The sequence below is a fragment of the Polyodon spathula genome, chromosome 22 (assembly GCF_017654505.1).
Source record: "Polyodon spathula isolate WHYD16114869_AA chromosome 22, ASM1765450v1, whole genome shotgun sequence".
Lineage (NCBI taxonomy): Eukaryota > Metazoa > Chordata > Actinopteri > Acipenseriformes > Polyodontidae > Polyodon > Polyodon spathula.
Window position 1 is genome coordinate 26,550,040 of NC_054555.1, and position 72,089 is coordinate 26,622,128.

The window sequence follows — 72,089 nt, forward strand, 5'->3', positions numbered from 1 at the left end:
AAGGACCCTGGATAGCACATCTAAATCATTAGGAGGTAGCCTTGTGACACACATAAATATAAATATATTATGTTGCTACAAAATAAAGATGTATCAAAAGAACAAACAAACAAAAAAACACACCATAATTTCGTCTCTGTTAAAAACATTTCTAAATAAATAAATACAAAAAAAAAAAAATGGAAATAAAATAAGTTTACTTTTTTTATGTTACAGAGTGGCCCGAATTTGTGAAAAACTATGCGCCATGGTGGGTGTCTCACACTTTGGACTGGCTGAAGCATGGGAAGAATGTGAAAGTCATCCACTTTGAGGACCTCAAGCACCACCTCTTCAGCCAGATGAAAAAGATGGTCTCCTACCTGGGCCTCGAGGTGTCCGAGGACAGGCTGCTGTGTGTCGAAGGGCAGAAGGACGGCAACTTCAAGCGCTCTGGACTTCGCAAGCTGGATTATGACCCTTACACCCCCGAGATGAGGAGGATGATAGACGGCTTCATCAAGAAGGTGGATGAGGCTTTGAAGATGAAGAACCAGACTGGTGTCCCAGAGGACTATGTCCCGAGATGATGGCGCCCCTCTCAAAACTCTTTGGTTTTTATATATTTTTAAAAAGTAATTATGGCTGATTTCTTTCAGCCAACTTGTTTTCTTTCACTTTCAGTGGGTGGAAAATAGCAAAGATATAAATATATAAATACATTTGTGCTGCTATTGGCTCATGTCAAATTGAACAGGATCACCACACACTGAAGCTATATACTACTGTGAGGGGAGTAAAAAAAGCACTACTGTCTTGGGTTAAAAACAATTAAAGTGTTTGTTAAGAAACACATCCTCCTCATGTTATTCTCCACAGGAATATTACCTTCTCTTGTGCAGTTCAGTAAGGCCAGGCAAAATAAACTCTAATAAAAGCATAAATACTCCCCCTTTCCAGTTACAGGCTCTACTATTCTCCTCGTTCCATCCTGTTTTTGTGATCTTGCATCCCAAATTCGGTATTGTTTGACATTCAGGTTTCAGCTTTGTGCACATACCAATAACAATAACAATATTAATACCGTAATGTTAGAACTAGAAGGGGTTCCATTGTCTGCTGTTAGGACATCTTCACCACGTATGCAACTATACGACGCATTTAATCATTGTTTGCATAAAAAGGGATTCAGAACTTCTATTCAGGGTAAGAGATGCTAATCCCTGGTAACAATACTGTATTCCTAAAAACACACAAAAGACAAGAGGAAAAGGGTTAGGCAGGTGGATGTGAAGAACTGGAGAGAAATTTTGCCTTGCCTCACGTAATACAAACAATTTTTCTTTTGTTTTAAATTAAGTTCATTTCATTGATTTTTATGTTCTATAGACCAATCTCCCCTAGCATCTGATAGATCAATTAGGAGCCCTGATCGTCAGCCATATTGACTTGCACCTTGCATGTTAAATTGATATATATATATATATATATATATATATATATATATATATATATATATATATATATATTCACATTCCTAAACCTCTTCGTCTTTAGACATACCATTAATTGGTCAATAGGATTATGACTGGCTGCTCATTTCAATATTTTAACTTATAAATGGATGTACAACCACTGTTAGAAAGAAAGACGATATCGACATGTAGTTCCCAGTTTCCCAGTTTATAGGATGCTGCAGTAGACTCGACCAAGAAGATTTCAGAAGATATTACTTATTTATTTGTTATTTATCACAGAGGCGTCTAATAATATGTGCAGAATAGGAGAGATTATCCAATCTATTTAAAAACAAAAAAATCTTCTAGCACTTGCTTTGCTTTAAGACCAAGCACACTATTAATCGACAGCAGAAGAGCTTTAAAATAGGGTTAATGTAAAAGTAGGGCAAGTATTGAACATGATCCACAGACCCCTGTATAATACTGTGTGCCTCAGCCATGCTTCCAGCTTATTGAACATGTTCCATAGATCACTGTATAATACTGTGTGCCTCAGCCATGCTTCCAGCTTATTGAACATGTTCCATAGATCACTGTATAATACTGTGTGCCTCAGCCATGCTTCCAGCTTATTGAACATGTTCCATAGATCACTGTATAATACTGTGTGCCTCAGCCATGCTTCCAGCTTATTGAACATGTTCCATAGATCACTGTATAATACTGTGTGCCTCAGCCATGCTTCCAGCTTATTGAACATGTTCCATAGATCACTGTATAATACTGTGTGCCTCAGCCATGCTTCCAGCTTATTGAACATGTTCCATAGATCACTGTATAATACTGTGTGCCTCAGCCATGCTTCCAGATTACACAGACCAGCATCTCCCAACAGATCACAGATCCATACTGTACCTTTAAACCTTTTTCCCAGTCAATGATGAAAACCCTGCACTAGTTATAGCCCTGAACCCTATAGGTCAATGTGAAACTAAGACTTTAACAAATGTGGGAGATGTTACCAAAAGTGTTCTAATCAGTATCAGTAAAACCCATGCCTTCAGGCGGATTATTGTGCTTATTAAACAGCCTGTGGTGTAAGGGACTGAGATTCTCCTGATTGAACTGAAATAAGATCAGAACAGTTGTTGTACTATTTAATCCACTTGGGATTTGAATGTCACCAGGCTTGTATTATAATTCATACAGTATTAGAAATCACATTGCCTGTTGGTCTAGTACCCCTAATCCCCAATCACCCCTGACTAGAGTAAGGAATTCCTATTGGCAACGTTCAGTGCACTTCATTCTACATGCTCAGTTTAAAGGTATCATCTCGTCCCTGCTTATCTGTAATACCACACTCATCTACAGTTAAGATCCTTTATTCAATAGACTCTTGAACAGCAATCAGATATCATAGCTGTGAAGAAAGGAGTTTCATCCTGAAGCTGAGTGGCTAGAGAGTCACCTGTATATTGAGGTGCCGTAGAGCAATGAAACATGGCTAGCAGCAATAGTAGCCTATGGAAACAGAAGGATGTGAGGGCACTGTTTAGTACTGCTATGTTCTCATTCAGCACCAATGCTACGTGTTCTCATGAAGCCACCTGTTCTCCCTAGGGTTACTGTATGACTCCATGTACACTAGAACAGCTTGGGACAGTTCAGGCTTTTCAACTCACACCCCAATGCATTCTTGTAAGTGTAGTCCTGTTGTGAAAGGTACCTGAGACAGGTAAAACACCCAGTGGCCAAGCTATTGTGGCCTTCTGTCTGTCCCCCTGAATTTCAATGAGTGTGAGAGGACAGAGCCCTTACAAATGATTTCCAAATCCTTGATCTAAAAACCTTATTAAGCCTGGTCACACCATGCCTGGTTTTTTTCTTAGTTACTGAAGCTGGCATGTTGCAAAGCATTGCAGATTGTAACACTGAGCTCTTAGCAAAAATAAAGTACATTGAAGATACGGTGCATTCTGCCTCCCCCAAAATAGAAAAGCCATAATAAAAGGCTGTTTCCATATATATTTTTATAGTTCGAAGTGAAGATCAAATTTATAATACCAAGAAAAGAAAAAAAAAGCTGAGCTATTTTTTTTAAACAGGCTAGTTGTTACAGGCTTGGCATGGAGTCCCTTCTTTGAATGTATTTTGTATGGAATCGATGTGTGATATTTTTTACCAAAAAATCAATACATTTAAAAAAAGGAAGAACTATAATGGAAGGAAGATGTCAGCAGGATGTGATGATGTGCAATCTCTTAGATGACGTTTCTGGCATGTTTAACCAAATGCACCTGTACATTTCCCGTAGAAAAAAAAAAAAAAAAATCTCAAATCCCCCTTTTTATAATGTTAAAGCATTGCACTTGCCTGAATTATCCTCAGGTTGTACCTGTAATTAAATGTTTCCTAATATTCAGAATGAGTGTTTCGTGTCTTTTTTACATGCTCCTTCCACACATGCCCCAGTCTCTCTCTCTCTCTCTCTCTCTCTCTCTCTCTCTCTCTATATATATATATATATATATATCTATCTATCTATCTATCTATATATATATATATATATATATATATATATATATATATATATATATATATATATATATATATATATATATATATATATATATATATATATATATATATATATATATATAGAATATATATACTTGTAGTGACCCTAAGTGATGAACATTTGTTTTTCACTGGGATTCAATACTGTAAACAATAGATTTCACATTTATGGACTCAAGCGTACATCTCTTTATTGTGAAGACTTCTTTATAGACGCCAGCCTAACCACACTCGGATGAAACGTAACAGGGCAGTCCCATACAAGCCAAGATTATAGCAAGTTTCTCTCTTGTGAAGATACTGACGTTCCACAGGGAGTAAATAACCACATGGTGTATCAGCGGATTGAAACCTAACTGCATTGCATGTCAGGAGTGTAGTGCTAAATATAAAGGATGGGGTCGACACAATTTCCCATAACCAAATAGTTTAAGTTGACCAGTTCAGTGCTGCGCATTTCTAAAAGCACCTGCATGACTTAATAACTTCTGAGAGTTATAAGGGCTCGCACAAGCTGAGGGCTCTGGCAATGCAAACTGCGAAATGACGAGAGAGACACCGTTCATTCAGAATAGTAACTATACATCACACAAATAACAATTCTTTCTATCCATAAATCGCTTTTAATTTTGAATGTAAATTTCTGCCTCAGCTTACACACAGGTACAGAAGAATATAATGAGCTGGAGTGAATTGCAAGATAATTATTTAAGACAAGGGGTTTTGAATATTATAAATCAAATTATAATAACCAGCAGAACCCCAAGTTGCAAGTTGTAAGCATAAATGCATTCCAATCTGTTACTTATTATATAATATAAAACAAGACTTTGCAAAAAGTGTAACATGCAGTAAACAATGAACTATCTTTCGCATCTCCTACCTCGTTTACGTATTTGTTTCCTTGTTCACTGATTAATGCTTCTCAGGCCCTAGTTTGCGAATTTCAGAACCTCCTTGCAGTTTAAAAGACACGCTTTTTTTTTTAAATGTAACGTGGCTTAAACAGAGTTTATTAATACACTAGTTTCAGAAACAAATGGGCCAAGCTTACCGCTACTAATTACTTGGCTGAGATTTCATTTTTTATTATTATTTTCGTTTTTAATTAATCTTCAAAAATGGGGAATGTAAAATCGAATGTGCACTTTTAAGGTGATAGAATTGGTTTTCTATAAAACATGTCAACGCTACCAAAAAAAAAAAAAAAAAAAAACCTGCTAAAACTGTGGTAAACTTCTTTGTGAAAATGGGCCGATGTTTCTTTGAGAATGCCCGGTTAATGGTCAACACCATGACAAATGAGCTCTTGCTTTCAGATAGATGAACTGACTGGAGATGGAAACAGTTTCCACTGGCACTTTCAAACTGCACTCATGATACAGTCAGCCAGGCACAGAATGAGTGAATGTCTTACTCTGAGTTGCAGTGACTGTGTCATGTATTACTTTAATGCTTCATTTCCCATCCAGTCTGAAACAGTAACCCAACCGTGCCGTTCGAAGTACATCATTCAGTAAACCGAAGTCTGATTCAGGGAGGAACAGCAGAAGGAATCATATGTTTTGCTTTTAAGGCAAATCTAATATGAATATGAATCAACAGTCGTGTAGCTCATCTGTTTGGGCAGTTTTAATGGAAACAAACATGAAAAACCTTGATGACTCTTCTTGTGCAGAATCTGTTTTAACCTCTGCGCATATGTTTAAGTATTTTCTACAGCAAGAAACTTCAACACTAAAACCATAAAGAAATAGCTCCAAAATAAGAAATCTTTTCACTGAGAAGAGCGCTGGGGTGTTTTTGTTTAATGTCAAATCACAATCCGCATTAAAGCAAATACACAAAATGCAAATACGTTTTATGTAGAGTAGTGCTCAGTGGAAAATTTGGTAACACTTTACATGAAGTGTCTGTAATTACTGTGTGTTTACATGGTAGTTACTTTGTAAACATGTGTACTTACACATAATTACAATGTTATTACCAGTATGCATATTTGCAATGTATTTAATGTGTAAATCTCTTTGCACATATATGTAAGTAAACAATTGTATCAGAAAATTTGTATCAGAAAACTTCATGTAAAGTGTCACCGGAAACTGTCAGGGGAATTAAAAAAAAAAAAAAAAAAATGTAGTTTTGATTTTTTTGCAAAATGTGAAGGTCCACCTTTGCTTCCCCATGCAGTATTGAACCAGCAAGCAATCAATCAGTCAGTAAGACTCAAACATCCACACATTCAATTTGCTTGTGCCCCTGCGCTGCACTTCGCTGGAAGAAAAATATTAGTGCCAGGTGTCTGAAGCTATTTACTCTAAATGTGTGAATTTGTTCTCATCTGTCAGAGCTGTGAATCGGCTCCCTGATTGAGAAGGTCAGGACCAGGTAAAGCGTAGGCAGAGGTACAGTAATAGGCTGCTGTGTGAACCTTGAGGCTGGAGTGTGTCTGGCAGCTGAGGATTGAAACTGCTCCCCAGTACTGCCATTCATTACCTTAATGAAATCTACAGACCAGGGGGAAAAATGTGCTGGTGATTGGCAACCCGTCTTGTTTCCTTCTGGTGCAGTACGTGGGCTGTATGTACAATAGCGTGGCATCAAACCAGAGTTTTTTATTTAGTTCTGATGTTGAACATAAATGCAAATTTGATTTTTCACTGTAAAATCTCCATCTAATTTGTTATATGCTGAGGAAAGGGTTGTATGATGCTGCCCCTGCATGACCATTCTTCCAGAATTTAAAATACTTCTAAAACATACAACACCACCATCGTTTCGTTTTCGGCACAGTCTACTGCCGACAATTATTAGTGTTTGTGGGTTTAACAACTTTATAAAAGGACATATGTTACACCTCTAAAAGATCAGATAATGTATAACTGGGACAGGAAGATCGTGGTTGTACAACCACAAAAGATACATGAAAGCTGAAGTCACTATAATAGTAATCTTGTCTGTTAAATAACACGTGGAGAAACACGTGGAGATCCGATGCAGAAGATAATAAAGTACATTTCTAATCTGCCCATTTAAAATAAACAAAATGAAAGACTTGGAAGAGAGTCGGAGTGTTCTACAGTAACTGCCAACCGGACAGTCAGTTATCAGTGATGCATTTTACAAGACCAGCATTTCAACTGCGTGAACATGTTTAATTAGCCCTAATCTGTTCAGCCTGAAATCTTTTAAACACACATTAGTGACATGGGAGATGTATTTGCCTTTTTTTCAGTGATGGCAAAGCCTTTTTATTTTGCTGTCCTTCAGATGTGGCATGCTTACAAAATCCAGGATCAATGCAAAACATTCCCTTGTGTCTCTTATAAAGTTTCCCATAATAAAAGCACAGCAAAGTGTAATAAAGCATAGTGCATGCATGATAAAGCATAGGTAAACTTTTAGAAGAGGTGAGGAGATTGAAATATTATTCCTTAACAAGTGATCCTATTGATCCCAGAGCATTTAATACCTGCAGTGCTTTCAACAAACGTCATTCTTTTGTGAGAATGCAGCTCTTACAGGCTTGGATCAGTAAAACCTACCAGAGATCCAGAACTATCATGCAAGCAAATCTTTTCTGCTGATTTAAACATCCGCTAGCATAGCCTGAAATGGCAGTATTGATTAGCAAGCATTTTTAAGCACCACTCCTTGGCAGCAAAAGCACTGTCTTTGACAGACTAGGGACCTGTGATCCAGCCACTGTGAGCAGTGCTTCAGGCTATGCCTCAGGGCATCCCAAACTATATTGGAGACACTGCTTAAGGCTGTCAAACTTCTCACCTTATTTGCCGAAAACATATTATAGGAAGACACTCATAAAAGCAGGTCAGCACGCAAGCATAACCTTTCAGAACTACATTACCCATCATCCTCCTGCTCACATATGTAACTAAGATGTATTTACAAGTGAGGATGAGGATGATGGGACATGTATTTCTGAGAGGTCCATGCGGGTACATGTGAAGCCATCTTGAGGCAGGGAGTGCAATTTAAAAGTTTAAAAAAGTGGTCAAAATGTGAAAAAAAAGAAAAAAAAGAATGAACAATACACACACCTTATGTAAACAGTTGTAGCAACACATGGGAACATGTAACACAATAAAATAAAAAAAAAGGTCCTTATGTACCCTTTAAGCAGGAGTCACACAAAATGATAATTCAGTACTGGTTCTCTAAGGAAGGGTCAGGAGACTTAACACCCAGGAAATCACAATAGCCAGGCTAGAGAGCACAGGCATCTGATCTCCTTGAGTCCCAGGTTGAACTGAGCTTTAACTGAGCAATTATCTAATTTAGCCTGAGCACACCCTTGCATGCTTTTTCCCTCAAGGTGATATTTTAACACCTCACTGCAAAAATCACACTATTACAATACTGACAGTGTTCAGCTTTCGCCACTTCCCAGTAAGCGTTTTAAACTATTGTACTGTATATTACTGTAATCCACCAAGGAGTAAACAGTTTAAAACAAAGACAAAGGGTGTAAAGCCTCCAAATGGTCCTTTCTTTTGTATTCTTTGCAGCCCAGGAGCTGGTATTAAAAAGCAGCTGCCAGTTTCCGAACCCTGCCCCCCTGTGCAAGCAATTAGATTTTAGGAGATTTTTCAACTGCAAAAGCATTGATGGTGGGCTGTCTGAGCAGACAAAGGGACAGCATCCTTTTGTACTACAAATGAGTCTGCCACGGCTGTGATATAGAAAATGAAGACATTTTTTTGACAAAGGCCAGACAGCTGTATGTGGAGTAACCCATGCTGTCAGTTTAATTAGGATTTCAGGAGAGAAAGCCAGGCGCCCTGGCAGCTTCCTTCTCACTAGGGGGGGGGGGGGGGGGGGGGGGGGTCTAAAGGTTGATTCATATTTTGCTGTTTCAGGTGATACTTAAGAAAGAAAACAAAAGCTTGGGCTCAGCTGAATTCATTGAAATCATTAAAGCAGCCTTACTGAGTGAACTGGCTGAAAGCACTTGGCACTGCCATTAGCCAGCACTGCTTATAATCACCTGTGCGCTCAACTGGACCGTGCAAGCAAGCACAGCTCAAGTTTTTTGTTTGTTTTTCATACATAATTTAGTCTATCGCAAGACAGTTTCTGGTAGCTAACTACAAGAGACAAATGGTTATATTCTCCAGAAGGTATGCTGCTTACACCATCAAACATATATATACATATATATATATACAGTTACATTAGAACAATCACTTGTAGTATGGTTAGGGTTACAATTGTGAATTGCTTATGTGTCTTTGGCAGCTGAAGAAGGGCTTCTATCCAAAGCATCCTGAAATACATTATTTTGTAATCATTTAAACATTTTGTGTACATGCAAAAAAAAAAAAAAAGTGTACAGATCAAATAAACGGAAAGCGCTGTTGTGGTGGTATGCTAGGCGTTGCAGGCTCCAGTACAGTGGGCTGCGAGGCAGATTATAAAGTGGCTTTTGCAACAGGCAGAGCTAACTAGTCATCTGCTGCATTTTTACTTTGCAGCACACATTTTTTAATTTACAGTTTTCCTGGAAATTGACTACTGACACTGCCTAAGGTGTGTCATAAAAAGTTGGTGCAACCTTTGTTTAACAATGTAATTTGCCAATGTATTCTGGCCTTAGGAGGCAGCAATTACAAGGTGGTACTATGCAGTCAGTGAACTCTTAACTTACTGTACACACAGTAGTACCACTGTATAATTAAGGCTAGTTTACACTGGCAAATTATGTTGCTGAGCAAAAGTGGCAGCAACGTTTTGCTTGAGTCATTGTCAGTAGTCAAGTTCCATGAAAACTGTAAATTAAAAAACAACAATTATTTCTTAGCTGCACTGCAAAGTAAAAATGTCGCAAATGAGGATGTGAAAGAACCACAGCACTACAATGATCATTCCTGATTCTGTTTACATACAGCAACAAGAACAAGGGTTGGATAAGAAAGTATGTTTAAACCTCAAATAAACAGCTGAATTTGGAAAATAACAACCAAGCTCCACATGTGCTTAGTAACATTGCAGCATTTGGAACTCTGTGATTCGCCTAGTCATTTTGTGGCTGGGTTTTATTGAATGCAAGAAAATGAGTTCCAGAAAAAAAACAAAAACAAAAAAAAAAACAGTATTCACTTATAATCCACTTCTAATTGATGATCGGAAAATAATTTCCCCTTAAAAATAGTTTGTAGTGCATTTTTAATTAATAGAAATATATTGTGTGTATATGATGCAGAATAAACTTGTAACTGACTGATTTCTTTGCTTGAAAGCTTCTTTTGCACTGCTTAACGTTTGGAGAAAAAAAAAAAAAAGCATCTCATTGTATGACATGCATCCTGTTTTCAATCTGGTAAGAAGACCAGAAGTGGCTGCAGACTGTACCTTCACGCTTGACCTCCAATGACCTTTTATAACCTGTTGTGTACTCTGAATCTCTTTGGGCTGTCCACCACGCTGTTCATGGACAGTTGAGCAGTGTTGTGTTGGGGGGTAGAAAAGCAATTTAAATAAAACACCTGACCAATTATTTTATGCAAATGCATCTGCTAGAAATCATTCTATTTAATGGAAACGCAACAGTGCTGTACCATAGTACCACATGGTCAACTGCTATGCATTAAAATGATTTGAGTCATTGGTAGAACGGTACCACAAAGATAAGATTTCCATGTTTGAAATAATAATAATGATGTTAACGTATATGCGCTGGTCTGGCAATCCATTGCAGGCTGGCTTGCTGTGAGAGAGGGTGGCTGCTCAGTCTTGCACTGTTTTTGTCAGTGAAGATTCAGGAGACTCCATCAGCAAATTAAAACCAGCAATCTTTTCCTCTGTATACCTATAGGAAAAATACCCATTTTGGAAGTCAGAGGCAATAAAAAAAAATTGGACTAATGAAACATTATAGTACATGTTTCCCCTCGTAATTTGGATAAAGCAAAGTTGTTTTATATGCGGAAAGTAAAGCACCTACTGTAATTCGCTTAATAATACTTTGAATCGGTCTGCTACTCACTGACATTTTTAAAATGCAAATCTGTGTATTAAATCCATGCCTTTACCGAAAATCAAGCAATCCATGTTAACGTACATAACAAGCCCTTGTAATGGCATAACCTGAATGGAATCATTATAGAAAAGTAAAACAAATACAGAAATACATATAATAATCTGTTTCATTAATGAGTCTCGCCTCTACAGTTAACCTTAATAACTGGAATTGAAAGCAAACATGATAAACAAAAAATGCTATTCAGCTATTTTATTTAAAGCGTTAGCAAACACACTGTGTCTATTGCATAAACCACGTGACTGACAGATGATTTACCACAACTTTCTGCAAACACAAATAGGATTCTGGCCCCAATAATTCAAGTATTGAGTGCCCGAAGCCAAAACCCCAACCCCAAAACCAAAACTTCCCTAATTCACACTGAAATGGTGTCTAGTTGGCTGGCAAATTGTTTTCATGTAAAAAAATTATATAAAAAAAATTATATATTATATAAAAGTATAATAATAATATTGCTACAAACATTGCATGTAAAAAAATACCTTCAACTAAATGACATAGCATGCACAGCCAAAAGAAATTGCACCTGGTGTGTTCAGGAGCTAAAACCCGGCCTGTTAAATGACCTGACATTTTCAATTTTTACTGCAACTTTGGTGCTGAGCTTGCAAGTTTCAGAATAAGTGTGGCATAATAAAAACACACACAACACAAGATCATTAAATATAGCAAGCAGCTGTGAAAAAGGAGCAGTGCTTGGGGAGCTGGGGACTGCACTCCAACACTAAGTGCACACGTCAAGCCAGCCGGAATGACTAGAGCTGTTGCATGCTTCAGGACTTTTCATGTTGCTGAGAAATGTGTGGGCTTTAACCCTCATGTTGTGTTGTCACCATGGGCAGCCGAAACAAAGCTGTCATTTTGGGAAACTGTTTGTGTTACATCATTTCTGAAGTGAAAATCTCATCTACTCTTTAACAATGTTAACAACAGGTTCATATGTAGGCAAAACATGTGTTGTAAAATATTTTTGAATGCATGCAACAAAGCACTTTTACAGTAGGTGATTTATAATGATTCCTTTTGAAACAGAACTATAGGGAACTTTTAATTCATAGTATTGTACATTGAGAGCACTAGGGCTAAGGTTATATTTTGTTTTTTAGAAGTGTTCTTGTATGATTTCTCCAACCCTTTATTGCTCTTCGTGTTTGTAAAATAAACCAATTACTAATAAGGGTCCCTGTGCAATAGGCTTCAGTCTCCAGCAAAAGCTATAGAGCAAAGATGATTAAAACACACATTGAATGCCCTGTGCAGAAAAGAAAGAATACAAAAATAAATAAATGAATAAATAAATAAATAAATAAATAACATAAACAAAAACAAGCCAAGCTTTCTTACTGTGAACTGTAAGCGTGAAACAGGAAACAATAAGAGCAGCCAGATAGAAAGAGGAATTGAAAGAAAAGGAGAAACTTAGGGATGCATTTTACGAGGACATGAATAAAATCCCTACCAGTACAGTGGACCCTATAGGTGCCATCAGAAGACAAGCAATAAGAGTTATGATTTCAATACATCTTAAATGATGTCAGTCTATGCCTGTCTTCGGTTGCTGGCTCCAACTTCACATACTGGAAACCCCTCATCCATAACTATAAAACATTCAATAGCACTACATTTAAAAAAAGAAACTTGATCAATTCAATGAGAAACACTGCACCTAAAAGTCTTTCTCAAAGTCTTTAATAAATCACGCTGCTCCACACTGAAGACAGCGAGAAAGACTTTTACAGAAATAGTTTGTCAATTTGCCAAGTTTATGTTAGTAGTTATACAATGATAGTCATCATACTTACAATAATACCATCCTCCCTTTTCCTGTGTGCCATGTTTCCTCCCCATCCTCACACACCCTCCAAGCCGAGATAACAGGATCCCACAGGAGTCCCAGATAATAAACACAGTTAGGATCTCAAGTACCACACCCCCATGTTATTATATAACCCACAAACAGGCCAGCTAGCACTGAGGAGGGATGATGCTTCGAGATGCTTCATCTCTTTTATCCTAGTTAATGCACTGAACGTACTCTAGAGCTGTTAGGGGTTGACATTCTGTCTGCTTTTCTTTTCCTTTTTATTGTGTCAGATAGTTTGGGAATTTCTTCTCCTTGTGTATCTGTGAAATGTTGGCAGCTGTCACACAAAGACAGCTCAGTTGGCTTTATTAATGTTGACACCCAACAACAAAATACAAGACAATGAGTATTTATATGTATGTTCCACAGAAGCATGCATGAGGATGCATTGTGCTGATTTTGCAATGGTCTTTACTCCGCCAGTTATCAAACAGAAGTTATGGCGTGGGTCCCAATGCCAGCACCCCTGAATGCAGGCATCATACATCAAGTTACCTTTCTCCTAATGTAATCATAAGACTGGATGTATCATGTTAATGAATGCAAACAGTTCCATAGAATGACTTTACAAGCTACTGCTTTTAGATCAGCATCAAATAGGCTGCTTAGCAAACATTGTATGGTTTAACTTAAAAAAAAATGCAAAACCTGTGAAGCATAAAGGGGAATGCATACATTTAAATAAAGCCTGTATATTAAGTAGGCATTAGAGAAGACCAGTGCTGCATGTCGCTGACCAGACATGTCATTACTGCAAGGAACTGACATTTTTTTAATAGTTACTTCAGACTGTGGCTATTACGAGCAGAGCTGGAGTTTGTGACAACAAGGTATTTGGGTTTAACCTCATCAGACTGCTTTTGAGACAGGGCAGCTGGGCAGCTGTCTGAGGGAAAGAACTCATTACTTTATTTTCTGTGGTCTTTTAGGCACAAAAGCAATTCACACCAATAATAACAGTATGGACCTGACAAGAATGCAGCTTATAACGTCTCTTGGTCCCAGTGGAGTGGTCTTTGAATATTTTAGTGCTCTTCCTCTTGGTTTCATTACTATTTTCAACTCTGGTAACAGTACATTTCATTTGCATCTGTTGCCCATGTATGTGGATTTATAAGAATCATTAAATCATGAATTGATTAAGAACTAGAAAGAGATTACATTGGCTCAATTATGAACATAGGAACATAAGACCATTAGTCCGGTTCTTAGTAGCTGATTGATCTCAGTTGGATTTTGAAGGATACCAGTGATTCTAGGTTCGGCCTCAGTGCACCACTATTTTATATTCCACATTATTTAAGCCTAAGGTACAAACCATACAAAAACTACAAGGACCAAGCCATGTGTGGTGTGCTTGCTCGCCTCCCTTATTATATCCACGCTTTTAGTCAGATGTTTCTTGCTTAATTATTCTCATTGCATAAGCATGCAAAAATGTCACAGCCGCAGAATGTGGTATGAAATAGTTTATATGTCTTTTCATTTGTTGGCTTGGGAAACCCATTTTGATTAACCTTATTTAAATGCTAACATACTGAAGGCATCTTTCATCCACTTTGATGATTTCCCTAATGATTATCCTCTCTCATAAAAAAGAAAGAATTAAGGCTTATTCCTCACGCAGATGCTTGCATGCTGTGACAGAACGCACACTGAGTATATGTTTAATGATATATAAAACCTTCAAAGGTGAGACATAACTAGAACTGAGCTATTGGTGCTCATTAAAGACATTTGTAATTCTTGCGCTTTTGGCAAGACAGTAGGAAGCAGGCTGTCATAATGATGAAGATGAGGCTATACTCACTGTAGTGGAGAGACCTTCTTTACATTTGGACATTTTAAAAGCAAAACAACACATACAAAATGGAAAAGGTTATCATGACAACATGAGCTATCAATCATTACGCCAACACAGCTTTCAAAATGTGGCTCAGAAATAATCTGCAGCTCATTTGAACAGATATTGAATATGAATCTTATAGTAATTGAATGAATAAAACAATTTAAAACAATTAAATAATAAAGCTGAATTTAATTATTATCACTTCCCTTTAACCTAATTCATTCTACCAAAAACTGATATAATTGTCCACAAAACCAACAAAGAAAAAAAACAAATCGAGGTCAGAATCAATATAACACCATGTCTTCAGAACTGTAAGTGATCATGTATTATACTTCAATAATCTTTGTGGTTTATAACTAGCTTTTCTTTCTGTCTTTCCAAACCTTTGACAGAAGTTGCCATCACTACACTGTGCTCTAAAACACTAGTGCCACGCTCCCAAGATTTCAATAAGCAGGCTTTTTCCTATTAAAATATTAGCTTTTTTCATTGGCTCAATGACTGAGCCTGACCTTTCTTTGTCAGAATAGATGAAGTGAGAAGTAAATGTTGGCAAAGTGCATATTGTAACATTTAAACTACAAATGAGATTACAACAGTGTGGAGCCCTCCTGTGTAAAAACACACTGTTAACATGAGACTGTGGTAATCCCAATCAGCTACGGGCTGAAGGGATATCACTTAGTTTGCTATTCTTAACTAATGACGAGTTAACAACAGTAAGTATCTTTTATATATATATATATATATATATATATATATATATATATATATATATATATATATATATATATATATATATATATACAGTAACTTCTAATTACAAATACATTGAATGGACCATGATCTTCATGCTTTGCACATGAAAATAGTGAGAATCATTTCAAGAGAACAGACACTTTATGTGTAATGATGAACTTCTTTTCATTAAAAAGCAAACAGACATAATAATAGATGTTAGTAACATTTTTAAATGAAATGAAATGCCTTATCTCTTTAATCCCCAGAGAGATTGGGAGACTGGAGTCAAGTGTAATAATCTATGGACCACTGTTGCAAAATGCATTTACATGTTACAGAAATATATACAAACACATTATAGAAAAGTTAATATTCAATGATGTTATGTCAAGAGGTAGGAAACAATTAAAGCCATCAGGACATGTATATGTTATTCCAAGGTGTAAGTGCATTAAGTGGATAAATATAACTGAAATAACACAGTTTTTTAATTCATGTGCAATTACAAATTGATTTCCCCAGAGATATTCATTCTATTAAACTCCAGGTGATTTTTATTGCATGCTTAAAAATGGACAAAGTGCAACCAAACACAATAAAACATGTGACAATACAGAGCACAGAACTTTTGATAGCAGGTGATTTGATAGCAGAGAATTCTATTGAGGTCACAGAACCTCACCAGAATGACACAAAGTAAATATAACCTAGAAGAGCAATGCATTAGTAAAGATTGCTCTGATAAACAGTCAAGAAGAAAGTTCACCAGGTTATATGTGGGTTGAGACTTTGTCATATGTTGAATTGGTCCTTGAGAAGCGCCTGCTTGTCTGTACATCCTCACCCAGTGCATTCTCCATCCTGGAAAGAACAGAGATCCTGAACTTCTGCTGAAAGTCTTTGCCCATGAATACATAGAGGATAGGGTTTAAGAAGCTATTGGCAGAAGCCAGCATGTAGGCTATTTGCATCCCATAGTGGAGCACCTGTTTATTGTGCTGGTGGTGGCTGATCTCCATTATTATGAACATGTGATAGGGCAACCAGCAGATGAAGAACGCAACGATGATGCCCGCCATGATTCTGAATGGCTTGGAGGATTTTGCCATGCGGTTGTTTCTCACTTTTGCGACAATGAAGGAGTAACAAAACACTATAACTGTGAAGGGAATGACAAAGCCGCAGATAAATCTTGTTAAAGAAACAGCTTTGTGTCTCTCAGCTGCAGACAGGTGTGATTGGTCACTAGCCAATATATAGTTATTGTAGCAAGTGGTTTTCTCATCTGTGGAATGGATGTCACGGAACACAAGGGAGGGTGTGCTTAACAGGGCAGAAGTCACCCATGCAGCCAGGACCACTACAGAAGCCATTCTTGGAGTGCGGTAATTCTGAGACCAGACAGGGAAGATGACTGACACACAGCGGTCAATGCTGATGAGGGTCAGGAGGAAGATACTGACGAACATGTTGAGGAACATTATGAAGGACGTCAGTTTGCACATAACTAGTCCAAAGGGCCAGTGGTGGTCCAAGGCCAAATGTACGATACTGAAGGGAATAAAGACACAGAATATGAAGTCAGCGATGGCCAGGCTGAGGAACCAGGTGGTGTTGACTGTCCTCTTCATCTTGAAGACCGTCATCCAGATGACCAGCCCATTCCCACACAGACCCAGAAGAAATATTACGACCAGTAATACAATGATGAATATTTTTAATGAGTCTTCAATGCGCGATTGGGGTGTGTGTGATGATGTAGAGTAATTCACTGAGGGATACAAATCTTGATATTTATCATTGTAAGTGTAATTATAATCATATGCATCCTCGTAATCTAAATCCATTGTTATTGTTCTGCTTTCTTCCTTTTTCTGTAGAAATAAAATATTAGTATTAGCAGTATTATTATTATTATTTAAAGAAAATGTCTTTATTTTACATGTTTTAGAACATTTCCAATTTCCAATTGTCAACCCTAGAAGTGAGAGGAGAGGCACAGTTCTAGGTCTTTAAAGAAATGCTGTGCCCATATTATTATTATTATTATTATTATTATTATTATTATTATTATTATGACTGTTCTTATTTAAAGAGTATATAGGGATCATACTGAACTTTGTCACCTTTTCTGAAAAATGAATGTTGTTCTATGGGCTGTCATTTTCACTCTGTGATTTCTATATAGTATATACTATATAGTTTTTGAATCAAGAAACTATTTTTAAATCTGAAACGCTCTACACAAGCATCTGCTTAAGTTACTTATCTAATTATATACACATGCGAGCCTTTCTGTGGATGCTATTCTGCTATCATGTATTTTAAAAGCTGTTAAATTAACGTCAAATTTCAAATTCTTACTTGTCCTTCCTCTTTCTTAATATAAAAGTAAATGTTTAATTGCAGAGTGTCCTGTGATTACAAAAAAAACACTTTTTATCATCAGCAAAAACAGGCCCAATGTTGAATCTATATCTAATCTATAGAATATTCAATACCTAATGGTACATTATCCTATATGCCTGTTTTAAATGCATTTTAATAAACATCATACAAAAATAAACAGTAATGGAAAATATACGGCTCTTATTCTGTATCCAGCCATCAACAGCATTATAGTAGCCTATATAGAATATATAACAATATTAAATAATCAATTACAGCTGTCAGTGCAATATCTAATGGTACATTATCCCATAAATCAGTTTGAAATGCAAACAGTTTGAAAAAGTGGCTCCTTGACTGTATTGAGCTATAAATAGCACTATAGTATCCTATATATATTATATCTTCTTGTTTTATAATTAAAGCCTTTAGTGCAAGTTCCACTTTTTTGAAACTGAGATAAATAATGCGGTGTTCTCTGCTAATGCAATAGAAATGAACATGTTCTTGCAGTTACTAATTTATCTGCACTTTCACCACAGTTCATTATTGCAGATACTGTACACTATGGTTAATATGGAAAGGTGCATTTAGTGTATGAAAATGAAAAAAGAAGTTGATAGAAATTGTAAGCACCTACCGCCAGTGATGATAAATTCCTCAGTGCAAAAGATGGTTGTGAATTTTCAAAAGTGAAGTTACCCGAGTACAGAAGTGTTTTATATGCTTGTTTTTCACACTTCCTTAATTTGAGCACAGACTCCTTTAAAAATGCAGTGTGAAATGTTTATGGTTTGTGCTCTTTCCCAATATTTGGTTCACTTTACAAAGAATTGATAAACTCCCCCTGGTGTTTGATAAATGTAATGACAAGTTAGCAACCCCACTGGCGCCTGACCTCTGAAGTCTTGAAATCATGACAATTTCCCGAAGAAGGAACAAACAGCGGCAGCAGGAATCTTCCAGACAATAACTCCTTTATTGTTATAGTAGGTTACAACAATTGAGCAGGTTCTTCACAGCAACTACAAACAGCTCTTCTCTATCACACCACCCAGCTAGCACACAGGCTGCTATTTTTATAATACCCCACCCCCCCATTGCACCAATAGAGTACAATTATAAGCATACCGTGCTGAGCATGCATCCACCCCCAAAGCTCCTGCCAGGCGAGCCCCTGAATCCCTGACTGTGCTTCCGTGCTTGGTGGGGGTCACTCCTGGGTGCAGAGCTGCATGCATAGACCCAAACAGTAAAAGGTTGCAGACAGAACTATTCCTGCGCGCAAACATCACAGCTACGGCATCATGCAGTCAGTCCTGCACACGATTTGCAGAGTGCACTGCAATACAGTCAGCACTCACATATTCGACCCTATACAATTTTGACTTCAGTGACAGTTGAGACGGTATCTGATTATTTCATTTTGGCCCGTCCCAACCGTTGTCCATTTTTCAGGGAACACAAAAAAGATACAATCTCAAAAATACATAGCTGAAAGGGCTGTGTTTTAAAATAAGTAGGCTTCCATTTAGATGTACTGTAGTTGGTTTGGTTGGTACAGTACTATATTTTCAACAGAAGAAGTATTTTAACTCAGAACAATATGATTCTGAAAATATCACTTGCCAAAAGAGACGAGTATGGACATGTGAACTGTAATACAATACATACTTTGAAATCCGATAATATTGTATCAGTGTGTAGCAGTGTGTAAAATTCCCCATTAACGACACTACAGCAAAATTCAATCAAAATGTTACCCATGCACAGAACTGCGTAAAACATAAAAGGCAATGTAATTTAGCAAAAGATTAAAAAAAACAAAAAAACACAGTTTCCAAAATTAAAACAGTAACCAGTCAGTATTCAAATTTGTAGAATATAGTGCTCGATAAGACCCTAATGTCACAGTTTACTTGCAAATGAAAATGCACATAAGCAACTAAAGATCACAGATTTTTAAAAAAAATATATATCACAGTATCTAAAACTGATTCATTATTTTATATTACAATAGCTGGTCTCATTTGCTTTGTTGTTGCTACTTTTTCATCAGTTGAAACTGGAGGAAGTGCTGTGTAACCGCACAATAAAGACTGATTTGCGCTTGTGAGAAAAAGAAAACCCTGCTGGCTTTCTATTGAAAGATATAAATGAACAAAAATGGTTGAAAGTAAAGAGTACAGCAACGATCTCAAAATGGCAGTGATACAACTAAACGAAAAAAGGAGAAAAAGACAGAAAAATAACAGAAAACCTTCGTTCAAGGAGGCCGGCAAAACCCTTAGATTACTGCAAAAGATTTGACACAAGAATTGAGAGAAGATGGTCAAGAAATTCACGATCAAGAGCAATGCAGCAATATCATAAAAAGATGAATGCCCATGGGAGAAAACAAAGATACAATCCTTTGTTAAAAACAATACATAAAAGAAAGTGGTTGGAGCCTTAGATCAGTAAATATCTTACCTAAAAATAAAGAGCAAAAAAATTATTTTGCATGATATAACCCTAACCCTAACCCCACTAACCTAAACCTAACCATAACCATAACTCTTTTCTGATACAATATAAATGTTCACTGACTTTCTGTAATCTCCATGGCAATGGTTTTTGAGTATGACACAATAAACAAATATTTGAACTTGTTTTCCAGTGGTATTATTTTTACTGGAATTTGGTCACTATCGTTGACAGGTTTGTCAGGAAATGTATCCTGATAGATATAGTCAGGATTATCATAGTCATATGTATTCCCAGTGGGATTGGTATTGTTGGGATTTGACATTGGAAACCTCTGATGCTATGCTTTTCCTTTCCCTGTAAAAACAAAAGCAGAAGGTCTGAGTAAATTTGATTTCCCTGGAAAACAAAACATATCAGATTAAGCAGATGTATAGATTGAGACTACAGTATAACAGTAGCCAGTATTCATTTTATTGAAGTGTCATGCAACATGTGCTGTGGTGTATGGTGTGAAGTCAAGGTTGGCCAGCAGCAGAAATATCAAACCCAGACTCAGAAGACTGCTATCCAGCGCTTCTTGCATACCTTTATTAATTCTCCAACACAACAAAAGGTTTACAATAATTCAAATTTTATCCAAAAATAGCACTCAAGCTACGGCTATCCTATCTTGGTGCATAAACAAAGAGCACAGCCTGCTGCTCCCAGTCTTCTCTCGACATTACTCTTCCCCAAACAAACATGTATGTCTTCTTTTTAAATGGTGTGGTGTTTCCAGGTCTCCAATTGACTGATTGATCAGCCAACCAGGAACTGCCTGCCTGATCAATCAAAGAATCAGCCACCCCAGGAAGACATCACACCAAACCAATTGCCTTAATTAACCCCATGTCGCTGTGCACTCTTTAGCCAAGATCACTGCCAGCCGCAGAAACACATATTTTACTGTGCGTAACTTTAATTAGATGATATCTTGGCTTTTCTCCAAGACCGATGGCTTTGTCATCAAAAAACATGCAAATCACATGGAACTATCATAACATTGCCTGTGATCCTGTCTGTCAGCCAGCTTCCTCTCATTTCGGTGAATTCATGAAAATCCCATTTATTGCACAGAATATTTGCTAATCCTTAAACTGAAAGTTCAGGCTGTCTCTGTTCAAAAAGCAGCCCCACCACTTAGCATTGTCTGGCATGTTTCAACAGGGATGTTTCAGATCTATTTGAGGCCACAAGCCTTTAACCCTTTGCTGCCTAAGCAGAATGCCCATATATGGGCATGAATATTACCATTTTGTGTTTAAGCGCTTGTAGTTTGGCAACCTTATATCCACAGAAAGGCCTTACTAAGCTGTTCCCAATGTTATCATGTATTTCGTTGTGAAATGTATGCTGTTGTACAAAAGTCTTATACATGTTACATTTTTCTACTCTGATGCATTATGAGCATCGACAGTTTACTCAAAGCCTCCACTAGTGTTTCTACTATTATAACAACCTTGACTTGCATAAAGAAGGAAAAACACGGAGTGAAATAATCAACAGGTACAGAGAAACATCAACTGTAACTGTAACCCAAAAAGCTGTCTAACAAGGATGAGCAATACTTGAAGATAATATCCTTAAAGAATAGAAAGACAAAAAGCGTTGAATTGGCAACAGAACTGGTAGAAGGCACAGGTGTCCTTGCCCATCAAATCAACAGTACGAGGGTCACTCTTGAAATCAGGATTTAAAGGATGTGTTGCAGTAAGAATACCTCTGTTAAGAAAGGGGAACAAGACTAAAGGCTAACATATGCACATTGGACTATGGAACAATGGTCAAAGGCACTTTGGACTGTTAATGGATGGACAACGACACCTGTGCCTTCTGCCACTTCTGTTGTCAATTCAACCCCTGTCTTCTTTCTATTCTTTAAAGATATGACTTGGTAGACCCTGTTTCCACTATAAACACCTCACCTTTTTTGTTTATTTTTTTTCACCCTTCTCTGAAATCAATACCCAGAAACCACATCTAATATTCTGCCCCAATTCAAACAATATGGATGATGGTTTTGTGCAGTGACTGGTCACTTTATTAGGAACTATTAGGAAACATAAGGCTTAGAGCAGTGAGCTTATTAGTTAGTTGTCTGATAAATGGGAAAAGGTTCATTTATCAGAGTTTGAAAGAGTCAAAATACTGTGTCCATGTCTACTGTGGCCTATATCTTTATAGAAAAGCAAAAGTCCTAGAAGACAACTGATTAGTTTCATGTCAACTGTTGACCCTAAAAGGCACCAAAACTCAATCACCCAGTGCAAGTGCTGTGTAGCACAGTTCAATAGACTTTGCTGTGCCCAAGTGCCAGTCTACATTATTACTCCACTGTTAATCCCAGCTCACAGAACAATCCGCTCAAATTTGCAAAAGCGGTGTAAGAGCTTTTCAGGGTTCCAAATCCTTTACATCACGCAGCACTGCCCACAGAGCAAAGACAGTCCTTGCCATTAATATTGATCGTGTATCTGTTAATACACTGTGTAGAAAGAGAAAAGGCACACACGGCTATTACTGAGTAAGTCATATTAACGAGTGAGAAGTAACGTACCTTTTCAAATGGCCATTGAAGATCTCTCCAGTTCAGATCTCATTCCTGAACTGTGTTTGCTTGTGGTGCGTGTGTCCTCACTTAATGCATTTTCCAGCCTGGAGAAGACAGACGGCTCGAATGTTTTCTTAAAGTTCTTTCCCATGAACACATAAAGGACAGGGTTTAGGAAGCTGTTTGCAGTGAGAAGGCTATTAGCAATCAAAATCCCATAATGGAGCACCGATTGTGGTATTTCTCGATGGTTGAGCACAAGGATATTGAACACGTGATAAGGCAACCAGCAGACAAAGAATGCAACGATGATGCCCGCCGTGATTCTGAATGGCTTGGAGGATTTTGCCAAGCAGTTGTTTCTCACTTTTGCGACAATGAAGGAGTAACAAAACACTATAATTGTGAAGGGAATGACAAAGCCGCAGATAAATCTTGTTAAAGAAACAGCTTTGTGTCTCTCAGCTGCAGACAGGTGTGATTGGTCACTAGCCAATATATAGTTATTGTAGCAAGTGGTTTTCTCATCTGTGGAATGGATGTCACGGAACACAAGGGAGGGTGTGCTTAACAGGGCAGAAGCCACCCATGCAGCCAGGACCACTACAGAAGCCACTCTTAGAGTGCGGTAATTCTGAGACCAGACAGGGAAGATGACTGACACACAGCGATCAATGCTGATGAGGGTCAGGAGGAAGATACTGACGAACATGTTGAGGAACATTATGAAGGACGTCAGTTTGCACATAACTAGCCCAAAGGGCCAGTGGTGGTCCAAGGCCAAATGTACGATACTGAAGGGAATAAAGACACAGAATATGAAGTCAGCGATGGCCAGGCTGAGGAACCAGGTGGTGTTGACTGTCCTCTTCATCTTGAAGCCCGTCATCCAGATGACCAGCCCATTCCCACACAGACCCAGAAGAAATATTATGGCCAATAATACAATGAGGAATATTTTAAATGGGCCTTCAATGTGTGATTGGGGGTGGTTTGATGATTCATGGTAATTAACTTGGGAATAAAAATCTTGATCAAAATAGGTGTAATTATAATAATATGCATCCTCATAATCTAAATCCATTGTTATTGTTCTGTTTTCTTCCATTTTCTGTGGAAATAAAATATTATTATTATTATTATTATTATTATTATTATTATTATTATTATTATTATTATTATTATTTAAAGAAAATGTCTTTATTTTACATGTTTTAGAATTGCATTTCTAATTGTCAACCCTAGAAGTGAGATGAGAGGCACAGTTATAAGTCTCTAAAATTATTATTATTATTATTATTATTATTATTATTATTATTAGTAGTAGTAGTAGTGGTATTAAAACAGTATATTGGGATCATACTGAATTTAGAATGTCACTTTTTTCTGAAAAATGAATGTTGTTCTATTTTTTTGTATCATTAAACTATTTTTCAATATGAAACTTTTTAAACAAGCATCTGCTTAAGTTACTTATCCAATTATATTATCCATACACATCTGGGACCTACTGTGCATGTTAACTGTAACAGTAAGTAGTCTACTGTGTTTTTTAAAAGCTGTTAAATTCATGTTGAGTACATAGAAACCGTTAAACTAATGTCTTAACCTAAAGACATCCCTTGCCCATTCTTATTTGCAGTTTAAGTAAGAATTTTCAATCCACACTTTTAAAATATTTTCTTTTCTTTTTTTTTTAAACTTAGAAAATATTGTGTTGCCTGCCAACCCCACCATTTTAAAAGTTTACACATATTTGTAATAACCTATTTAATATGCGTAATTTTACACTGATATTAATCTGTTTTTTTTCCAATCAACTGTAGTATGAAACAAAAACATTTCCAACCTTTCAAAAGTTACCTTTGAAATCCCTTTGAAACTGAAATGGCCGCTCCCCCAAGTGCAGCTTCAGTCCCAAACTGTCTTCACGTCTCAAATTCAGTTTTCACTATTTAAAAGACCAAGGCAACAGGAGCACATTCACCCAGACAGAAGCCAGCCTCTTTAATTCTTTGCTAGGCAATATTTCACAAACTGCACATTAGCCAACTTCCTCTCGTTTACATGAATTCTTAGAAATCTCCTCTACTGCACAGAATATTTGTACTGAAAGTAAAACAGATAAGGATGTCTGTGTTCAACAAACAGCCCCACCACTTAACATTGCCTGACATGTTTTCAAAAGAGATATTGGAGATTGTTCTGGGGAAACAGGAACAGAAAAACAACACTATATTTAGCACACAGAGAACATAACCTCACAGAAGATCATACCTAATGAACATGTTTTAAGTTGCATTCTTTACATTTGGACATTTAAAAAAACAAAATAACACATACAAAATGGAAAATGACAAAAATGAGGTTATCATGACAACACGAGCTATCAATCATTACGCCAACACAGCTTTCAAAATGTGACTCAGAAATAATCTGCAGCTCATTTGAACAGATATTGAATATGAATCTTATAATAAAAGAATCAACAAAACAATTAAATAATAAAGCTGCATTAAATTCTTATCACTTCCCTTTAACCTAATTTATTCTACCAAAAACTGATATAATTGTCCACAAAACCAACAAAGAAAAAAAACAAATCGAGGTCAGAATCAATATAACACCATGTCTTCAGAACTGTAAGTGATCATGTATTATACTTCAATAATCTTTGTGGTTTATAACTAGCTTTTCTTTCTGTCTTTCCAAACCTTTGACAGAAGTTGCCATCACTACACTGTGCTCTAAAACACTAGTGCCACGCTCCCAAGATTTCAATAAGCAGGCTTTTTCCTATTAAAATATTAGCTTTTTTCATTGGCTCAATGACTGAGCCTGACCTTTCTTTGTCAGAATAGATGAAGTGAGAAGTAAATGTTGGCAAAGTGCATATTGTAACATTTAAACTACAAATGTGATTCCAACAGTGTGGAGCCCTCCTGTGTAAAAACACACTGTTAACACGAGACTGTGGTAATCCCAATCAGCTACGGGCTGAAGGGATAGTACGTCTGTTTGCTATTCGTAATACTAGTGGTTCCACAGGAACATGCAATCTGATAGGTAGAGCATTCAATGGAGCATTATCATGATTATCATCCCACTTGTATTTCAGTACAGTATGTACCTACTAGCCTACAGGCATAAGGGTAGAGTGTGCGGCCCCTCACCACTAATAAGCTCCAGGTATGGTAGTGGGAGAGGTGGTATAATGGGGTCCATTACAGTGGTTTGGGTATTTTAATACTTTCTGACCTACAGTGCGGATCATCCAAAGGAATAACACAATCCATATCTGCAATGCAAGTACATTTATTTCATTCATAGCCACAAAACACTCAATAGTGCTAAACATTAAACTACTAAAAGAAACTAAATACATTTATAATGACTAGTTAAGAACAGTAAGCACAATATTTATATATATATATATATATATATATATATATATATATATATATAATATATATATATATATATATATATAAAACGATGATCTTCATGCTTCGCACATGACAATAATATGCATTATCACTTTAATGATTGGGAGACTGCTGTCAAATGTAATAATCTATGGACCATTGTAACAAAATGCATTTACATGTTACAGAAATATATACAAACCAAAAAAGTTAATATTTCAAAAAAGTTACTATTCAGAAAAGTTAGTGATTCAGTGATGTTATGTCAAGAGGTGGACAACAATTAAAGACATCAGGGCAAGTGCATGTTATTCCAAGGTGTCTTGTAAGTGCATTAAGTGGATAAATATCACTGAAATAACACAGTTTTTTCAATTCATGTGCAATTACAAATTGATTTCCCCAGAGGTATTCATTCTATTAAACTCCAGGTGATTTTTATTGCATGCTTAAAAATGGGCAAAGTGCAACCAAACACAATAAAACACGTGCATGCCGTGTAACAATACAGAGCACAGAGCTTTTGATAGCAGGTGATTTGAGAGCAGAGAATTCTATTGAGGTCACAGAACCTCACCAGAATGACACAAAGCGAATCTAAACTAGAAGAGCAATGCGTTAGTAAAGATAGCTCTGATAAACAGTTCACCAGGTTATATGTGGGTTGAGACTTTGTCAGATGTTGAATTGGTCCTTGACAACTGCTTGCTTGTAGTTTGTACACCTTCACCAAGTGCATTCTCCATCCTGGAAAGAACAGAGAGCCTGAACTTCTGCTGAAAGTCTTTGCCCATGAATATATAGAGGATAGGGTTTAAGAAGCTATTGGCAGAAGCCAGCATGTAGGCTATTTGCATCCCATAGTGGAGCACCTGTTTATTGTGCTGGTGGTGGCTGATCTCCATTATTATGAGCACGTGATAGGGCAACCAGCAGATGAAGAACGCAACGATGATGCCCGCCATGATTCTGAATGGCTTGGAGGATTTTGCCATGCGGTTGTTTCTCACTTTTTTGACAATGATGGAGTAACAAATTACTATAACTGTGAAGGGAATGACAAAGCCGCAGATAAATCTTGTTAAAGAAACAGCTTTGTGTCTCTCAGCTGCAGACAGGTGTGATTGGTCACTAGCCAATATATAGTTATTGTAGCAAGTGGTTTTCTCATCTGTGGAATGGATGTCACGGAACGCAAGGGAGGGTGTGCTTAACAGGGCAGAAGTCACCCATGCAGCCAGGGCCACTACAGAAGCCATTCTTGGAGTGCGGTAATTCTGAGACCAGACAGGGAAGATGACTGACACACAGCGGTCAATGCTGATGAGGGTCAGGAGGAAGATACTGACGAACATGTTGAGGAACATTATGAAGGACGTCAGTTTGCACATAACTAGTCCAAAGGGCCAGTGGTGATCCAAGGCCAAATGTACGATACTGAAGGGAATAAAGACACAGAATATGAAGTCAGCGATGGCCAGGCTGAGGAACCAGGTGGTGTTGACTGTCCTCTTCATCTTGAAGACCGTCATCCAGATGACCAGCCCATTCCCACACAGACCCAGAAGAAATATTACGGCCAGTAATACAATGATGAATATTTTAAATGGGTCTTCAATGTGCGATTGGGGGTGGTTTGATGATTCATGGTAATTAAAAAAAATTAAATTTTGATCTTGATTGTCGGAGTGTTTGTAAGTGTCATTATAGTCATCGACACTGTTGTAATCTAAATCCATTGTTATTGTTCTGCTGTCTTCCTTTTTCTGCAGAAATAAAATATTACTATTATTATTATTATTATTATTATTATTATTATTATTATTATTGATGACGACTGCTGCAGAAATACCATAGGAAGCTTTTATAAGTGCAGCCTTTACATGTGACTGATATTTTCAGATAGCAGCAATTTACTTACTTGCTGTTACCAAACGTTGTCTTTTAGTACTTTTTCTGCTTTCAATACATCATTTATTGTCTTAAATAAAGGACTAATGAATGTCTTTAAGGACGTCAAATTTCAAATTCTTACTTGTCCTTCCTCTTTCTTAATATAAAAGTAAATGTTTAATTGCAGAGTGTCCTGTGATTACAAAAAAAACACTTTTTATCATCAACAAAAACAGGCCCAATGTTGAATCTATATCTAATCTATAGAATATTCAATACCTAATGGTACATTATCCTATAAGCCTGTTTTAAATGCATTTTAATAAACATCATACAAAAATAAACAGTAATGGAAAATATACGGCTCTTATTCTGTATCCAGCCATCAACAGCATTATAGTAGCCTATATAGAATATATAACAATATTAAATAATCAATTACAGCTGTCAGTGCAATATCTAATGGTACATTATCCCATAAATCAGTTTGAAATGCAAACAGTTTGAGAAAGTGGCTCCTTGACTGTATTGAGCTATAAATAGCACTATAGCATCCTATATATATTATATCTTCTTGTTTTATAATTAAAGCCTTTAGTGCAAGTTCCACTTTTTTGAAACTGAGATAAATAATGCGGTGTTCTCTGCTAATGCAATAGAAATGAACATGTTCTTGCAGTTACTAATTCATCTGCACTTTCACCACAGTTCATTATTGCAGATACTGTACACTATGGTTAATATGGAAAGGTGCATTTAGTGTATGAAAATGAAAAAGAAGTTGATAGAAATTGTAAGCACCTACCGCCAGTGATGATAAATTCCTCAGTGCAAAAGATGGTTGTGAATTTTCAAAAGTGAAGTTACCCGAGTACAGAAGTGTTTTATATGCTTGTTTTTCACACTTCCCTAATTTGAGCACAGCCTTCTTGAAAATGCAATGTTCAATGCTTATGGTTTCTTTCCCAATATTTGGTTTACTTTACCCCCCCCTGGTGTTTGATAAATGTAATGACAAGTTAGATACCTCACTGGCACCTGACATGTGAGGTCTTGAAATCATGACAATTTCCTGTTGCACTGAAGCCGCTAAAATGTTGTTCCAGTTGAATCTTTACATATGAGCCATGAATGTAGCTGGAAAATATTTGCTGTAATTATATATATATATATATATATATATATATATATATATATATATATATATATATATATATATATATATATATATATATATATATATATACACAGTACTGTGCAAAAGTTTTAGGCAGGTGTGAAAAAATGCTGTAAAGTAAGAATGCTTTTAAAAATAGACATGTTAATAGTTTATATTTATCAATTAACAAAATGCAAAGTGAGTGAACAGAAGAAAAATATACATCAAATCAATATTTGGTGTGACCACCCTTTGCCTTCAAAACAGCATCAATTCTTCTAGGTACACTTGCACACAGTTTTTGAAGGAACTTGGCAGGTAGGTTGGCCCAAATATCTTGGAGAACTAACCACAGTTCTTCTGTGGATTTAGGTAGCCTCAGTTGCTTCTCTCTCTTCATGTAATCCCAGACAGACTCGACGATGTTGAGATCAGGGCTCTGGGGGGGCCACACCATCACTGCCAGGACTCCTTGTTCTTCTTTACGCTGAAGATAGTTCTTAAGGTCTTTCGCTGTATGTTTGGGGTTGTTGTCATGCTGCAGAAGAAATTTGTGGCCAATCAGATGCCTCCCTGATGGTATTGCATGATGGATAAGTATCTGCCTGTTAATTCTGACCAAATCCCCAACTCCATTTGCAGAAATGCAGCCCCAAACTTGCAAGGAACCTCCATCATGCTTCATTGTTGTCTGCAGACACTCATTCGTGTATCGCTCTCCAGCCCTTCGGCAAACAAATTGCCTTCTCCAAATATTTCAAATTTTGACTCATCAGTCCAGAGCACCTGCTGCCATTTTTCTGCACCCCAGTTCCTGTGTTTTCGTGCATAGTTGAGTCGCTTGGCCTTGTTTCCACGTCGGAGGTATGGCTCTTTGGCCGCAAGTCTTCCATCAAGGCTACTTCTGACCAGACTTCTCCGGACAGTAGATGGGTGTACCAGGGTCCCACTGTTTTCTGCCAATTCTGGACTGATGGCACTGCTGGACATCTTCTTATTGTGAAGGGAAGTAAGCATGATGTGTCTTTCATCTGCTGCAGTAAGTTTCCTTGGCCGGCCACTGCGTCTACAGTCCTCAAAGTTGCCCGTTTCTTTGTGATTCTTCAAAAGAGCTTGGACAGCACATCTGGAAACAAGTGTCTGCCTTGAAATTTCTGCCTGGGAGAGACCTTGCTGATGTAGTATAACTACCTTGTGTCTTGTTGCTGTGCTCAGTCTTGCCATGGTGTATGACTTTTGACAGTAAACTGTCTTCAGCAACCTCACCTTGTTAGCTGAGTTTGGCTGTTCCTCACCCAGTTTTATTCCTCCTACACAGCTGTTTCTGTTTCAGTTAATGGTTGTGTTTCAACCTACATATTGAATTGATGATCATTAGCACCTGTTTGGTTTAATTGTTAAATCATACGCCTGACTATATGCCTACAAAATCCCAGACTTTGTGCAAGTGTACCTAAAAGAATTGATGCTGTTTTGAAGGCAAAGGGTGGTCACACCAAATATGGATTTGATTTAGATTTTTCTTCTGTTTACTCAGTTTACATTTAGTTAATTGATAAATATAATCTATTAACATGTCTATTTTTGAAAGCAATCTTACTTTACAACATTTTTTCACACCTGCCTAAAACTTTTGCACAGTACTGTGTATATATATATATATATATATATATATATATATATATATATATATATATATATATATATATATATATATATATATATATATATATATATATATATATATATATATATATATATATATATATATATATATATATATATATATATATATATATATATATATATATATATATATATATATATATATATAGTAAGATAGCAGGGAGAGGGTTAGATTCCTCCATGCCTAAAAACATGTGCAAATGCACATTGGTTTAATTAAATTAGATTTCAGTTAATTGTTTTATTATTAATTATCCCCTGCACCTGGTGATCATTGTAAATTAGAGCCAGGTGCAGGGTATTTAAAGAAAGCAGCCAGTGTGCTCAGGGCTGCTGCTGTGTGGAGGGCCTGGTTGATGGTGCTTTCAACCGTTATGAAAAAAAGTTACTGTGTGAAAGCCTTTTTTGTGTTTTGTTAGCTGGTGTAACAGGTAGACAGCTTAGCTCTCCTGTGGTATACTTTCGGTTCCTGTTCATGTTCAGTTAGTGCTCTAGTAAGAGCTTGGTGTTTGTTTTTGTTTATTTTCTGTAATTAAAAGTATGTGTCAGCACCGTTCCTTCCAGTCCTGTGTGTTGGGTCATGTTTAAAGAAGGGAAAAGAACCAGAGCGAGCCTGTGTGGCGAGTCTCCAGTTTACTATATATATATATATATATGATGGTTGCAAGCCGTATTTAAATACTAGGACTCTAGCAACTAACATGCAACCCACAGACTTATTACAGCTGGGAAGAAAATAGTCAAAATAAGATTCCATGCAGTAAGAATGTGAAAAGATATACTGAGAATACAGGATAAATACCCAGCATTGGAGATAAATATGATTTCAGAGATGTTGACATGTATATATATCTTCAGTGTACAAGTAATTATTTCTCTTAATGACCAACAGGAAGGGTGAGATTCTTTGAGTGTGTTACACTCGGCTACACTGGATTACTGTGCAGCGCAAGAACACTCTGTAGAAAGAAAGAAGCCACCAGTTCAGTATATTGTTGAATTGCAGATTCAATATGATTAGTAGCAGTGTAGTTAAATGCAAGTAACATAAGACACAAACATATTTGTATGTTAATCATTACATTTTATATATAGACAAAAACATATATATATATATATATATATATATATATATATATATATATATATATATATATATATATATATATATAATACAATATATGCTATCCATGCTAAACAAGTAGTTGATATTAACCCAGTACAATGCAACATTTAACCTTGATGATTAATAATGATTAATTTCCCACTGTGAAAAAGCAAATTAATTTGAGAAATAGTTTGGTCTGTCTCCACTTATATTGACAAGGCACAAATTAATGGGCATTGCAAATGAACATTATACATTTAAGACAGAACTCCTGCCAAGATAGGAACTGTTCAATTGTAAACTATCCCAAAAGGATGAATTGCTTTTGCCAGGTGTCAATGGCTTGGTTCACATGCACTTGAAAATGGAGCCTACAGTCATGACTGTGTGACGTTGTCACGTGGATACATCGTGAAACAGCAAAAGGACGTCCTTTTGGCAGCGTGACTTTAAGGGCAGAGTCAATCGTTCAACGCTAGAACCGGCGGTACATTTTAAACACCATCAAAAGCTTTATTCAAGCACATCATATCAAACATCTGCACAGCCAAAACGCTGTATTTAAATGAACAATTAAATATAAAAGGGTTTATTTTCTAACTTAGATAACTATGCAACTTTATTATAAAACTGTAATAAAGTAAACATTTCAAAAGAAACTAGTGTGTATGCACATACAAAACTGTGAAAACAAAAGCAGTTTTTAAACTAAAACAAAAGTAAAATTAATTTGTCTTGCGTGTGTGTCACTCGCAGCACAGAATCCAAGTTGAGCTGCTGCAGCTTTGCTACACAATAGCTTTTAAAAATATTAATACAGATAAACCATAACATGCACAGTTTAAAATTACCATAATACAAAACAGCATTATGAAAATCAATGAAAAGCCTTCCGAAAGCAAGTTTCTTTATACCAGAAGTGAGTATTTACAAAGCAGTTACATAATAAATATATGCGAACTTATACATAATTATAATGTTATTATGCAGTTACAATGTACTTCATGTGTACGTTATTTTGCATGATATAACCCTAACCCTAACCCCACTAAGCTAACCCTAACCCCACTAACCTAATCCTAACCATAACCCTAACTCTAAACCTAACCCTAACCCCACTAACCTAACCCTAATCCCACTAACCTAAACTTAACTCGAACCCTAAACCAGCTATTTTCTGATACAATCGAAATGCTCACTGACTTTCTGCAATCTCCAAGGCAATGGTTTCTGAGACTATCTCTCGTTCAGGATTTATCCTTCTTAGCTGGGGACTTGTTTTAAATGACTTTCTGCTAAACGCATTCTCCATCCACGACATCTTGCAGTCCCGGCTCATGCAAATGTAGATGACAGGATTCATGCAACTATTTGCAGCAGCAAGCACATTGACTATGGGCATCCCAATAACAAATACTTCTTTATTGAACTGCTCAGGGTATAACGCTAGAGTCATGAGCACATGGTAGGGCACCCAGCAGATAAAGTAAGCAACAATTATGAAGCGAGTGATCTTATACGCCTTGGAGCGGCTCCTTTTAAAAAATGAAACAGTGCATATAATTAAATAAGGAATCGCTATACTGCACAAAATCCTGCTTGAGAGCACGACCTGATGATTCATTCTCTGAGCTGAGGTATCGTTGAAAATGTCGTATTTGTCAAAGCAAATCGTTTTCCCATCCTCGACAGAGGTATTGCGGATCACGAGTGATGGAATGCTTAAGATTGCAGAGACAAACCAGGTAAGCAAGGCCACATTTCGAGCTACGTTTGCAGTGCAGAAGTTCTGAGCACAGGCAAAGCCGGTGTAAATACCGTGGTTAATTCTGATGATGGCCAAGAAGGCGGCACTGGAGAACATGTTGAAGAACATTATGTAGGAATTCACCTTGCACAGAAACAGTCCGAAGAACCAGTCGAAGTCGTACAATGCATAAACGATAGTGAAGGGCAGAAAAAGACAGAATAGGAAGTCAGTGACCGCCAAGCAGAGGAACCAAATGGCACTGGGTGTCTTCTTCATCTTGCAACTCACCATGCAGATCACCAACCCGTTCAGTGCGACACCAAGAAGTAAAATGACAGAGTATGACACAATAAACACATATTTGAATTGGTTTTTCAGTGGTATTATTTCTACTGGAATTTGGTCACTATTGTTGACAGGTTTGTCAGGAAATATATCCTGATAAATATAGTCAGGATTATCATAGTCATATGTATTCCCAGTGGGATTGGTATTGTTGGGATTTGACATTGGAAACCTCTGATGCTATTCTCTTCCTTTCCCTGTAAAAATAAACGCAGAAGGTCTGAGTAAATTTGATTTCCCTGGAAAACAAAACATATCAGATTAAGCAGATGTATAGATTGAGACTACAGTATAACAGTAGCCAGTATTCATTTTACTAAAGTGTTACGCAATACATTTTTTAAAAACTATTTCATGTGCGTAACTTGAAATAGATGTTATCTGGGCTTTTCTCCAAGGCTAATGGCTTCACACGAGATAGCATGAAAATCTAAGTGTGCAAGACATTTCTAAAATAGAAACATTTCCAACCTTTTAAAAGTTACCTTTGAAATCGTTTTCAAACAGAAATGACCTCTCCCCCAGCTTCAGTTCAGAAAGTCCCAAACTGTCTTCACGTCTCAAATTCAGTTTTCACTTTTTAAAAGTCAAAGCACACACGTCCCTCAACTCTCCATAAAGTGCAGAAAAGAACAAATTAAGTAAATTAAGTTTGGAATATTTTGGAGCAATTCCTTTGATCCTGTCAGTCAGCCAGCTTGCTTTCGTTCTCATGAATTCCCAGAAATCCCATCTATTGCACAGAATATTTGTTAATCCTTAAACTGAAAGTAAAACAGTTCAGGATGTCTCTGTTTAACAAGCAACCCCACCACTTAACATTGTCTGGCATGTTTTCAACAGGGATGTTTGACATTGTTCTGGAGCCACGAGCCTTTAACACTTTGTAGTTCTATGTCAGACCTGGTCCAACATTACAATTTTCCCTTTCCAGTCCGATGTGGGACCTTGTCAGACATCATCAATAAGATGTCAAGCACAAAACCTTTTAATGGCCGAGTGAGACCGACAGGAGCCGAGAGAAACCGGAAAAAAAGGGGTGTATCTGAGCCTCTACACCACTGAGATAACATAGATGTTTCATTTCTATTTGAGGCAACAGGCCTTTTAGGCAAATGAAGAGACTGTGTTGATTTGAATATTGTGAAAAGTATATTAGCCCCAGAGATGTTATGATCTTGACAGTCTACCCCTGTACACCTTGATCAATAATAAAATGAGAATTGATAGGGCTAACAATAAACACACTTTTCTGACCATGCTGCTCAGACTCTCTTTATCTTTGTGTTTATTTCTGTCGCCCTTCTCTGAAAACAATACATTTATATATGGAAAACACATCTAATATTCTATGTAAATTCAAACAACATGATGTCATTGTAGATATAACTTGTTGTAATCTTAACTTGCTGCATCCAACTTCATATTGCATTGTAGTAGTATTATTTGCATTTACTGTAAACTGCATTGTATTTGAATATTAAGTTTGCATTATAACCCTTTACTGCTCTGTAACACCTGTAAGTTGCCTTGGATGAATGCATCTGCCAAATGAATGAATAAATAAATAATACTGTTTTTGTACAGCGATTGGTCTCTTTATTAGGAACTATTAGGAAACATAAGGCTTAGAGCTGTTAATTAGCTGTCTGATCAATGAGAAAAAGCTCATTTATCAGAGTTTGAAAGAGGCATAGTACTGTGTCCATGGCTGTTGTGCCCTATGTCTTTAAAGAAAAGCAAAAGTTCTAGAAGACAACTGATCAGTTTATTATCAACTGTTGACCCTAAAAGGCACCAGAACAATAACTCAATGCAAATGCTGTGTAGACTTTGCTGTGCCAGTCTACATTATTACTCCATTGTTAATCCCAGCTCACAGAACAATCAACACTAATTAGCACAAGTCCTTTCCCATGAACATATAGAGGACAGGGTTTAGGAAGCTGGTTGCAGTGAAAAGGCTGGTAGCGATCGGAATCCCTTGATGGAGCACTGATTGCGGTATTTCTCGGTTTAGCTCCAGGATATTTAACACATGGGGGATTCAGCATATAAAGAATGTGATGATGATGCTGGCAATGATTTGGCCAGGCAGTTCTTCTTCAGGTTCCTGATGGTGGTGTCGTAACAGATGACTATGACAATGACAGGAAGGAGGAAACCGAAAAAGAATCTGGTGAACACAACAGCATTGTGGTACTTGTTTACAGCCTGTGATGTGTCTGCAGGCAGGCTGTAATTGTTGAAGTAAATAATTTCCTCGTTTTCCAAATGGATGTCCTGCAACACTAGTGCAGGGATGCTTAACAGGGCAGATGCAAGCCATAACAACTCCACCAGCCCTCCTTGCTGTGTGGTTATTCTGTGACCAAACTGGCAATGCAACTGACAGACAGCGGTCAATGCTGATGATAGTTAGGATGAAGACACTGGCAAACATGTTGAGGCTCAATATAAAGGAATTCATCTTGCACATGAACAGCCCAAAGTGCCAGTGGAAGTCGTAGGCTGCTTACACGATACTGAAGGGAAGAAAGCGACGGCCAGGCTGAGGAACCAGGTGGTTGTCAGGAATTTGCCAGGTGGTTGTTAGGAATTTGCCAGGTGGTTGTCAGGAATTTGCCAGGTGGTTGTCTCTTTAAATAAGAGACCTGACTGTAAGTCTGCTCTTTCACTGGTTACCCTGTACACTCATTTTCTAAGTCTTTTCAGTTTAGTACAATATTTTTATTATTCTTCTGCTTTAAACCTCTACACTAACAGAACATGTATATATTTATTTCAAAGTATGTTTTTCCTTTTTTACTCAGCTCAGCAGCTTTCTGCAGAAAGTTAGCTACTGAGGTCTGGCACCTAAATCAAAGAGTTGCCTACTTCTGATAAGGGTCTGCCAACAGCTGGCCAGCCTGATCTTCATCTGCATGCTTTTACACAGACTGTACATGACAGCTACTTAACATTTTCTACCAAGTATACAGGTCTATTTGAAACAGAGTACATACAGTATTACTGTGATTACTGACAAAGAGTATATCATATTATTTCAATAAATACAGGCTAGTTGAAATAATTCATGTCTAATAACAGGATCCCAAAGGATTTGAACTCTACGCTAGGTTCAGCTCGGAATGGTTCTGTGAACACCACGACAGGTCTGCTAATAATACTTTCTACTCGTTGTATATTCTTTAAAACACTTTACAGTCATTACAATATTGGTTGCCATTTCACAAATGTTCAATTTGTTTCCCAAAGATCAGCCTGCTTCCAGTAGCTGTGACTATCTTGGGTCAGTTTCTGCTCTCAATGAGTCAGTTTCTGCTCACAGGTGTGGGTGACCACCCATATACCTGATACCTGCAAAAACTTAAATCTTGTTAGCTATTCTCATGAGTTGTTCAATTGATGGTGTGCTGGTAGCATGTTCAGTGATGTTGAAGAACTCTGGGGCAGGATCAGGTTCATGTTCATCATAGTATTCATTATTATAATTGCCGCCATTGTGATTTCCAGACCCTCCATCCATTGTAAGCCCAATATGCTGTGCTCTATTTATATGTTAAAAAAATGCTCACGCTTTATTAAAAGTTTGTGCAGATCTTATTATTATAACTATTGATTTACAGAATGTATTTGATTCATGATTTGGATAGACTGAAGGGAGTTCCATGAGCTAGCTTAAGATTGATTATTTAGTATTGTATATGTGTATTCTACCTGTGGAGCATGCAGCCTACAGCAGTAGCATTTGCATACTCTACGATAATATAGAAGAATTCTCAAATTCTAAAACAGATTTGACACACACATTAAAACTGTTGTAAGGAAGTGGTGCATATCACGCCTCCACGTCTGACAAATAGATCCAGAGATCCAAAAGATTACAATGTTATTATGCATAGTCCATGGTATAACCCTATCCCTAACACTAACCCTTTTCTGATACAGTTGTGTACTTATATATATCATGCAAAAAGATGTGCACATTAAGTATATTGTAACTATGCATAATAACATTGTAATTATGTGGACATTAAGTACATTGTAACTATGCATAATAACATTGTAATTATATGTAAGTGTGCATGTATTTACTAAGTAACTACTATGTAAATGCACAGTAATTAGACACTTCATGTAAAGTGACACCGTTTTATCCATCTTAAGTTTATCTCTCATTTTTTTCAATGGATGAAATGAGGCGGGCTACTGTATACAGTTCTTAAACACAATATGAAATCTTCTTGTAAACCCAGTTTCAGAAAGCTGAATGATATCAATATTACTATGCTGATAAACCCAATACCAATTGTAATATTATCTGCGGAAAATGTATTACCACAAATAGCTTGGCAAAAAAAGGTTTTTATCTGAATATCTGTGAATATCTCATGTATGTTCAATGTATATCTGCAATAAAAGTCTATTATGGTTATAAATCCATCAGAATAAGAAAAGCTTAAAACTACAAAATAGGAAAACAAGACAATGAAACAAGACTTACCAACAAAAGCTGGTTGCACAGAGTGGCAATTTTAAAACCAGGATATTCCTTGAGAGACACTTAACTTCCTTTTACTTAAGCACTACAACAGCCAATGCATTATTTGTTCTTGTTTTAAAATATATATTTTTTAATATATAAACATTTTCAAGCACGCAAATAAATGACAATTGTAGTATATCTTACTAAAACATGTTACATGTACAGGCACCTTCTGATAAAGGGATCTAGCAAACTTTAAATAAAAAAAGATTTACTAGTAAGCTGTGTTACTAATTATACATCACTGACAGTGTAAAGGTGACATCACATGCATGGAACATCAAGCACGTTTGATACAGTACTTGGACACGTTGGCTTCCATTTAAGTCACTTGCTTACAAGAAATGCACCATGCTAGTGCGGATGGCTTCAGATGGTTCCTGGCTGTAGCTCCTCCTTCAGTGCATTTTCCATCCTGGCAAGGAATGACAGTTTGTACATCTTCTTAGTTTTCTAGCCCATTAAAAAATAGAGGGCTGAATTGAGAGAACTGTTACAGCTCTAAATCACATTGTCAATGTGCCATGTTTTCAGGAACACACCGTCATATCAATGTTATGCAGCACCAACTCATAAGTGCAGTAGTCCAGTTTATCAGTGGTAGTTTTGAGGCTGCGTGTGACACAGGACTGCATTCTCGGTTGCACAGCCTGAGTTCTCCATTTATTCTTTTCCTACCTATGGATGCAAACTTTTGTTTACAAAATGCATGTTTCTGCGTAATCATTTTGGGGAATAGTACAACACTTAATGTTTCTATAACACTTTCCTTGTGTTATGGATGTTTGCTGCTCATGGAATAAACCTGCAGCGAAATCAATCAACTTTTGAATGTAAAGGGTCAGAAGAAAAAGGTTTAGACATAATATGTGCCTTTAATATGGGTTTATACAGCTCTGTATCTTCTGGTTAATCAGAAACATATTACTTTGATAAGATAGTTTTGCTAGATACAAAATGCAATGTAGGTCTCATGTAGGTTCTGCCAATTCATTTTGTATTACATAATTGTGGCCCACTCATAACTTTAGAACAAAGAAAAGCTGTTAAAGCTTGCTATTTGCTATGTTCTTCCCAGCATTCTATAGCCTTCTTTTATTCCCTATAGCGAGTGTTTGCGAATGGTACTTTCTTGTTTTCCAGGTGTCTGCTAATCCTCTCCAGTCATCTGTAAATGGTTCCAACTGTATGTTTTATTTAGTTTTTTTTTTTTTTTTACCTTTTTGTATCTTTATTTTTTGATAGTGTTTTGTGATTTGAATCCCCAACGTGTTGCTGCTTGTGAAGCAATGCTCTTTTCAGTTTAGCTGTGTTTTTCTAAAACCTTTCCATTCCATGCATTTAAATGGCACACCTTTGCTTCATGATTTTTGCCCTGATAATGCTTACCCTGTGAAAGTGTTTACCTACAATACCCAGACAAGTGACTTTCCAGTGAGTTTCTATTTGGCATCAATTATTAAAACAATTTTTTAAACAGTATTAATACCTAGCAAATGGATGGTGAGTGAGCAAATAAATCAGATGGCCAACAATAATTTTAAAAGGAGTGGCATGTGTCACCAGTGTTCTAGAGAACCCAAGGTTTTACTGTTAAAAGAAGGTGCTGTAAAGAGTTGTCTTCCCTTCAATACTGTTTAATGAATATGGAAATGCAGGCTGGCTTTTGATAAGACCTGTCACTGGAAGATTAATGCCACCGGGTTGCAGAAAGCATCTTGGCATGCTCCCCGGTACACTCTCCTTCTCTTTACAGATCTGTGCATAACAATGAGCTGGGATGCCTGTGTGTTGATTCCCAAGGTGGCTGTCAGACACTGCAGACAGGGCGAGGGTGAGGGCTGCACATTTGATTTCGTTTTTTTAAGGATTAATATTATTGATGTCTTTTGCAATGCAAGCGACCTCGTCACAGTGTTGCGCAAGTTGTATCTTCAATGGTTTAGGAGCACTTCCAAAACAATTTTCACAAGAACTGTATCCTAACCTTAAATCAGAAGTCATCCAGTGTAATATTATCGGTAACACTTTACAGTAAGTGTCTCTAATTACTGTGTATTTACACAGTAATTGCTTAGCAAATACATGCACACTTACACATAATTACAATGTTATTATGCATAGATACAATGTACTTAATGTATACATCTTTCTGCACAATATATGTAAGTACACAATTGTATTAGAAAAGGGTTAGGGTTAGGATTATGACCATTGTCATAATTCACAACAGAAAATAGCTTTCCTCAGCAAGTCCAAGCATGGGTGTTACAAATGGTCTCTGTTTTTATTTCTCTGAAGGAGATATCTGCTGCAGTTATCACCATAAATCAGGACAATCTAACACCCATGTGATTTCTATTAGAAGCTATGTCGACCATAACAGATCATGAAAAGAGGGGTAACTGCTTATGTAACCTGGAGATTACAACTTGCAAAGTGCAAGATAGAAGAATCTCTTTAAAACGTTCTAATGTGCAGAAACATTCCCTCTTCAGGAATTCACAGAATTCACATTGCCATGTAAAGGGAGAGCACAATGTTTTATTCATAATAACAATCCTCATTTGTCAAGGCGGGCAGCTGCTTTGATGGATAGCTTATGGAGGAGGAAGAAATGAGTGAGCCTCTAGACGCCTTTTTGAAGTTTCTAAACTCATTGTGTACCTCAAGTATTACCAGAAGATGAAATCCTTATGTTTATTAATGAAGGTCGTGGGGAAACTGCAGTCAGAATGCGTCAGAGAGAAGGATCTGAGATTAGCTGTTATATTCTCACTGTGCAACTTGCTCAGAATGTTTAACTTTATTTGAGTTAATTAATTCACAGTTCTAAAAGGATTATTTTTTTTTTGCATAGAACGGCATCACCAGTAGCAAAGATGATTGCTTGATTATGACAGCCACAAATGAATAGAAAAACATGAAAATAGCACTGTCAGCAAGAGGTGAGGTTTAAAACAGTCATTTTCAAACTCCCTGCAATTAGGGTTGCCTCCTCTGAGGTAGAAGAAAAAAACAACAGCTCCGAATGGAAGGGGGAGGACTCTTTAGAAATCCTCGATTCATCCAAAGGTAAAAACAGTGACATAACTACTTTTATAGGACTGACAAGCAGTTAATATTGTGCGTCTGTTGTAGTAATATTGTATCCTGATGTATCTAACTTATGCTCAGTTTATAGTACTGGCATGTAGTGGCCTGGGAAGGGGTATTGAATTCCTGGGACACCTTCCTCAAAACCTGGAAGATCCAGGGAAAACAGGGAGAGACAGCATCCCTACATGCCCTACAGTGTGGTTTGTAAGACTGTTTTGAAAACCTAAATCATGAATCAGACCCTTTTGGAACCCAGATCTCATTTCACCTATTTTGATAATTGAGGGATGCCTTTTGTTATTGCCTGCACATTTTAATTTTAAATTGGAAATCGTTGAACAGCAAAGACTGCAGCAAATAAATATACTGCCTAACTTCACTACCTGGTTCCCAGAAATGTCTCCCCCCTTACCCTGCCATGTGCTTGTCATTAAGCTCCCCAATCACCCAATTAGCTCATCGTTAATTACACACTCACTGCACTGTCAGGAATAGCTCCCATTATTTACACACACAACATTGTTACACTGTTGGGTACTGAAGTAAGATGTAAGAAGCATGATGAGTCACATCTGTAGTAGCTTGAGATTGGAATGCAGCAGTTCCCGTACACCACAGATGGTTTATCTGAGCCATGCACGGGAGCTCTCTCTGCCAAACCTTCTTGCACGACCCCTCTCCTGGATGCACAGGAGCAGATGCCTCATTATGCAGTTAGCTGTAACTGAATTCCCAAAGGAATCATCAAACGCAGGATTGATTTCATTAAACAGATACTGAGCAATTCACCTTGTGTAATCCCTGCACATAAAGCTTTATTTGGAAATTGGCTGAAGGAGACCATAAAATTAATGTCACAGAACAAAGTTAAAATAATAATAATATTAATACTGTCACCTCAGTCTGGGTTAAGGAAAATGTTCTGCTGGAACCTGATAGCTGGGAGCGCATAAGTTGCTCTGAAACCATATTTCTTCAATTATGTTATGTTATCTTGCTTGACCTAAATGTGCATTGGGGGAGTTTTTCGATTTCTAAACCCTTGTTGATATGGTTGCAATAAGACTACATTCAAGTCATTTTTTAAATTTCCTATTTAGCTCCTTTCGTTTGTTTTCTCTGAAGAACTTTGACATGCCCCATGTCCGCAAATGTGTTATTCTGTACTTTCTCAGAAGCACTAGCCTGGAAACAGCGGAGACATCTTGAGAATGCATTAACTGAAGAACAGCAAGGCAGAACAATGTTCCCCTGTCGCTCTCAAGAACAGCGGGATCACACACATATTCCCAGTACGTTGAAGCAATAATACCCAACACAGCAGAAACCAACTACTAGCCTCCAGCCCAAAACGCCACCTCTCCAACTCGCACTGATGGTGGAAGATATCCAATGAACGTCCAATGCAAAGGATGAGAGAGAGAGAGAGCAAGAGAGAGAGAGAGAGAGAGAGAGAGAGAGAGAGAGAGAGAGGGAGAGAAAGAGAGACTTGAGAAAATCAAAAAGTAGACTGAACAGGAAGGTTTTGAATATATTATACTTTGACAGAAATATTGGAGGTTGCTGAATGTACGAATAGTAGTTACCCAAAAAACAGCATACCTTTGTGTAACATACAGTGCCAGATTGAATTGTAGATTGTGCATGGAGCCAGCTGCAGCCCCAGTTTGATGTAGGAGATGAGATTGAGTTTCATGGTGGAGCTGTGACAGGCACACCTAATGATTATCTGAGATTAAATCAGAGCTCCATCCTTAAATCAAACAAGCAAATAAATCAATCTAAATAAACGTCACTGCTGCATCACAGGATAGGATGAGACAGCATCCAGTCTGTGTGCAGGGTGAGCTCATTTATTGAGCAAAATGTCTGAAAAGATGAAAATTAATTTCCTTCCACTAAGAACAAAGTGGCTTTAGCTATGAAGTGCAACCCATCAAAAACTCTGAAAACATGTCATTGATTTTCATAATTAGGTTCGTACTGGATACTCCTGGCACTCGTTCTCTCAAGAGCTAGATTAATGGAACAGCTTTCCAGCAGCATTTATTGATGTGTTTCCCTCTTTTCTTTCGTGTGGTATGCTGCATGCCCGTGTGGATCATGCAACAGAAACCTGAACAGAGCTTGAAAAGTCCAAGTAACTACAGATTCTGTTTTTGTGAGGCGTAGCGGACAGCTTGTCATGGTGCCAGAATGCTTTGTATTCGTTGACATCTGGAAATATATCTGGAAAAAAAACAATAGTTGAATGCATAACTGAAGTTTCCATTGACGTTTGTTATTTGTTTTGGTCAGTTTCCACCCCACCCCTGTCCTCTACCCCAATTTGAAATGTTTAATGTCACCTCACAACCATTTACACATTTTTCATACAAAATCAGTTGTTGGCACTGACTCTGGATGCAATGAATGATCTCATTATTCAGGTAGTTTAAACAGGTTTTAATCAACAGCATTTTGTGAAGTCAAAGTATCGCGAGACGCCAGCTAACCAGTAGTTTGAGGTCAGACATTCACAGAGCTTTAGAAGCAGTGCCTCTTTGGTATTGAAGCCAATCCAATAGCTAATTGACTGGCTGTACTATCATCCTGTCGGAAAGCATTGCATTTATCTTGGGCAATATCAGGATTCAGATAATGCACAGCAAAAGCAATCCCAGTCCCAGTTAATGCCCTGTCAAATAATCCCAGCTCCTGATGATTGAGTTATTGTTTAAAGCAGAGTGGTATCATCAGCACTTTCAGTATGAAACTGAGACTGGAGAAACGAACAGGTGTTAAAATATAAAGAACGCGCTATGACTGACCAAGGGACTCCAGACATCGCTATACTGCTACAGGTTATAAATACATAAACTGAATTTAAGTCACAGGTAAAAAGATTTTAAACTATGGATGTTTTTAATAGATAGAGTTCAAGATCTCAGGGAGAAATCACCTGCAGTTCAGCCGCTAGCATGCTTCACGGAGACGTTTAATCCGATAATTATTTATTTGGTCCCTCTTGATTTGAATCCCAGGAAGCTTTCATGATGCATCAATAAACAACGTTAAAGACACAGCTGAACTGCCTTCTATAAATCATTGATGTCTTCCGCATCATTTCATTTCCTTAAAGTGTCTGGGGGGGCCTGGCGACTAAAACAAAACACAAACACAGTTCACTTGACTTGGATTAAATCAAATCTATTTCTATGTTAATCTGTATCTATTTAGTATTTTAATTTGGTGCCTTGTGGTTTGATAGCCAGCTTAAGCGTGGTAATGCCTGTGTTGCCTTCATGTGGCTCTTTTGTGGGTAGAGAACTAAGCTAAGCGATAAAGCTACTTTATGTGTGAACTGTGGGTTTCAGCTGGGTTTAAGTACTTTTTAAGTACTTTTTATATATATTTATATTTTATATAATGCAATTTTGAAGGCAGTGAGTCAAAGTCAGTCTGCCAAAAATGTAGAAAAATTCTAAAGAATTTGGGCTTGACCATGGTCTGGGGTTCAGGTTTCTATTGTACACCCCTAGTTTATACAAAACACTAATGCAACAATGGCAGCTAAACTGACTCTTTTAGCCTTGTAAACAGAGTGCTTGTTTATGGACTGTGAGTCCTCCAGTATTCTGAAAACTGCAATGCTGCACACTCAAGTGCTGTGCTCCTAGAACATTGCTAAGTACATGCTCATAAAAAATGCACAGCGTATTACTTTAACCCAGTGTGCTCTGCGCTCGGTGCCTGATTTGGTGCTGCTCATCTGAAAGGTTCTGAAAGTGCGGTTTAACTCACTGATTGGAAAGCAGTATGCACTCCCTTCATCAAGCAGGGTCTGGTGAAGGGATCCAATAAGAAAAGTAAAATCCATCTTTTAATATCAGATGTATTCATTTCAGACTGAAAGAAACAAAGGTGGGGGTTGGGGGGAGAGGGAGTCCTAAGCGTCTCTAATGGAGACTTCCGTTGCTGCTGTCAATCGCCTCTTCTCACTCACCAAACCGAAGCAATGGACGCTACCAAGCTACTGAACCTTGGAGGCAAGGGCTCAGCCTGGGAAGACTTCCCCTGGACTCATGGGGAGTCTGTATATGTGTAAAGTTTTTTTTTATAGGTGTGTGCTTGTATGTGTGGGAGTGTGGTGTCCTTTCTGTATCTTATTCTCTGAATAAAATGCACACTCCTAGCTGTTTGCTCAGCCCTTACGGACATGTCTCTAGATATGAAAGGGTATCAGAGGACACTCTTCTACTCAATTCCTAGGAACCCTAATGTAGCCAGCTAGCTTATACAAATACATTCTCATATAAAACATGACATGGTAACACTATTATTTCTGCTCTGCACCTTAGGTACAGGTAAACGGCAAGATATTGAAAAGCAAAATCTCAATATGTCATGGTGGGCAACTGTTCGGCCGTGCAAAAAGGCATCTATTTGTGTCGGTGAATTATGATTAAAATGTTGCTCTGTGCCTATGAGGACCCTTTCCCCCTCAGCTTCATCCATCAATCTGCCTGCACTGTTTTCCAGCAGCAAACAGAAAAAAAGGAACGTATAATGCAGCAGCTTGATTAATTCAAGCACTGCCCTTAAGAAAAAAATAATTCCTCATGGTTAAGGCTTTGATTTTAGCACTGTCATTTTTTATACATTTCCCAGAAAGGTCACCAAATAATGTAGGTTTAGCTACATCAACATACACAGGAGCTTTAAAATAGTGCACCAAAACTAATAATATAAAGACTAGTGCTTTTGACAGCTGACAAGTTTAAATGTTACTGTCAAATGGGCTACATTCACCAGGCTTCCCTAACCTGAGATGGGAGGAACAATGTATGCAAGTGGCAGAACATGCATACCCTTCAGTGATGTAGTCCTAAATCTGGAGGTACCGCAGCACCACTAAAATATAGGTTTTCTTGAACAAGAACTATTGTACGAAATTCACATTTTATTTGTAGACTAAACTTCTGGTAACACATATAATAGGTAAAGCATGTATCCATGGTCTACAAGTATTTCCGCAAAGTGTCTTTTGTGTCAGTGGCAGAATGAAAACAATGTTTCGGAATGAGATCATTGAATGTGATAAATGCAATGGTGTATTCCTTTGCAAATGGGCCCATGTAAAGCTGACTCTCATTCACAGTTTTATATAACCAGACACAGGGGTATTATAGTTTATAATTGTCTCACATGAATAGCGATTTGTGTATTTTTTTCTTTAAAATAAACAGAAATCTCTTTCTTTTAACAATGCACAATGATTATGGGCCGTTTCTTTTTTTAAATTCCATAACCCACCAACCATAATGAATGTCATTTTATTTTATCAAGACTTTCATCATTCTGGGTGTCTGGCAGTTCTATAAGCCTGAAGTAGAACAAGAAGCCAGACCTACTGTTACATAGATACATAGTAGAGACTTACACAACATTACAGTGTTATTATGCATAGTGTGTAATGTGTGTATGAATGCTGTGTATGGCTTCATGAACAGTTTCAAGAACACTTTGAGTAAATAGACAGCTTGTTGCTTTTCAGAACTATGCAATCCTTGGAATTGGGGCATGACAAAGATTAAGGGTTGGATACAAATTTGAACTGTGGATGAATACAGATGGCTCATTACTTGGCAAATAGTAATAAAATGTTAAACTGCAATTATTTTGTAAGTAAAATCTAATTCATGTAGTTTAAATATGTTCATTAACAGGGATCTGACTGTAATTGAGGCATTTCCTGCTTGTGTGTTTTCCTTGGATAACAATTTCAAATGCTTTATTAGAAATGGGTAGATTATTCAACCATTAAATTGTCATATTTCCCTGCTTTTCCCATGACTGGGCTCGAGTTGAAACAAAAGGAACATTCTGTTATTTTGGAGTTTTAATATTTCTTCTCTACCTGAGTTCTTAGTACTTTTTAATGTATTTCATGTGGCTCCTTCTCTTGTAAATTAAATGAGAAAAAAGTGGAGCCTGTATTTTGTTTGTATTTTCAGAGACATCTTTCCAGGCCATATTCCACTTCATTTATTATGAATACAAGTATGCGGAACATTGCTTCTGCTCTGTTTTAAATATTATGTTTACATGATTAGAACTCATTCAGAAATTGGAACGCAGCCAATGGAACCTGTCGCATATAAACATAGCACATGATGACGTAATACATATTTATTTTCCCAGACTAAGGTGTATGAATCAAAACACAGGAGGAGACTGTCATTTTGCAAGTACAGGGCTTTTGGAGGTAACACTGAACCTGGGTTGCTGAGCCGTGTGTGTGTGTGTGTGTGTGTTTTTGGTTTGTTTATTGTCAGGGCAGGGGTCGGAGTGAGTCGTCACGACAAGGACTGCCGCACTACTGCCAGCACTTTCACCTTGGACACCACACACCCCGCACAACTGAACTGGACATGTCAGCACCTGAGCACCTGCACTTTCCACCACACCGCAAGTGCACAATAGAGCTGAGAGGGACTCTCTCTATTGGGACCTATGATTTGTATTTTTTTTTTGTGTTCCTATAAATAAAACACACCCTCTACCATTGCTGGTATTGGGGTTATTTGCACCTGTGACGTCTGTTTCACCACCACACCCACCACACCGTCACAGCTGGTTATTAAGGAATTTAAAAAATGTACAATATGTCTTTGTTTTTGAAGGGTGTTTGAAGACCCTGAATGGATCTAGGCTCAGTGCATCTGTTGGAATTAGCTAACAGAACATGAAGAGCAAACTAACCCCAGTGACATTATTTGTTATAATGTGAAACGTTACAAACTTAAATACCTAGAAGGAGTGCTTCTGGGGCTTCTTGATTTGAAGAAAGGGATGAATTGGGTTGCTGCCCACAGAACGAGGAAGCTGACTGTTCTGTTCACTTTGAAATACTCCTGTGGGAAGAAAGGGATTTAGCAGCTTACCAAAATCAATACAGCAAACAGGGCAGCCAGCCAGGTGTGTGGGCAGATGGTTTTTAAAAGAGCTGGAAATTTGATATTAGAAAAAAAGATAACCACAAACTGAAGTGATACTTCAATACATTTTCACACCAAATTGTAATGAAGTGACCATTAGGAAACTGGTGATTTTTACGTGTGTCTAATTGCTGTGTATTTACATAGTAGTTACTTAATAAACACATGTGTACTTACACATACTCACAATGTTATTATGCATAGTTACAATGTACTTAATGTGTAAATCTGTGTGCATGACATAACCCTAACCCTAACCCTTTTCTGTACTTGCATATATTGTGCAAAAAGACTTACACATTAAGTACGTTAAGCTCCACCACTGTTTTGGTCCTTTACATGTATAAAATTATGCAGGGATCCAAATGACAAAAGACATGGAAACCAAAGCAAACAATGGGAGCTGTCCACTTGAACTTAGCATCAAGGGGTTAACAACGCCTGCACAAACGTAGATTGACAACAAAACTGTTTGACAAAAGGATTAAACATCTGCAGCGGAGGGATTAGAAAAGGTGAGTCTCTTGAATTGAATTAAGAATCCATAATGAACGCCTAGAAGAAATTGCAAACCAAAAAAACAACTAAAAATGGTGTGAATGTGCTGTATGTTTAAACAAATGTATGCTTGAATAATCCCATTTTGGATAAGGAGATGCAAAGACTTACCTCGGAGAAATGAAACAATAATGGTATGCATGCCTGTTATATTCAGGTTCAGTTACTCTGGAGGATGCTTTCTAAGCTTCAGCCCAAGTCAACGTCTGTAGCTAAACAAAATGAAGCTGTTTTTGTACAGCTACTTCTTCCTCTTGACCTGTTCTCTCTGTTTAAAAGGGGCCAGCTGCCTGATAAGCATCCTCAACATGAACCCAAGAAAATTCCATATTCTTCCCGTTCATGTTCGGTTTGGTTTGAGTTGGGTTGAGTTTCATGCATGGTTGCTCTTACATTTGGCCCTGCTTCCCTTTCTCCAAGGTTAAGACTAAAACCTATGAGCGTGTGCTGGGCTTCTACCTCAGGATCTATCCTGACCCTTGCACAAGGTTACACAGCATGATTAGCTATGTATCCACGTATAACAAAAAGTGACTAATTTACTCTACCATAGCAGTGCTGCTAATGGCACCTGTCAATTGTCAAATAGGAGGGAGCTGATTCTGAAAGTATACTAACTAAAAGCCAAAATGGCAATTGAATTATTTTATTTATACACTCATTGAAAACCTGCTGTCACTCATCTTAATCTGTAAAAAGAACAAACAATGGATTGTGCTTCTTTGAATGAATGGGTCAGCTTGGGGCAGGTTGTTGATTTTTCTGGTCCTAAACTTAGCATCTGTTGTATAGAGAAAAATATTTCACTGAATGTCAAGTTATTTTTTCAGAATTAAGATTTTGAGTAAATTTCTGGTGTTGGTGCTCCTGGGAGCATGAATTTGTTTCCACACAAAGTGGCTAAGAGCCAGTAGCTTGTCCTCTTTGCATAGGTATTGGGAATTTTGCTATTGTGTTAAAAAAAAAAAGTGTTCTTTGACCAAGATCAAGGCAATCTCTGTTAGAGCCATGTGTGCTGTTGTGACCATTAGCGCTGTGGTAAATGTCTAGGACTTCCATCAAACGGAATTGCCATGTGCCAAAACAAACAGGCTCAAGGCTAAATGCAAACCTTTTTGCTGTATTCCTTGCATTGACAAGTAGGTAGTGCTGAACAGATGACAAGACTTCATTACAGATGCCAGGCTGCCTGGGTAAAAGCTACCGTACAGTTCATTGTTCAAAGTCACCGAAAAGCTAATTTAAATGGATTATTACAAGACACAAGCTCCCTGATATTGAGATTCTAGTCCCCCCAGGGTTCCTGCTACGCTGCTGAAATCTCTTCTAACTAGATGCAAAGAATTACAGCTTTACCATCCATAAATGATCAACTGCCTTAACCTTGTGCACCTCTGAGTGGTTACCATTCCTATAAGACACTGCTAATGCCCCAAGCAAGAGCAATCCTATACAGCCAAACAGGGTTTTTATCTGCATTTCAATTCTAACGGGTCTGCATTCTGAGAGTGCTTAGAGAGACACAAATTCACACAGAAACGCCAACAGGCTCATACACTATAACATAATTGAGTGCCTTTACTGCTGGATAAGATTTTTTTATTTTTTATTTTTGTATAAAAACCCAGAAGGCAATAGCCACAAACAATAATAACTATAAATGAAATAATAAAATGTATAATTGCAACCCATGTGAGGCACTTACGTATTATTTAGATTCACAGAACCAGAAGTTTATCAGCAGCCCTTCCAGATGGGGGTAGCTTTGTATTCAAGAACAAGTTAATCAAAATGGTCATTAATTGCAAAATACCCAACAGATCATAAATAATACTATTAGAGAAACATACTGCTGTATTGCTTGACCTCACAGTGGGTAATTAAAGGTTAAATAAACTGCCTGTTGCCCTTTTTTTTACATTTCTCTTTAAAATGGTCTGTTATAAGACAATATGAGATGAAGGGTTTCACCTATCCCTGTTTGATACCCTTTGTTGCAGGCATGTCCTTGTTTCTTCCAGGCCTACAGTAATTGCAATTTGAATGTAATTGTTCAGGGTAAAGAAAGCATTTCAAGAGAGCGTTCATTGCATTGTGTATCCCGCTGAGGTTCTCCCCTGGGCTTATGATTGATCTGCATGGGATGGGTGCCCATTGGCCAAGCAATACATCTTGCCCAAGCAAGCTTGAGTCCACGTTAAACTAATTTATGAGTCCTGGCATTAAATAGCGCTTTGACATGATAAAGACCAGTCGTCCAGTATTTTCTTTTGACATGCATTCATGTTCTCCGGTTGTTTTCGTTGTTTGTTTTCAGACAGGAAGCTAAAGACTCCTTACCAAGGGCAAAGGCCAGGGGTGGCAGAGATCACTGTTAAAGAGACGCTGTATTTACTTCTAGAAAAGTATTAGCTCTATATTGTTACCTGTTATGCTGAGGTAAACTGGAAAGAGTAACTGTATCTGTAGTATTTGTTTTCCTTGTTGTATGTAGCCATGGGAGAGAGGTTATTAAAGCTGTCATCTTATTCCACTGCCTGGACTCAGTTAAGGTTTTTAGACACTGCATTTAGTGAGGGCTGGGACTGGATGAAATTAAATCAGAGCTTACCATAACTCTGTGGATCCTATTATTAGTATGCAATCTAGAAAGAAAACAAACTGTCATTAACGAATAATAAAACATGTGACAGATCACTTTCCAAATAACCCACAATACAACACACCATGCATTAAAATTCCATCACTGGTATAATTTACTCAGAATATTGTGATTTGGATCAACACTGGGCTTCTAATACGATTTCACTCACCAGCACATATTCTCAATTACAGTCACAAATAACAGTCCTGGTTTTTAATTTAAATATGCACTGCGGTAGCACAATACATTTCGAAAAAACAACACACAGTGCTCCCGGTCCAGTATCAGAGCCTAATCAGCTTGAGGAGAGGGTAAGGGAGGCCACGTCTTGATAAATCAGACCTTTGTGTCCCCATACATCACCCCTGCGGTAAACTAGACTACATGTCTGTCAGCGATTATATGATTGGAACCAGCAGCAGCAGGATTAATTACATTTACAGCCAAACTTAACAGTGCTGTCTTTTATTATCACCATAGCATTCTTCCTGTTAAGAAACTCACATAGAAATCACATATCAGCTGATTTCATCTAAAATTGTGAATCAGCTAAAACAATCGGACATTTTATACATATACAATGATATGCATAAAATACCGTTGTAATCATTACAGATTGTGCTCTCTGCCAGTAAGACGAGGTTTAAAGCTTTGTAACTGCCCATGCAAAAGGGCAGCGCATTGCATGCCGATTTCAGTTACAATGCAGAGCTTCAAAGAAGTGGTTTATCAATAGCAGATTTAGTGTGTGTTTAGGAGGACTTGTGCATGAGGCAGACATGTAAATGTCACTTTTTAAAGCATCATTAATTCAGGTTAAATGGCTTTAGAACCCAATTCCCTGAGGGTAACGCTGCACATAATAATAGAGAATTCTCTTCAAAATAAAATGTCTTGCTTCTCTGGATTTGTTCAATTTCTAAGACCAATCACTGCACAAGCCCCTAATTAAAATGTCTTTATTCTGTGTCTTTGACCGCTGATAAAGGTTTGGAGAAATAATCTCTGTGAATCCAGTCCAGTGTGCTCAAGCACAGCCAGCATAGGAGTCAGTGCTGCTGTTGTTGTCCATGCTAAATGTACTGTATACACGTTTAATGGACCGTGCTGTATATTGTCTTTAAATTGCTGGTGAAAAATAATTTCCCAAAATCGGAAACAAAAATTGAGAGGAAAACATTTGACTGTCTGAATCTCATCCCTGAAGAAATTGCTTTCCATTTTCTAAATGAATGCATTCTAAACTTGGTTCTGTGTGTTTGACTAGCTGCAGCCATTCGTCTTTTGTCTTCTATGAGGAGTGATGGCAGTTCCTTCAGCAAGGGAAGATACCGAAACACAGGCCAGGCATTTGTTTTTAATTCTTGAGCCCACTGGATCTTAAAAAGAAACAATAATTATGTGTTTATGTGGTATTTTGTCCATATCAGTTATGAGTCTGAACATTATTAATGGAATCTTCTGTGCACAATTAATCTTTTTAAGCAGTATCCCCACTGGTAAATGTATGACTGAAAATTGAGACTGAAAATTGCTAGGTTGTAAATTACTGCTTTTATTTTACCCTCAGCTAGAAGAATGCAACCAAGCAACTTTCCTGGCTGACTGAATCAATAGAACAAATAATTAAGTTTAGCGGTGTGGGGAGCGGGAGTTCAGAAGTCAACCAACAAATAATTGGTACACTTTTAATTAGGACTAATTACTCTGAAATGTGTTCCAGTCCACAGCACTTGCCTCCTTATAATGCCCATTGCCTATCAATAATATCAACAGGGACCCGGATAAAATAAACATACCATGGGGCCAAAATGTTATTCTGAATTTCTTTCTTTTTTATTTTTGTTATGTTTGCATAAAATAAAAATAACGCTGTCCTAATCCTTTTTGTCAGTCACATATTTACTGCAAATGATATTTCTGCAAAATACTTACATCACATTTCCTGGCGACACAGTGGGTCCATGTATTTGTGGTATGATATTTTAAGAAGATTAACTGTGCAGATGTGCATGCTGGTCTTGTCCAATGTGACAAGGTCCCACTCCACTCCAGCTGTAAAACCTGGCAGAAAAGGACACCACATGTGGTGTTGGGAATTGACTCGCCATACTGTTTTAATTCCAGTCACGTCTGAAACCAAATTCCAGTTATGCCCTGACATCCCTAGCAGTCCTAATAGTCATTCGAAATGAAAAACAAGGCAAGCAAATAAACAGGTTACATAAATAAGAGTCTCTAATTCTAATATAATGATGTATTAACTAACATATTTTCCTGTTGAAGCTTTGAATCAGTACCATCCAATACTCAGATTTTTGATGTGTAATTACGTTACCAATGAAGAAGTAAATTAGAACATGCACAATGTAAAATCCATAGTGCAAAACTGGACACACGGAAGCATAGCTCTTTGGTTTCCACATGCAAAGGCCACTGTTTGATGAGAGAGAGAGAGAGATCATGATAAAATAGTCTCTCGTAGTGACATTTGGGGAGAGCCGTGAACTAAAAGTTGAGAGGTTTCATCCATCCACTATCAACCTTCTGTTCCAAAGAGATCACCTTAACTAGACAGGTCAATTCTACACAATGAGTAATTGCACAAACCCACAGCGCTTAAAACCTAATACACCACCAGACAACCGGCTCCTAACAGAGCAAGAAGAGACACGGGTCAGTAGCATGACTGCAGGGTCCCACACTGCTTTAGAACATGGTTTGCTGAAGTGGCTAGTGGCAGGAAGAGTAGCTTTAAATTATATGTAATTGTGACCCCTGCGGGAGACTCAAGGTAATGCAACTTCAACGCTATTAACTACCTCTGCAAACAGGCCTGCCCTCACTAAAGCTGTGTCACTGTATCCCAAAGGGGCTATTCTACTTTTTAATCATGATCACCAAGCAAGTTGCTTTCTGAGGTCACTCAGGCATGGGAGTTGTATATTGCTGGCTGCACTAAAGCTTAGTCTGGTTAGCTGTTATCCCATTTACTGCTTAGAGCTCAGGCCTGTTATTTTCCTCTTATCATTCCAATACATTCAATTACCTTGAAAAGCTAACACTTATTCTGGTGATTGACAGGATCGTTAATGATGACTGAATCTTCCCCAAAATACAGACTGCTTGAGCTTTACTGCCACAATTGTTGAAATCCGCACAGCAGATACTTTGGACATTTCGAATACCACTCCAAAGCGTTGACAGGGATTATAATGAAATTCTGTGATGAATTTGCAAAGTTGCATTGTCATTTTAAAAGATATAACAAACTGTAGGGCCAGTCTTTGCTGAGTATGCCTGTCAGAAAGTATTAGTAATAAACAAGGCTGCAGGACTTGATTTAAAGTCTCTGCTGTTGTTGTCATTAATATTACACTAAATAAACATGTGGGAATCACGTCAGAATCCCATATGTGAATGAGATGTCAACATGTTTAAAATTCTCCTAAAAACACTTATTAGATTGCTGATTGCTGGGCCTCAATCTCTCGAATTGAAAACAAAAGAAATGCCAAAGCATGCATTCTGACAGAAACGCCACTGGAAGATAAAGCTGTTTATTCAGAACTCTACAAACACTGGAACTTTTAAAGCCACTCTGCCATTAATCAACTTTGACTATCCTGACCATAGCACTATTCCTGTCCTTACTCTTGATTTATTAATGCTATTTTGCCAAGTGACTCGCTGCCCGTTATTGGTACCAACACCACCCAGGGAAAATAAGCAAATGAATACATAAAGGACTGACAGCTATCTCTACTGTTATATAACAATGAACAGGCCAGAGCAGACCCATAAAGAGGATCAAACCCAGTGAAGAAAGCTTCAATGAATATAATGTAATGCATGAATCAGATACAGAACAGAACTCAATCACAGGGTACAGACTACAGATATAAACCCTATCTGAATTCTACGCCTTTTTACACAGAATTTGCATGGAATTTCACATAATCCCTGTGTATATGTTTAACGTGGAGCATTTGCAGCGTTCTCGGAACTACTGGAACACCAGCCCCACGGAATCAACATGGAAATTCATATAAATTGGTTTTGTTTCTCGCTTCTCTCTTATAATAAACTGACTCTGTATAAATAGCATTTGCCTACCCATGTAGACCAATGTCCTTGGATTGCTCCTCCACAAGTGCAGTTTGTCACAGAAAATGAAAAGGCTCCCTATTCCTATTCCATTTAGTCAAAGGATGTAAGAGCCAGTAAATGAAATTATTTTTCAAATGAATAAGGACAGGGGGAAAAAAAAGGGCACTGATTTGTAATAACAGCTCCTCTATTGAGAGACTTCACAAGGCTTCAGATACCCTCTGCCCATTATGATTTGATGGCCCTTGCCAGAGGGTAATTGCTATAGAAACACTGCATATGTGCCAGGACAGGCTGCTTAGTGAGTGACAGCTTGTTCTACAGAAGTATGATCTTGAGACTTTTAAAGACTATTTAAAGAGGCATAGAGATCGGGGAGTCTACATATTCTCTAGGACCCACATTACTTCCCTGTGCATCCACACCTTAATATAGTTCTATAGAACAGGGTCATGTCATACAGGGGGGCGTGGACGGGAATCGGAAATCACACATTGTTTTACCTCCTACCCTTTTTCAAAACAGGAACGGGAAGGCTTGTATTTTGTAGTGGGAACAAACTATAGGCCAGATTAATCTTTATGGAAAACCGTAATTTGCCCCAGTTGTTTGTGAAAAACAATCTGTTAACCTTACAAAACTAGAAACAGCCTAGGCACACTTTTTAAAAAAATCATTAACAGTCTTGAAGGTAAAAATTGCCTTTAAAAACAATTATCCCCTCCTGTGACCTGTAAACATCAACCTCAGGATCTTTGCTGCTGCTGCCGCCTTGTCTGTACTCGAATAGGACTCCAGAGACCGCGATGGTGCATTCACGATTACTGTATCAGCCAACAGGAAATATAAATCGAAGTTATTTGCTGCATTGGTCCTAACTGTAGCCTTTATTGGCCAGAGTAACTGCACTCCGCCCACAGTAGAATGATAGCTTGGGGAGGCTAGGATTTCATCTCCTGGAAAGAGGATTTTACAAGGGCTGGAGGCAGTTGATATGCACGGTGTATCAAGATTTTATCACCAGCATCGCACCCAGGTCACAGCCAACCCTTACAATGCTGCCTGTACAAATGTTCTTAATAACAAACCAATTACGTGTAATGTGCATATAGAATATTTACTATAGAGAAGGACCATGTATCATACTAATGACTACTGTAGAAGGTGCAGGTTGGTGAATGAGGGCAGTTTTAAATATACAGTACAGTCCAAGTGTTGACACCTTGTAGTTCCAGATGCTAAATCAATAATGAAATTGTATGAACGTACTTTTAAGTCCTAATTAACTTTTAATAGCATTTTCTTTTTTTCTTTTTTTCTTTTTTTTTTAACCATTAGACCAAAATCTTAAATGAGCAGAAAAGTCTTGATCAGTACTGACACAGTGTATCTTTGGCAAAATTTGGTATTTTTTTTTAAACATAACAACAATGGTAGAATGCATACAGTACATTCACTAGAATCTGTGACCTGGGAAATAATGAATTATAAAAGCTAGGGTCATGTGGAACAAATAACAATTAAAAGCCTTTGTTTGCGAAGTGGTCTGAATGCCAACAGACATTCTTAATGTATCCTGAGCTGAGATAATGAATAACACCACAGCTATTTCATAAAATATCAAGGCCATCCATTAGAGTGCTGTCATAGATTCAATGTTCTGTGGCAGTACAATATGTTACACTGGCTCTTTTCAGTGACCCACCTGTTAATGACAATGAATGAACATGGCTCTGTGGGACCAGAATCAGAAGGCTTGCCTAAAATGTATCGTACCCCTACCTTTATAGGCTGCAAAAACTCTGCAACCTGGCTCAATGCACCACAGGTGATGTGCATTAAGCTCCTATTTCCAAATGTATTCTTCTTCATTCATAATGGGTTTTTATTCTCTCTAAAAAATCAACTGCTGTTGCATTACTGCCTGCATGTATCACGTTACAGAGGAAGAAGTATTTCCAAACTAATTACTGGCAAATTACCTTCAACAGCTGCTGCCAAAATACGCATTACCAGATAACCAGAGTAAAGGTAAACAACCTGCTGTAGATGAGCACTGAACTGGATATGGCACGCTCCATTCGAAACGCTTTTATTAAACTGCATTCTGTTTTCAGAAAGCCACGGGACCTGCATAGGTGTGAACGAATCCGAATCCAGGACACTCTGGAAATAAGACTAGAACACTGTGGATATGCATCACCCACAACTGACAGGGGCGAAACAGAATGGTAGATGTTTCTGGGAGGCTTGCACACCTTCACCAATGGACTTTGCTTTTTCAGAATAGAGACATGTCAAAGATCTAGACCTCATGCGAAACCAAATTTGAGATATCAGACCATCATACTTCAACCCTTCACACAGTCTTTTATTACTGTATATATATATATATATATATATATATATATATATATATATATATATATATATATATATATATATATATAAGTATAGTATTACTTTAATATTATAAAACATTTTTAAAAGCTATCTTCATAACTAGAAAATTAATTGCTTTTATTAAAGTTTATTATTATTATTATTATTATTATTATTATTATTATTATTATTATTATTATTATTATTATTATTCAATAGCATGTATGATCCACAATAAGGTTGTTCAGGCTTTTAATAAGGATATGCAAAAAATTACATCCCCAGTGCTAATAAAATATTTATTGTTCATGCTAAGACAAGATATGGCTGTTGTGTTGATGCAACTGCTCAATGATTCATTTTAATTAAGCCGCATAAAATATTTGAAGTGCTTTAATTAAAGTGTTAGCTGTTCTTTAAATGTAATGAAATGTGAAGTTTTGTTAATGAACTAAATTCCATATGTGTAATTTCACCACTTTATTTTGAATGTGCTTAAATGCTCTTTAACACAGGTTATCATTGCTGTGTAATGAAGCTCAATAGAGGGGAAGAAACAGGGTTAATCTATTTATAATACTATTAGGGACTGCATATAAAAAGCCTCTCTTAATTGAATCTCTTTGGCATGCACAGATTACGTTATTTGGGAACCTCGGTTCCTGTGTCATTTATTGGCCTCAGATCCCCATTGGGAGAAGAGAGGTAACGTGATTGAGATGTGATATGTATTGTGAGTTTCCTGTACCTAATATCAGGTTGAACCACCAGTAGCCCTTGACACTACATGGCGTAGACACCACAGTGTTCTGGAAGGTGTCTCAACGGATGCTAGCCCATTATTATTTCAAGCAATTTTTGCAGAGAGGTGGGAGTGTCATGCAAGATGACAGCTGACTTATTCAGCTTCTAAACATGATTGTATTGGGAGGGGATTGTCTCCAGATGCCATCTTCATAGCAGTTTAGCAGATATTCAACCCTTTTCCACAGTGACGTCGGGTTTTTAACGGCTTTACGAAATCTACCTGTGATTTTCCATGTACAGCGCTTTACGATCCTTTTAATTGGGTCACTGCAACAAATACACCTGTGTTGTTAAATAAAGCCTGTAACCTTGCATAAGAGCACTTTCTTTATTCACATTGCCTTTCTGGCTCATTACTTCCTTAATACAAGTAAGGATTGCTCAACCACAAACAACGCATTACAAAGTTAGATGCACAAGTTCAGGGTAAGCTTGATAACTTGCGTTTCCTCGTTTTCTAAGGAAAGCTAGTTAGAAAAGTCTCTTTCCCGCAACAGTGTGTTAGCTCCCTAAAGGACACAAGGGTTGGAAAGATGACTCAAGCTCTAAACAATAAATGAGACATGTAAATCAGTGAAAGCAACAGGAATACATTGACCAGCTGCGGCTGCTGCAGTGGCCGTAAAAGTCAAAGTCTGTCTTGTCATTTTTCTATTTAAGATTCCCCCACAGACAAGGTTACAAGTGACTCTGGTTTACTTGCGGTTATGAACTATAAATAGAGTTTCAGCCAGATATCTGGAGCACACAAAGATGTTAAATCACTCAGTGCTGGTGTTAGATTGACAGCACAGGAATCTGAAGGCTTTACCCAGAGTGCAGTCCCTGACAATGTGCTTCTCCTCTACCCTGGGAGGAATACACTCTTGATGCCCTCCCAATACCAGGCTTCTCTGTAGTGGGGCCTGAAATGTGCAGAATTGTGTGGTTGTGTTCTAAAAATGCCACAAAGCTAAAAACCTTAAAATGAACCCCCTAGTTTTTAAACAGTCTCAACCTTTATCCTTTTTAGTAACTCCATTTCACCCTGCTGTGTGAACTCGCTTGACTTCCTTGTGCTTTATTCCCACTGCAGAAAAAAAGAGAGAGAGAGAGAGAGAGAGAGAGAGAGAGAGAGAGAGAGAGAGAGAGAGAGAGAGAGAGAGAGAGAGAGAGAGAAATGAACATTACATCCAGCTAGGCTATTATGGGTCCTAGGGGTGAATGAATAATAATACTGTAATATTAAACAGAGAAATTACTGTGAGCGGCTATTGAAATTGAAAGAGATATCTCACTAGTGTATGGTGCAAGTTTTTTTTTTTTACCATACACAGTGAATCTGTCCTCAAAAGCCTTCTAGAAAGTCTTCTAAGAATCTAAGAAAGAGACCATATTAATATATGTCTCTGCTTATCTAGACCCAACACGAAGTATAGTTGAAACCAATAGCCTAATAGTTTGACCTACTAATTCATTGTAAAACCTCATCTAACAAGTGCATCAATCATGAGTACAGATGACTGCACGTATGTGTACACTGCAATAGGGAACTGCCCTGGGAAATCAGAGACTGTCAAGAACAATTCAATTACGAACAGATGGATTGTCCATTAAGCCGGACATTCAAGTCTTAATTCAGTATCGTGCAGAGAGAAAGAAGCATTATTGTGTAATGGGAGTGCATGATTGTGTTCTGCAACATTTTATCTTAATGAATCCTCCCTCAACAGAGAACAGCTTCACATCATTAGTGATATTGAATTTATTACCTCTAATGATACCTCTGATGTTAAGAGGCTGGGATATAGCCAAACGCATTTTATTAAGACAATAACCTTCATTCAGTTAGCCCCATTGGATGTTTTGAAAAAGGTGGATTATTCAAGCTGCTGAGAACAATAGATCTTAAACTTCTTAAAGTTCTATATATACAGTATTCCGCCGGTTGGCCTACGTTTGTAATAGTCCTTTTAAACTTTACTACAAGTAGTAATCTTGGAATACACAGAGACACTACACCATTTCCTTGAATAGTCTAATACATTCAGTAAAGTACGCCCATCAATGCTGCAGCTGAACACTATGCTGACTGGTATGGTCCTGTCTGAGAGCTGCTGCTGCTGGAGGTGTCTAACTCTGAAGTCTGTAGAAATTGATACACATTTAAAATAAGCCTGGGGTCCCTAGATGAACAGACCAGGTAATTATCTGCAGGACCCTGTCAGATCTGTTTCACAAACTTTACTGTGAGGAACACAAAGGTTCTTTGCATTTATCTTCTGGATGCGAGTGGTGATTCCGTGCTTTACTCTGGTGCTGCCACTGTCACTGCTGTGTTCTCGTGAAATAGCGAAATTGATGCCTGTCACCAAGTGAGTTGCAGTGCGCAGGTGTGGAAGTGATGCCGCGCACAAGTAATGACAAACAAGTCATTGCAATGTCCAAACAATGCTTTGTTTGGGGAGGGTTTGTAATCCAGGTGACCACAAATAATATTCCCAGGCCACACACAGCAACGTGTATTGCACTGTTTAAACTAATGGTTACAGTCCTGAAATAATATGCACAGTATTAAACACACACAAGCACACACGATCACAAGTCCACAGTGACTGCTAAAGTGCAAGTGATGAATGTACGATTAATCGGTCAACAGTGATGCAGTTTTGTCCGGGTTTGTGCTGTTCTTAAGCGACGGTACCGGATTGTGTTAGCTGTCTAATAAATAACAAACAGTACAATCAGACTTGAAAAAACAAACAAACCCTAAACATTCACAGTTATTTTCCTTCAGCGTTTTTCTCTTAACCATAAACAAAGGAACAGATCACCTATCCATGTCCTCTTTTGTACATTCAGTCACGCCCCCTTGGTTAGCGAGTGCAGCCGTTTCTCCTCCAATCCACTATTGCCACATCGCTTTCCCTCTGGAGGGTTGACTTGGTGTACAGTAGCTCCGCCCTTTCTAGATGTCCGACTTCCACCTAACCCTTGGAATGAACTGTCTGACCATCCAGTCCGGTGCACTCTGTTCCCTTTACACAGTGCCCTCTCAGGTTGGGAGGGAGATTTATAAGATTAATTCTTTCTCTGTCACAATGACAAATTACATGAAAAAAAAATTGTATTATACTTAATACTATTTGGAAATATGTATATATACTATAACTGCCTTATTTTGCATTAATCTTAACCAAACTTTTATTATATGCTCCTAACCTCCTATAGACTTTGGCTATAAACCTCTACATTCTCGATTGTATACAAATATTTGTAACATTTCAGGTAATGAACAATTATTATGTGTTTAACATTATTACTGGTCCCAATTTTATTGTTGAGTATCTCCCCTTGTTATAAGCTATACTGTTAGATTGACAGCACAGGAGCAGCAAGTCTATTAATTTCTTATCTGCATCTCTGCAGTTCAAAGATTTGTGAATCCTATTCAGTTGTGTTCTCTATTGTAGAGTCCATTTGAATATGATGCTTTTCTCTGTATGCAGGGTGGAAATTGTTTCAGGGGTTGACATACACTTCATGCTAACAATGAGAAGTGGTTGGAAGCATTTAGAAAATGTTCTTCAAACGAGAAATGAGGAAGTACAGCTATATATACAGGGATCTGTTTTTAGCTTGTTTTTGCAGAACTACAAAGCCTTGCTAAATTTCGTTTTAATATTGCCAAAACTGGAAATGTCATTTTGCAAAAGTAACAGTAGTAGGACTGAGCCCAAACCTGAATTCATATTCAGATCTGCATAGCATCAAGAAACAAGCACAAACAAAGCATGCTTTTGAATCCATTGCATAAAACACTACTTATAAATAAATGACCACTGTAGATGTGCAGTTATTTTGCAGTATAATATTATTTGTCATAGTTTGCTATGGTTTGTCTTTTTTTTTAATATAGTTTATCATTCCTCTCTGGACTTTATGCAATGCTTACCTGTGTTTTACAATGCTTTCACTGTTTATTATTTTGTTATTATTAAACTTTGATACAGTATGCTTTACCGTGGTAAACTTTTAAAAGGGACAGCATATTGAGCACTGACAGACTTTAAAAACACTGATCATTAATTTCTAATTACCAAATCTGAACCTCCCACACCCCTAACATAATAAAAAATAAATCATTTCAAGTACTTGTAATGCAATGTAAATTCATGTAAAGTAATCATTTTATTTAGTAAAATGATGACTGGGTGGTTGTCAGGTGACAGATGAGGTCACATTGAATTTAGCTTGGTGTGGTGTGTGCCATTGCATTAGCACAAGTGAAACCAGCTGTGAAGGAATGCCCACACCACGATGGCTCAGAGCGCATTGCTGTAGTCCGTGTGGATGCCCTGGGGGCTTCGTGATGTGCTGGTTTATTTCAGTGTCCAGCGTGCAGCTGAGTGAGAACCTGCTGCCAGGATCCACAGAAGAGCCTCTGGCCTTGAATACTGTGTCCCTGATAGCGAGAGCCAGTGAAGGGGGATCTGAAGGTGAGACTTGGGCAGGTTGGCTCGGGACTGGCTAACACAACAAGAAAAGGAATGACCCTCACACCACGTGTCATACTGGGCAGTTAACATTGCAATGAAGAGCAGATGTCCTACCCTTTTGTGCTGCACTTATGGATCTCTCATGTACTTTCTGGTGCTTGCTTCAGTTTATCTAGTATCTTTTCTGACTAACCCTCACCACGTTTCCAGTTACAGTCACAGTCTTGTAATTGTAATTGGTATCCGATGTCCTTGTGGTCTTTTTTATGTAGGGGAAACCTCAAGAGAATTAAGACTTTGAATTAGTGAACGTAGGAGCGTGATAAGATGCAAAAATCAAACTAATCCTGTATCTGATCATTTCATCCAGCGGGGACACACTATTACTGACTTTTTTTTTTTTTTTGTTGTTTTGGCATTGAACGAGTTGGTGTGAATAAAAAAGATGGAGATGTTAACAATTTCCGTAAATCTCGAGAAACATATTGGATTCACTTTTTGGACACCGTAACAACAAAGGGCCTTAATCTGGAAAAGGATTACAATGTATTTATAGAATTATTTGTTCTTCTCGTTGTAATAGGTCACATTCCAACGTACTCTGTAGGGTTTCTAAATTAATTGAAGAATGATGCGGTGATTGTCTTGTTTGGGTTATTATTGCCTATTTATATAGCCTAAATGTAAACTGGGCACTTTGTATGAATTGAGATTATTTCTAACTTCTTTGTCCCTGAGTTAAGTCTATTATGCAGGTGACTGAATTTTACCAATTATCTCAGCATGTTGATTGTTAATGTAATTGTGTATTTGAACTATGGTCCCTTTTTTGAGTATTTAACTTCACTGTGATCAGAGTCTTTTGCCTCTGATGAAGGTCGCATGTACAGCCAGAAGGTCAAAGTGTTTTTATTTTCAATGCAGGTAGAATAAAGTATTTGTTTTAATTCAATGAACGAGTGGTGCTCTATTCTTATTTTCTTCTTATTATTATTTTTGGCTGCACCAACTCTGATTTGGTAAGTTGAGCACAATCCTTTACATGCTTGATTATCTGCAAAACCCATGACAATAAAAATCAAAATTTCCCTTACAGCACAACTTTGAACTGTTTTCTGTTCCTTTTTGTTTTTTGCTCTGCACTGCAGGAAATAAGCCATCAGAATATGACTAATGAGAATGCAACGGAACACCCTCTGTTTTATTTTATTGTATGTAGCTGAAACAGATAGCACAGCTATTTATTATTTAATATCTGAATCTCTGTGGCTTTCTATGGCCAAACAGCAAGCTTACACTGCTATAGCTCTGTGCACTGCTGTGCAAAAAACAGATACAATCAGTAAATGAAAACTATGTGAGGGCCTCTCAATGTCTCTACTGTTTGACTTCTGTGCAGCTCAAATATTTGGCAACACGACAAAACAAACACAGCGCTCTTGTACTGTGCACATCTTTTTTGGACTTCAACTGTAGCCTTGAAACACTCCCTTCTTTTCATCCATACAGACAGAGCCCTTGTCTGTCTCACATCAACAGGTTGCTTACCCTAACACAGACTCCCATTAGCCTCGGGCAGCTTAATATAATTGAACCAGTATACTTGCGGTGGCTTTACAAGACCCCTTGTCATATACGTCCACTGTGCTGAGTAACTGGATGAAATCCAAGCCCTGAAACACTGTGGCTTCTGCTTTAATGATCTAAATACTACAGTGGTCCTGCAGACCTAATTTCACTGTATGTGTACTTTCTGTATTAAAGTCAGTCACCCCAGGGGGATGCACCCAGATGGATTCATATAGCGCTAAAGAGCGGCACTATTTAGATCATTAAAATTATCCCCTCTATGTTATCACATTTTTTTTTTGTAGCAGCTCTTCTGTAACTAGATATATATCTATATATAGTGGCAGAGTAGTGTTGCGGTGGAAGACTGCAGTTGATTGCTTTTGCACATTTTTATTAAACAACATAAACAATTAAACAAACAAGTCCAAAACACAAACAGCTCCCAGGCAATGCTATTCTATGCTATGCTATTCTATGCTATGCTATGCTATGGTATCAAGGTGCAGAGACAGAGCCCAACCTGCTCCCAGGCCTTTCCCTCAACTAACTAACTCAGTTAACAGAGCTGCACCCGCTCCTCTTTTATATGGGTGGCCATCCCCAAATTGCCTATTGATTAACCAATTTAGGACTGGCCACATTCCACACTTATTTCAACAGGGATGGGATGTTAACCCCATCCATGCCAAACTTAAATCAAACTATTTACAAAATAACCTGTGTAGGACCTCCTGCCACTATATATATATATATATATATATATATATATATATATATATATATATATATATATATATATAGTTCTACTCTTTTTTTATATAATACATACAATATTTTCTTCTAAGATTACTAAACACACACACACACACACACACACACACACACACACACACACACACACACACACACATAGACTGTGCAGTCAACTTGAATTGATTTCTTACTATCTACTGAAGCTAGGCTAGGACAGGGCTAACTCAATGCCATTTTTACCTTGGGGCTTCCTGCATTAACATCATTGAATCATCTAACAGCATTGTGTCGAGTACTCATTTTGATCATGGAATGGCCCTGTTCTCACAGAGAAGCATGCACAAGCACACAGTAACTCAAAGACCTTGCCTGTGCACATCATTTAGGGAATCCTGGCTGGCAGCTTCATCTGTGCTCAAGAAATCGACAAGAAAAATGCGTAGAAGTGCGTAGAAGAACCTAGGCGACATACAAGTGTCTAAACTTGCAATTTAGAAACTTGGTTAGACTTAGAGTGCAAAAACAATATTTAAATACAGTGTAGTTTACAGTGAGTGGAAATACTACTAGAATACAATATGAGATACAAAGTAACAAGCTTACGATTAAAACAATGTGTAGCTACAATGACATATAAGTAGTGCAAAGGATAGCGCATGAGCTGAGCATCCAATAACAGGTCAGACAAGTCCAGTGCACAGTAGATAATTACAAAAGCATTACAAACAACAGTGACTTGCTTATCTGACAGGAAAAAAGAACCACTCCTTAGCGAAGCCACCACCTTGCGCAAGGTGATGGATGCTAGTGAGTTAAGGGAAGTGCGTGCAACACTTCACATGAAACACAGCAGGCAGCGGTTGGGTTACATGATATCATAGATATCATCTAATGCGGTTTGGGAGAGAGGACCAATATGTGAATCTAAATAGTCTTGGCTGCTCAAACTGTGCAGCATGATTTATGTTGTAATAGGAGACACCTGACACATGACTTACTGCAAATCACAAACATTGTGCTCAGGAGCTAACAAACCGACAGGGAGTAAAGTTTTGCGTGGGAGAATTTGATCAGGGGATAGCAATTGTTTTGCATCGTCTTTGATAATGAGTCAACCTTTGAACATTTTAAGCGTCTCTCAACTGTGCTTCCACTTAGCTTTTGACTCTAACAAGGGCTTTGGGGGCATGTTTAAAATGACAGTGAGGTTACATGCATTTATCCATACGTTGTTTTTCAGGGCAGTGTATTAATCTGAGTTGTTTTTGAATTAATGAAAAGTCTTCAAAGTTAATCTGATCGAAGTTCCTCCATCATAAACTGCAGCAGTTTTATTATTATTATTATTATTATTATTATTATTATTATTATTATTATTATTATTATTATTATTATTATTAATTCTCCAGTTGCTGCTTCATCAAACATTACAAAAAAAAAATGTAGAGGATTCTTTTAACCTCTTTCTGTATTCACGCTTCAAATGAGAAAAACGTTGAGGGAAAGAAGATTTATCATTTAAATGTCTTTTGATGTAGAGCATCTTTAAATCAAATGCCATATCTGATTCAATAAGGTTTCCTGCTCTTGACATTTAATTCAATGACTAATGCATTGCTCAGTTCAAGCAGACATGCCGTAGAATGATTATGCAAATGCAGGCCAGTGTTGTATCTTTGCTCCTCTGTTAGGTGATTTGCTTTCATTATTTAAAAAAGGGTGGGTTTTATACCTTGATTGTGAAGACTTCAGTTACCCAAGAATGGGAAACTAATTTCAGCTACATTAACACAAAGTCCATTCCTGTGAACCATCTACTGAATTTCAATTCATGTGTGTTTCAAACAATGAATCAGACAACCTTTTGGAAGGGGGTTTATGAAATAAATCAAAGAGGTGATTTCCTGCCACGTGATAAAAGCCTTTTATTTTGTCCCTCATCCTGTTGAAATGGAATGCACTTACCGAACAGAACAGACATTTCTATTGATTTAAATGACCATTTCTTTTAATTCCACTGCATTAGGTTGTACAATGTCGACACAGTACAAAACCAACCAACAATCTCTGACTCTTGTTGCAGACTTTCAGCCTGAGGTGCAGGCTTGCAGCAATCCATGACTGCCTTTACTGGAGCCTTGTTTCACCTCTCCCCTTCTGAGGATGGGACCTTTAGACAAGAATTCATGCATTTTATAGGTAGTGGGCTGAAAAACAAAATAACAGGGGAAAAAAAAACCTTCTTCCAACAGATTTATGAGGTGTATCCAGACTCTTATAAATAACTAATTTCCCTGTTCAAGAGCGGTGAGGTTTTAACCATTGGAAAGTCATGCACTGAACGTAACCACTGGAAAATTGAGTTTTATCTGCCTGGCTGGAGCTAAGCATATTAGCCTGACCCTGTATGTTTGTAGTCAAATCAAATATGCCTGTTTATTTAGTAGCTGTAGAATGCTGTACATCCCAAGTATAAAAAGCAATAATTTGCATAACTGCTTTCTTTATTAGATGTGACCCAGTCATTCTATTATGCACAGTATATGTAAAAGCCAGTCAGTACAAGTGCTGCAGTCATGGTTAATGAAATGACTTCTGCGTGTTACATACTGTAGATCAACAATACTGTGTATACTGCATACAGAATATTGTATAGGGTTCTGTATGATACAATATAATATCCATGAAATGAAGAACTTTTTGGATGACTTTAGTGGGTGAAAAACAGCTGTTTTTATTCATATTTAAATAAGAGAAAATAAACAGTACAGCTATGTAATATAATTACCATCTGATCAAGCTATCTGATATTGTACATGCCACCTGCTATCTTTTGAGATGTCTGTATCAACATTAACGTCTGCTATATATAGTAAAATAGTACAAAATAGACTACAGCTCTCAGCAGCTGAAAATCTGCCCCCTACTGGCCAACATTTAAAATTACTCCTGCTGCCAATATCTGTCTTGGTCAGCTTAGCCAGATGCTGCCGGACATGTGACCCAGGGACTTATGTTAGTCTTTTGCCTCTCCTCACCCAGACACTGAGGTGACTGGACAGAAAACACACAAGAGGAATAGACACCATAGCCGCTGAGTGGGGAACACAATCCACTGCAAGGCCAACAGATCAGACACTAGTCTTGAAGGCAGTTAAAAGAAAAAAAAAACTTATTTGAAATCCAAACCCTGGAACTTCATTAAATGATTGAGATTAAACACGCCTCCTGCAGAAAGTGTCTCCGAGGCTCTGATCCCAGCCTACCACCACCACCAGGCTTCAGCCCCATGAGGCCTCCCCCAGCTCATTAATTGTGTGTGTTAGTGTGCGTGTGTGTGTGTGTGTGTGTGTGTGTGTGTGTGTGTGTGTGTGTGTGTGTGTGTGTGTGTGTGTGTGTGTGTGTGTGTGTGTGTGTGTGTCTGTCTGTCTGTGTGTGTGTGTGTGTGTGTGTGTTGTGTGTGTGTGTGTGTCTGTGTGTGTGTCTGTGTGTGTGTGTGTGTCTGTCTGTTTGTCTGTGTGTGTGTGTGTGTCTGTCTGTCTGTCTGTCTGTCTGTCTGTGTGTGTGTGTGTCTGTGTGTGTGTACAGAGAGCAAGATTAGACGATACCCCTTCTACTTCAATCTCGATGAGAAAAGTACATTCTACTAATTAAAGTGTAAAAGTGTTGGCAATGGAGTTACTTTGGGCCCTGACTATTGGGTTTCTCTTCATCAGCCACAGGAGAAAGCAGTCAGCACACACGCCTACCTTCACTGACGTGGGGCACCAAGGGGATGGCACTTCCAATTGGCACGCTGTTCAAGATCTTGGAGGTGATTTCTCCCCAGTCAGTTAGTTCCGACGTGCACAGTCCAAGGTCTGAAAATTCAAAACCTGCAGCACAAAGAAGTGGGTTTATTAATTACTCCTTCCTCAATGGCGCGGTTCCTGGTGGATATATCCAGTCCAGGTTTTTGTTTTAACCAGAACCTTAATACTGGTCTTTCCTGCAATGAGCAGCACTGGCGTACCCTGGCCAGAGCTGCTAGTGTTCTGGTTCTCAGCAGGAGCTGCTGGTTGAAATGACTGTACTGCTGTTTGAGCAGATTATATCGATTCAAGAAAAAGGTGCCTTTACAATAGAACTTGTATTGTTAAATTAACCTAATTTTTGTAAGCCAGTCAACAGCAGTCGCTAGACTTCTCAGCAGGGCTTACAAACAAGCCGCACAGCCACTGAGACTTTAGATCACCTGTGGTGCATATTCATCTGAAATCTGGTTCAAATAGAATGATGTTTTGTAGACCCGTGGTAAGAACAAAATCCTGGAGTGGTAGCATCACCTGGAACAGGAGCTGAACACCGGCTCTAAACTTTGGCTTTTTTTTTTTTTTTTTTTTTTTTTAGTGTGGTGCACAAACACTGCCATCTACTGGTGCTGAAATGTATTTTTTCAAATGTTTAAATCCAAGGTCTTCTTTAGTCCCCCTTTAACGTGTTATTGTTTATCTTCAACAGAAAGGACATTTTACCTGGAGGCTAATAATAGCAATGTTTTCCCTTGAGGTGAAAGTTTTTTTTTGTGTGTTTTTTATTACTGGTTCATTTGAAGTGTGACACAGCACTTTAGAACAGATATATTTAAAATCAGATTTAAAAAAAAAAATCAATAACACCTTTTTAGTGCAGCTAGTCTGCAAATACACTGCTCGACAGCTGTGACTCCAGTGAAGTCAGCTCTAAGGATATAGTTACAACAGTTAGAAAATAATGGCCACAAATACATTTCTATAAGATTCCATTGGAGTTCCATTAGTTCTGAAGAGTATTATAAAAAAAGCCAATAGATCCCAAAGTGGAAGACGATGGGAATAACAGCAAATGCATTGGATTTCATTGAATCCACAGCTATTATTTTAAAGTGAAAACCAATCTAATTGTATACGCCCTCAGAGCTTCAGCATGGATATGACCCTGCAGGAGGAATAGTGATTTCAAAAAGTGTGAATAATATCAATCCAATCTTTATTTCAGGCTCCTTCCTTCCTGTACAGTCATTAATAGTCCTCAGGCAGCTCACAATAATGAATGCCATTCTCAAAATGAAGACAGATCACAGGAGACATCCGTTTCGTTTTTCTTCTTTTTATCAAGTTCATGGATGATTAGAGCTGCACCAGGTTTGTCATCTGATGTCCATTTAAACTCCAGCACACGCAGCTCCAAATGCAAATGGGTTCGTTAAGAAATGTAATTAGGAACGTCATTTTGTACAGCTCTCTGTCCCATTTATCTTGATGACGTTTTACTAGGGCTTACTTCAAAGATGAGATCTGTGCCTTCTTTAAACAAAACTGAAGGCTCTATTTGTCCATACAGTTCCACTTGACAACGTGACCAGAGGGGCTCCTTGTGCTAACAAAACCTTAAAATGAGTCTGTGCTGCCTAAAGAACGTACAGATAATGAAATAATTCCATCGATCGTACCTGGCCAGCACTGCCGTTGCCTGTGTAGGGCTCTCTCTCATAACAGGGTAAATGTGCTCTTGTTTTGCAACATACTGTATGATTTGGCCACAAACTAACTTTGATTTGTGTTTCCCCTCTCTCACCTGGTGAACTGCATCAACACTCAAGGCTTATTCAAAGTCTGTATTAACCGATTGAATGCAATTTGATACTGTTATTCATTACGTTCTTCCATACTGTTGGTTTAAAAGCCACCGACAGCTTCAAACACTTAATTATCTAAACAGTCTTTAAATAACTCACCAGTTAGCACGTTATGATTGGAAGGCATTTACTGAGACGATGACACTTTG

General features: G+C 37.7%; 5 protein-coding genes and 1 pseudogene across 6 annotated transcripts in view; 1 reads left to right on the forward strand and 5 right to left on the reverse strand.

Moving 5' to 3' along the window:
• Positions 1–1,500, forward strand: part of LOC121297613 (WSC domain-containing protein 2-like) — a 19,867-nt gene extending 18,367 nt beyond the window's left edge. Inside the window, exon 8 of the mRNA XM_041224055.1 lies at positions 217–1,500. Coding sequence (XP_041079989.1) covers positions 217–569 — 353 coding nt within the window. The 3' untranslated portion in view covers positions 570–1,500. The remainder of the gene's footprint in view (positions 1–216) is intronic.
• A 14,285-nt stretch (positions 1,501–15,785) lies between these two features.
• Positions 15,786–19,345, reverse strand: LOC121297563 (chemokine-like receptor 1). Its single transcript, XM_041223926.1, has 2 exons — positions 18,568–19,345; positions 15,786–17,413 (listed from the first exon to the last, which is right to left on the reverse strand). The coding sequence occupies exon 2, from the start codon at positions 17,384–17,386 to the stop codon at positions 16,310–16,312; it is 1,077 nt and encodes a 358-aa protein (XP_041079860.1). The 5' UTR covers positions 17,387–17,413; positions 18,568–19,345; the 3' UTR covers positions 15,786–16,309.
• Positions 19,346–22,992: 3,647 nt separating this feature from the next.
• LOC121297562 (chemokine-like receptor 1) lies at positions 22,993–25,075 on the reverse strand. Of its 2 annotated transcripts, none has more exons than XM_041223925.1 (2): positions 24,836–25,075; positions 22,993–24,097 (listed from the first exon to the last, which is right to left on the reverse strand). In XM_041223925.1, exon 2 carries the CDS (start codon positions 24,092–24,094, stop codon positions 22,997–22,999), a length of 1,098 nt encoding a protein of 365 aa, XP_041079859.1. In that variant the 5' UTR covers positions 24,095–24,097; positions 24,836–25,075; the 3' UTR covers positions 22,993–22,996. The 2 variants fall into 2 exon arrangements, with proteins under 2 accessions (XP_041079859.1, XP_041079858.1); XM_041223924.1 differs by having other exon boundaries at positions 24,850–25,074.
• A 1,466-nt stretch (positions 25,076–26,541) lies between these two features.
• On the reverse strand, positions 26,542–29,206 carry LOC121297423 (chemokine-like receptor 1). The gene is made up of 2 exons (XM_041223742.1): positions 29,110–29,206; positions 26,542–28,177 (listed from the first exon to the last, which is right to left on the reverse strand). Exon 2 carries the CDS (start codon positions 28,148–28,150, stop codon positions 27,065–27,067), a length of 1,086 nt encoding a protein of 361 aa, XP_041079676.1. The 5' UTR covers positions 28,151–28,177; positions 29,110–29,206; the 3' UTR covers positions 26,542–27,064.
• Positions 29,207–33,360: 4,154 nt separating this feature from the next.
• LOC121297479 (chemokine-like receptor 1) lies at positions 33,361–35,086 on the reverse strand. The gene is made up of 2 exons (XM_041223829.1): positions 34,838–35,086; positions 33,361–34,549 (listed from the first exon to the last, which is right to left on the reverse strand). Exon 2 carries the CDS (start codon positions 34,515–34,517, stop codon positions 33,453–33,455), a length of 1,065 nt encoding a protein of 354 aa, XP_041079763.1. The 5' UTR covers positions 34,518–34,549; positions 34,838–35,086; the 3' UTR covers positions 33,361–33,452.
• A 1,163-nt stretch (positions 35,087–36,249) lies between these two features.
• Positions 36,250–37,278, reverse strand: LOC121297050 (annotated as a pseudogene).
• Positions 37,279–72,089: the final 34,811 nt, after the last annotated feature.

Excerpts from the sequence above, each read along its gene's own strand:
- LOC121297563 (XM_041223926.1), bottom strand. The coding sequence starts at position 17,386 with ATGGATTTAGATTACGAGGATGCATATGATTATAATTACACTTACAAT.
- LOC121297562 (XM_041223925.1), bottom strand. The coding sequence starts at position 24,094 with ATGGAAGAAAACAGAACAATAACAATGGATTTAGATTATGAGGATGCA.
- LOC121297423 (XM_041223742.1), bottom strand. The coding sequence starts at position 28,150 with ATGGATTTAGATTACAACAGTGTCGATGACTATAATGACACTTACAAA.
- LOC121297479 (XM_041223829.1), bottom strand. The coding sequence starts at position 34,517 with ATGTCAAATCCCAACAATACCAATCCCACTGGGAATACATATGACTAT.